This window comes from Amaranthus tricolor, chromosome 2 (assembly GCF_026212465.1).
Source record: "Amaranthus tricolor cultivar Red isolate AtriRed21 chromosome 2, ASM2621246v1, whole genome shotgun sequence".
Classification (NCBI taxonomy): Eukaryota; Viridiplantae; Streptophyta; class Magnoliopsida; order Caryophyllales; family Amaranthaceae; genus Amaranthus; species Amaranthus tricolor.
In genome coordinates this window covers 34,871,883-34,943,971 of record NC_080048.1, presented here as the reverse complement: position 1 = coordinate 34,943,971, position 72,089 = coordinate 34,871,883, and the positions used below count along the sequence as shown (strand labels likewise).

The 72,089-nt window shown below is 32.2% G+C and overlaps 6 protein-coding genes and 1 non-coding gene across 8 annotated transcripts; 4 read left to right on the top strand and 3 right to left on the bottom strand.

Annotated features, from left to right (window-relative positions):
- The first annotated feature begins 11,090 nt into the window (after nt 1–11,090).
- LOC130806481 (3-ketoacyl-CoA synthase 4-like) lies at nt 11,091–13,553 on the top strand. Its single transcript, XM_057671591.1, has one exon. The coding sequence runs from the start codon at nt 11,681–11,683 to the stop codon at nt 13,202–13,204; it is 1,524 nt and encodes a 507-aa protein (XP_057527574.1). The 5' UTR covers nt 11,091–11,680; the 3' UTR covers nt 13,205–13,553.
- A 7,170-nt stretch (nt 13,554–20,723) lies between these two features.
- TRNAR-ACG (transfer RNA arginine (anticodon ACG)) lies at nt 20,724–20,796 on the bottom strand. Its single transcript has one exon. It is a non-coding gene; the product is annotated as a tRNA-Arg (tRNA).
- Nucleotides 20,797–25,522: 4,726 nt separating this feature from the next.
- Nucleotides 25,523–30,524, top strand: LOC130806479 (putative pectinesterase 11). Its single transcript, XM_057671589.1, has 5 exons — nt 25,523–25,952; nt 26,825–26,984; nt 27,486–27,674; nt 28,713–28,957; nt 30,158–30,524. Exons 1-5 carry the CDS (start codon nt 25,639–25,641, stop codon nt 30,327–30,329), a joined length of 1,080 nt encoding a protein of 359 aa, XP_057527572.1. The 5' UTR covers nt 25,523–25,638; the 3' UTR covers nt 30,330–30,524.
- A 2,880-nt stretch (nt 30,525–33,404) lies between these two features.
- LOC130806480 (probable pinoresinol-lariciresinol reductase 3) lies at nt 33,405–37,952 on the top strand. The gene is made up of 5 exons (XM_057671590.1): nt 33,405–33,651; nt 34,464–34,598; nt 36,215–36,452; nt 36,804–37,007; nt 37,428–37,952. Exons 1-5 carry the CDS (start codon nt 33,472–33,474, stop codon nt 37,592–37,594), a joined length of 924 nt encoding a protein of 307 aa, XP_057527573.1. The 5' UTR covers nt 33,405–33,471; the 3' UTR covers nt 37,595–37,952.
- Nucleotides 37,953–40,760: 2,808 nt separating this feature from the next.
- On the bottom strand, nt 40,761–52,224 carry LOC130806478 (protein RER1B-like). 2 transcript variants are annotated; one of them, XM_057671588.1, is made up of 4 exons: nt 52,085–52,224; nt 51,512–51,876; nt 41,178–41,358; nt 40,761–41,090 (listed from the first exon to the last, which is right to left on the bottom strand). In XM_057671588.1, the coding sequence occupies exons 2-4, from the start codon at nt 51,853–51,855 to the stop codon at nt 41,037–41,039; spliced, it is 579 nt and encodes a 192-aa protein (XP_057527571.1). In that variant the 5' UTR covers nt 51,856–51,876; nt 52,085–52,224; the 3' UTR covers nt 40,761–41,036. The 2 variants fall into 2 exon arrangements, with proteins under 2 accessions (XP_057527571.1, XP_057527570.1); XM_057671587.1 differs by having other exon boundaries at nt 51,512–52,224.
- A 3,602-nt stretch (nt 52,225–55,826) lies between these two features.
- On the bottom strand, nt 55,827–58,625 carry LOC130806477 (40S ribosomal protein S25). Its single transcript, XM_057671586.1, has 4 exons — nt 58,431–58,625; nt 58,267–58,338; nt 58,050–58,184; nt 55,827–56,146 (listed from the first exon to the last, which is right to left on the bottom strand). The coding sequence occupies exons 1-4, from the start codon at nt 58,431–58,433 to the stop codon at nt 56,012–56,014; spliced, it is 345 nt and encodes a 114-aa protein (XP_057527569.1). The 5' UTR covers nt 58,434–58,625; the 3' UTR covers nt 55,827–56,011.
- A 3,834-nt stretch (nt 58,626–62,459) lies between these two features.
- LOC130806476 (26S proteasome regulatory subunit 10B homolog A) lies at nt 62,460–70,019 on the top strand. Its single transcript, XM_057671585.1, has 10 exons — nt 62,460–62,858; nt 63,936–64,055; nt 64,235–64,371; nt 67,519–67,680; nt 67,797–67,883; nt 67,974–68,060; nt 68,155–68,292; nt 68,403–68,594; nt 68,675–68,773; nt 69,751–70,019. Exons 1-10 carry the CDS (start codon nt 62,762–62,764, stop codon nt 69,823–69,825), a joined length of 1,194 nt encoding a protein of 397 aa, XP_057527568.1. The 5' UTR covers nt 62,460–62,761; the 3' UTR covers nt 69,826–70,019.
- Nucleotides 70,020–72,089: the final 2,070 nt, after the last annotated feature.

Genomic DNA, 72,089 nt, shown 5'->3' with positions numbered 1-72,089 from the left:
AAAGAAGATAATGAGTATTGAGAATCCTCTAGGAGAATATAAACAACCTTAGATTCTTTTAATTGCTTAGAAATGACCTCATGGCATGAGTTATTGGAGTATTAAGAATAAAGTTTTAGTTAAGGTGCGGTGGCTAGGAGGAGATGCAATGAGTTAAATAAACCTAGAGTACCGAACACTTTGTTGTGATGTTATGTTTGTTATACTCCAGGAGACGACGTCATCTAGGGACCTTTTTAGTGATCACGGAGAAACGGACTTAGCTCCTTGAAGCATCTTTGATGAGTAGTAGCAATCCCTTAAAAAGGTTGTGGCCAGACTACAGTTTTTGAAAATGTTTTATTAAAGTTTTTGAAATTTTTATTTTTGAGATAAATTTGTTTATGAATGATTATGCTGATATTGATATGGTCAATGGATCGGGCTTACGAGCTAGTCATGGACGGACTGGTGGGATATTGTCTCCTATTCCCCTGTTTTGAGGTGAATTGTCATTCAAATATTGACTAGCCTCACCCGAGAGTGACATAGCCTTAGAGCTATGGATGTTCCTCTCAACTAGACTCCCTGTTCGCACATAGATCTAGGAAACTGATGTTGCTTTTAAACCTTTGTTTTGAATTACTATGTTTTGTTATTTTGGATTGTTACTTCTCATTCAATTTAATCTGATCCCCTGTTGTTTCCATCTTTTAGTTGTTTACAGATTGGATCCGGTCGGAAACGATGGGTTAGTGAAGTTAATTTGAGTTCCAAGGATGCTATATTGAGCTGAGCACGTGCGAATTTATAGTTTTGTATTGGGATTTTGATTAATGTATATTAGCCTTGGTTATGTTGGTTATATTGGGCTCGAAGTGAATTATATGATTACCTTGTGTTTTAGTTAGATGTTTTGTTTGAGAATTAGCTGAGTTAGTTATGTTTAAGAGCTGGTGACCCCTTTGCTCTAGTTTTGGAAGTGTGATTTATGTTTCTTGGGAAATGAACCCCATGATGACCCTGTTTACTCAGTCAATGGTAAGTCGGATTGTTACAATATATTTGTTATAAAAGGAACTATGCATTGTTGTTTTTAATGGCATTCTATTTACACTTTTGGATTATTGTTTAAATAAAGTGTAAATAGAATGCATATTGATTTTGAGCGGTTTTGATTATTTAAAGCATAATTCTTATAGAATGATGACAAAGTTCACTATGGGATTTTAGCTCGGTTGAAGATGTTTTATAAAGAAGATGAGTAAAAGAGTAGAAAAGTGTTTATAATGCAAAAATTTTTGAGTTGAAATTTAATACATATATCACTCTTTTGATCATAACTTTTAATAAGAAGATCACATTAAGGCAATGTTTGCGTCATTGAAAACTAGACTTCAATAGCTTTTCTGCCCAAAAATGGCAGCTATTGAAAGTTTGCTAATCTGTAGCAATGCGACGAGTCGTCATCTAAAAGCAACGACGACTTATCGCAAAGTTTCCGAAGTCGATTTTCTTTGGCTTTAAGAAAGCGACGAGTCGCCACATAAAAGCTACGACTCGTCGCATGTTCAGTGAAGCAGCCGACATGCGGTTCCCCACTATCTTTGCAATCAATATTTTTAATTTATTTTCATTTAATTAAGAGTTTTTTTAAGGTTAATTTCAGTATTTTATTCCCCAAGTTTCCCAAGTATATATAGAATTAGGTTTTTATAGTTGAACAATGTCTTACGTTTCTAGTACATTTTTAATTCTTAAGTTATTTTTATCAGTTATTTTCCTACTTTCCTAGTTCTTTTAGTATTTTTATTTTCCTTTGCTTCTTTTAATTCTTTATGCAATTTAAAGTTGAGTTTCAATTTAAGATGTAAGTTTCTTTATCATTCAAAAAAAAAAAGTTTTTTTTATCTTGTGATTCTTTATTTATTTAATTGTCTTTTTTTTATTTATTTCTATAATATCATGATTAGGATTTATTTGTTGTTTTTATGCTATTCTCCATGATTAATGAGTATTTTTCTTGTTCTAGGGTTAGGGTTTGATCTTAGATTCGAAGTATGAACTAATATTATTGAAATTGTCTATAAAATTGGGGTTTGATGTTTAAATTGTGCTAATAACCTTAAATTAAATATGCTTTGTTAACCTAATTTATGATTAAGTTTGCTTTACGATAAATTTAGTTAAATTCTTAATACAGTCAATAGAACAAGTGTGTGAGAATTGAATTAATAGGGTCTAAATTCGATACTTGACCAAAATAGCAAGAAACTTGTGATTAGCAAGATCACTTTTTAAATTTTAATCATCTAAATAATCCAAACTTTTATAGATCCTATACATTATTGGTTGTGTTCAAGCGAGAATTTAAGGGATTCTCGAAATCCAAAAGTCTTTTATTTATTAATTAAATCCCAAATTGTCAATTTTGATGTATATCATTATCATATTTAAGTCATTTAATTATTGTTAGCATTAGAATAGATATAATTCTAATCATACTTTTTTGTTTTGTTTCCCGAAATAATAAATTAGACAAATTAACTAACTCGCTTTTTTGAGTTCGACTCAACCTATATGTATACCGTGCACTTGCGGTTAAAATAAAATTTTAGAAAAAGGGGCAATCTGGGGATTTTAAAACAATCGGATTGCAGAGACTGATTGCATAATTATTAAGTTTAAATTTCAGAAAAATTTAATTGATCACAAGCGCTGCGGGTCAAAACCGCAGCATATAAGCTTTTTTCCACTAGTGAATGTTGGCCTAATAGCAACTCCATAGAATTTACCTTTCAGTCTAATTGGTAATTTCTTATCACATAACACTTCGGTGGTTGCTCGCCACTTAAGTTAACCCGCTTATATACGATGTGTAACATCTCTATTAATCTCCCATTACACTGGATAACAAACCCTAAATACTTGAACTTAGACATACTAGCAACATTTCCTCCGGTGATCACTACTTGACCATCATCTTGCGCTTTGCCACTAAACTGAATCTCAAATATTCTTTGTGAATCTTCTTCTATTAAATTTGTGAGCTATTTATGAGGCCAAAACCGATATTAGCTAAAGTTACTTGTTGTGGTTAATAAAAAGTTATTCTACTGGGCAATTATCTTAATGAACTCCTAGTCCTGCATTGGAAATTTGAAGTTAATTTTATCAAAAAAGCGTAAATAAAATCACAACTAGCTTTTAAAAGCCATAATAATTTAACAAAATCAATTTTATCTAGAACTGTTCATGGGATGTGGCTCGTTTTGGGGCCTTGATCCCACCCACTCTTGTGAGGGTGTTTAGAGGGTTGGGCCGAAGACATGTTACATAGAAAATAAATCTTTTTTAGTAATAGTTACACAAATTTTTATATGAGACGATCTCACTGTGAGACATATTTGATATTTGGGTTAAATAGCCTAATAATAGAAATTTTTAGCTTATAGGCTTTTTAAATTAAGGTCGTCTCACTGTAAGACAATCTCATACAAGACGGGTTGTAATAGTTATTTTTCTAAGAGACCGTCTCTTATAAAGATAATTCTCTAGGCCCGGCCCACTAACATTTTACAATTAAATAAAAACTTACAATTTACAAACAAACGCGCTCTTTATAACTTTTTTTAATCAATTTGAAGTTGATGTTTTAACCTATTAAAGCTGGTATTTTAATCTATTTGAGTTGATATTTAAACGTATTAAAGTTGGTATTTTTAACAGGTTATAAAGTGCGCGTTTGTTTTTAAATTTTTATTCCTAATAACATATTGGGTGCGCCCAAATGAATGTGTGTCTCAAAGAGACCGTATCATTCAATAATTTGTGTAACTAAAAACAACTCATCTTATATGAAACTCTAGAGACGGATCCATATAATTAGTCTATTTCTTTGATTGATCACTTTAAAATTATAAGTAATCATTTTAACATACCAAATTTATATGGATCATCTCAATAATAATAGCTAAACCATGAGATATCTCAATTAAAAATTTGTGCATTTAAAAATATTCAAATAAAATAATACTCAACCTCAACATTAAAATATTAAAACATTAGGCCCTGTTTAATGTAAAATTGATATCATAAAAGTTTTAAAATGTTACGATCTATTTAACTTTGAAAATTTGAAATACATAAGAGAAAAAATAAAATAAATTAATAAAATAAATTAAGTTTTAAACTTATTTCAAAAGTAAGCGTGTAATTCCCAAACCTGAGGTTTGGGACTATTCGCAGTTAGTAACTGCGAACAGTTCCAAACCTCAGATTTGAAAATTTCACAATTATTTTTGAAATAAGTTTAAAACTTAATTTATTTTCTTAATTTTTTTTATTTTTTCTCTTATGTATTTCAAATTTTCATTAACTTTAAACAAATTGGGTTGTTAAAGTTAAATTTAGATAAAAGACCCAAATGTTAAAAAATGTCCAACAAAATTCAGTTATGTTCAACCTCGTTTAGTTTGGGTTTGTTCATCTTAAATATTTATGGTCCATTTGGTAGGTGATAATGGAAATGAAAATTACTCTAATTTTGGTTGAAAAATCTCTTGGCTACCTTGATGGCTATACTTGTCCAACTTCAATCACCTTAATTTTTTCATAAAATTTGTTTCAATGCATTACCATTAGTAGAGATGGTATTAGGTGTTAATGAAAATTTGTAAACAAAAAACTTTTTTGTGATCAAAGTTTTATCACCGTGGAAATGACATGGAACTTTTGATGAAATTTCACACTATAAATCATTCTCATTACCACCATTTAATAACATTAATCAAATGGACCATTTTTGGGCCATTTTTACATCATTCTATTCAGCTTAACAATTTTCAGTTTACTATAACTGAATTTAGTATACAGATTTTACTATCATATTTGATATTTAATTTAATTAGTATCATTATATATACTCTTAATCATATTATACGCAAAAATTTGTATGCAACGGTTGTATGGATGCAACTATTTATATATGGGTCAAATCATCCGCAACCTTTTTTTTTCAGATTTTTTAAATACTTCTATTCTAAATTTTAAACTTAAAACATAAATTCAATATTTAAATCGCTAAATCTAAGACTTTAAAGATCAATTTCAACACTTAAATCGATTTGGTTATAATTATTTAAAATTGGTATTATAATTTTTAAAAAAAAACTCCATTTTCAAGACTTAAAAAGACCAAATAAAGGCTTAAAAGATAAATTCCAACATTATCTTAGATTTGGTCTTTTAAATATATTAAAAAATAAATAAAATAAAATAAAATAAATTACTAATTACGCCGTTATAAAGATTAATGCTTGGAATTGACAATTTAATTAAGTATTGAAATTGAAATTTTAAAATTTGACTCAAGGTATGTATTTAGTTTGTACATGTATATGTAAAGAAGTGGGCTAGACCTTTTCTTTTGGTCCCACGGAAATAACAGCCTCACAAAAGATTTGCTGCTTATCACAAGTATTTTATTTTTTTCCAACAACATATACTTTATCCTTCCACGACTTTTGCTACAACTAAAAATTTTGTGTAAATCAAGGAAATAGAAAAAGGGTACAACGACCTAATTTATGAAAATATGATAGAAATATGTAGATAATAAAAAAAGTCGGTGATTATTTTAAGACATTAAGTGTATATTGAGTTAGCCTAATAAAAATTATATCATCGTTTAATCGTCTCATCTTAAAATTTGTGTTAATTTAGTGGATTTTCTCTTTGATTTGTGCCTTTAGTTCTTGTTTTTCAAAACATGCAAATTCTTAGTTGTTTTATCAAATTTATTTTATATTTATTTTTGATCATAATATTTATTTTTTTTAATTTTCATTTATATGTTTAAGTGAGTATAACTTATATTTTCATTTGATCCACTTTTACTTCCCCATAAAATATAAAATACTATTGTGTATCGCTAATTTTTGCCTTAATTTTTTTTTTTCAAAACATGCAAATTAAAATTGTTTCATAAGATTCGCTCCACTTTTTATATTACCCATCAAATTTGGCCCTTTTTATTTTGCCCATAACTCATGCTTATTTATAATTATTTTTTTTATATAGACATGTAATTTACATTTTCTTCTCATTCACTCCCACGTCTCCATAAAATACTACTTTTACCTAGAATTGTTCTTTCAGGTTTTCGGGTGATTAGATTAGTTTCGGACGGGTGTTATTAAGTTCGGTTGTATTTTTGATTGGTTATTTTTTGATTGCGTGTTCTAACGGGTCATACTAGGATTTAGTCGGTTAGTCACGGTTCAGATCGGTTATTCAAGCTATAGGGATGGCATCGGTTCGATATCGGTTGAAGTTCGTTTCGAGTGTCAATCCATCAAATTTATTATTCAATAAAATAATATATTTATTATCTTAAAAAAATTTATTTTTCTAATTTCAGTAAATATTCATTGCTGAAACTTTATTTACAAATATAAGACATAAAAGCAAATTTATTAAGACAGGTTGAGAAGATTATGATGTCCCTCATTTGATACCCCACCATAAAAGAAAAGAATAAAGAGGTGAATATCTACATTAAAATATATAGCCTATACTCCGTATATTAAAATAAATGATGGATTTACAAGTATTTATTTAGCATATCTCTGCAAAATTGTATGTTTTGCACGAGGGCTTTACTGACTTTGATTGAAAAAGGTTTGGAGAAAAATCTAAAGTAATATTAAAATCAAACATTATTGCTTTTTCAATATTTTGTACCCTCATGGGAATACTTTCTCCCTTCAGATTTATTTCTAGCTTTCAAAATATTTATATTATTTACTTATGTTTTTTAATTTGTAATTAATTTTTAATTGATAAGTTAAAACATAATTAAGTGAGATTGTATTTGATTCGTCTCGATGTAAAGATTATTAATATTTATTTTTTATAATTTTTTATTATATATTATTAGAAATATTAAAAATTAAATTAGTGCATTGGACCGCTTAAAAAGCATACATTACATTATTACAAGTATTATAAAACAGAGAATGTACTATTCTCAAAATTATTCAAATATTTATTATTTATCTGCTGTAAATAATTTTTTAATAGGGTAAAAATGGTAAACTGAGCAGACGAGAGAGATATGTCATCGCGATATTGATAATCAACTTCAAATTTTTTTAGCCACTACTTATGGTAGATGAAATATTTATACTGACGCCTACACATATGACACTTGGGTGTATAATCAAACTCATCTCATCCACTATGTCCATTTGGATATTATACTTCCGTTCTTTCATATTAGTTACAATATATGATAAAATGACACTATTTATTTATCAATCTTGATTTGTGATTAGTTTTTAATATATAAGTTAATAAATAGTTAAGTGAGATCTTGTTTGATTCGTCTTATTGCAAAGATTATTAATATTAAATTTTTATAATTTTTTATAATATAAAATTAAAGATATTAAAAATTAAATTAGTATATTAAACTGCGTAAAAAAACATACATTAAAAATAAATTATAACAAAAAAAATATAGAAGTACTCATCATGTAAATATACCCACTTAAGAACATATCTCACATTCACTATATGCATCTATATGCTCTCTATAAAATCATAATTCCTCATAAATTTTTTGTAAATTTTACATGTTAATATTAAATTTTCATGAATTTCATAAAAATTTGATACTATTATGTGAAATTTTCTTAAATTTAATTGTATATCTAATTTTATATTTAAATCTTACAATATAATAAGAAAGACAATAATATTTTTAATTTTTATCTATTATATATAATTTTAAATGATAATATATAAAATTGATAAGACTTTTGGTACTTATATCATCTACAATTCAACAGTAGCCACCACGTACACCAATAACAGTATAACACCATCAATCGCCGACTGCAGGTCTGCCTACCCACTCTTGTTTCTTGCTAAATTCACAAAATAAAACCCTCTAAATGAAGAAGAAAGGTATGATTGCTTTAATAAATTAGTTTTGTTTGATTTTAACTAAAAATAATTTTTTTGTAATAAGAATTTATAGTAACCTCATGTAAATTTATTATCAATTTATCATCTAATTTGGTTATGAATAATTTACTAGCTAATGGTTAATTGATTATTAAAGCATACATGATTAGACACCAAGGAATTACTTTTCAAATATCCGATTTATGATGCTAATGAGAATAAGCTATAAATTTTAAATTGGATTTCCGAAATATCAGATGTCAGACTTTCAAAATTAATCAAAATAATGTTTTGTAAATAAATAATGTTTTTTATAGTTTATTTAAATTTTTATTGACAGTGACATTTAATAGTTATATGTTATGAGGAAAATTATCACTCGGAAACTCAAACACGCGTATTAGCTATTGTTTGTTAATTTATATTAATTTATTTATATTTATGTATTTAAAGGAGTCATTTTTTAAAAAGATTTAAAGAGTCACTTCAATTAAATGAATATTTTACATTTCCAAGTGGACCTCAAAACCCCGCAATACGGTACAATACATAACTCATCGAGATCAAAGTAGACATTTAATGCACATAGTCAGTATTGACCATCAAATAGGAATACTAAAATTTGATGCCCTACATGTACTGCAAATTTGTAACACTCGATATCGCATCTATTTTGTGCAATGTGAGTAATGGATATTTATTTTGGTTATTGTGTCAATTTTGAATTATTTGTTTTGAATCGATTTTAAAACGGGTTTTATTTCACATTTATTTTATATACTATTAAATTCATTTTGAAGTTGGATCAAATCGAATTCGATTATAAAATTAAGTAAATATCAGCTCGTCGAATTTATTTTGAACACCTCTAAATACATCATGATTTATAAATATGTAACGAGTAAATTTAAATAAAAAATGTTTGAGTTATTTAATGCACTTAATATTGAGTAACTATATTAGACTAACGACCTTTTTGGTAGGTAGTAATAAACGGTGGTAATGGGAATGAACAACTACTGTAATTTTAATTGAAAATTTTCTTGACTACCTTAATGGTCATGCTTGTCCAACTCCAATCATCTCATTTTCATCATAAAATTCATTTCAATACATTACCATTGAGAAATGTGATATTAAGTGGCAATGAAAATTTGTAAACAAAAAACTTTTTTTTGATCAAAGTTTCATTACCATGGAAGTAATATGGAACTTTTGATGAAATTTTACACTATAAATCATTCACATTATCACCATTTAGTACCATTAACCAAACGAGCGGTAAGCGTTTGTTCGTATTTAGATCAAATGACCTCATAAACACATAGGTGCCTTCACCCTTGCTTACCAAATACTCTTATATAAAGTCTTTAGACTTAGAAAAATCCAAGAATTACTCTCATTTTACTCGATTTCAATGATGATGTCATTATTATTATGACTTATGTTTATATATTTAACTTTATTACAGTCTAATTACTCCATCTATTTTCATATGTTCTTCTCAAATATAATTTACGAATTTTAGTGTCAAATTTTGAGTATGATTTTTTATCGATCTATATCAATAAACATATTCATGTGAGATTTTGATATATTCGTCTTAATATATATTTTTTAAATATCAACTTTTTAGAATTTTTAAAAATTTACAATTAAAATTATTTGACTTTTAAATTTGCATTGAGATCTGCGCAAAAAGTGAATGGGAAGAACAAATGAAAATAGAGGGAGAATGATTTTTTGCTTTCTATGTTACATTTAATATTTTAGAGAATCATATATTTTATTTTTTTTCCAATTATTTATATAAACTTTTCAATTTTATTTAATGAAAATAAACTTTCTAATTATTTTGAGATAGTTAAAACATAATATACTTTTTGTCTTTTGTTGTGATTTATTTGTCATGAACAAAATTTTCACAATAGTGTGTGCACAATACAAAATATCATACAATGTACATAATGTATACTTCAGTGTGCAATGAAATATAACTTCAATGTAAAATTTATTTTTTAGAATTTTAATTTTTTAATTTATATAAATATGTTAGAAAGTTTAATAAAGCCGTACATCACAAGTATTTTATTAAGATATAACTCAAAGGTAAGAAGATTTGATAAAAAAAAATAGTCAAACAAGTCATTCTCATTCAAAGTCATTAAAATTAGACAAGTTGGAAACTAATAAATTTTAATTTTTATTATAGTAATTTGCAAAAAATAAATTTTATAGTTTCAAAAAGTCTATACATTTAAGTCTATTTTTATAAAAAAAAAATCTTAAAATAAATGTGACGAATAAAGTAATACACAAATCGAGAAATTTCAAACTAAGCATGCCCATAATGATTCAATATTCAATAATGAATTTCAAACTAAGGTGTATTAAAATACTCTAACAAGTAGTATAAACGTATCACTTCTTTTATAATAAATTACTAGATAATTCCTATTAGATAATACCCGTGCGATGCACAATTTTATTAATTTTTTGACATATTTGTTTAAACAAAAATATTTAAAGTTTATGGCTTTTGTTTTAACCATCTTAAAATATTCTATACTCATTTAATAAATAACATTATAAAGATTTTATAAATAATTAAAAGAAATAAAATAAAATATATAATTTTCTAATATGTTAAACGATATGACTTAAAAAGTAAAAAATCAATCAATATTAATAATATTATAGTCATAATTAGAAAATAAAAAAGTCAAAGATACAAAGATTAGTAATAAATACAATGACATCATCATTGAGTTTTGGAGGGAAAATTTTAATTGAGAAAGTAATACGTAAGCAATTTTAAAAAGTGATGACATCAACAGTATTTTGTCTTAATAATAGTTACAGATTACTCAACAACTAATCTTAGTTGGTATTATATCCTCAAAATTTTACTTTAAGAAGCGTGCAAAAAGTAAAATGTGTAAATAAAAAAATAACTGAGGATGTAGGACATTTGATTAGTCTTAAGGGAGAATAATGAGTTAATGACTTAATTGTATATTTAATATGGTGAGTTGGTGAGTTAACTTTGATTAAGTACCATTATTATTTATTTATTGTATTAATTATTAAATTGAATCATAAATCATTCATTCAATCATTCCTCCCTTTTTTCTGTCTTTCCCCACATAACTCAGAAACCACCAAAGAAAAAAAGGTTCAGAAACTAACACATACTGACACTTCAACTTTCTCTTTATATCATCAATCTGAGTATTTCTCCTCATTTTTTCCTCACTCAAAAATCTTTCCTTTTGAATTCACTTTTTGACGTTATTTTTAGTAGTACTCTTAGATTTCACCATTTCTGAACTTGCTATTTTAGATGTTCGATCGAGTTGCAGATATTATAACTCAGATCGGATTTAATTTTATTAAAAGACTATTTAGTAGTCGAATCAAGTCATACTCGATTTCTATTTATGGAAGTCAATTTTGAAGGGCTATATTACTACCCACTCCGTAGTCCATACCATCATTCATTTCCAATTCAATCTTCTTGTTACACTTTTTTCTTCCCTTATTTTTCAAACAATTTCAATCCATAATATCATAAAAAATATTGTAAATTAATACTTACCCACTTCAATTGACTACCTTAATTACATTACCCAATTCTTAATTACATTACCCAATTCTTAATTACATCCTTTTCAAACTCTTAGATTTTTTTTCTCCCCAAAAATTACTCAAAATCTCAAAAACTCAAAAAATGGCGGAAACCATCCAAACGCCGTCGTTTAATCGTGTTCAGATCCAACAACGACGTCTACCGGATTTTCTCCAAAGTGTAAATCTAAAATACGTCAAACTTGGTTATCACTACCTTATGAGTCATCTCCTTACTCTTTGTTTACTTCCATTAATGTCCGCCATTTTTATTCAAGTTTCTCAAATGCAATACGACGACGTCTTCTATCTTTGGCTTCAACTCAAATACAATCTCCTTAGTATCATCACTTGTTGTACAATCCTTGTATTTGGATCCACTGTCTACTTCATGACCCGACCCAGATCCGTTTACTTACTCGATTTCTCATTATACCATCCACCCAGCCATTTACGGGTCAGATTCAAGGATTTTATAGAACATTCTAGATTAACTGGAGATTTCGATGAATCTTCACTTGAATTTCAAAGGAAGATTCTAGAACGTTCTGGATTAGGCGAAGAAACAGTTGTTCCAGAAGCAATGCATTCAATTCCTCCAAAACCATCAATGGAAGCTGCAAGAGAAGAAGCAGAACAAGTCATGTTTGGTACATTGGAAAATCTTTTTAGTCAAACAAAAATCAACCCAAAAGAAATTGGTATTTTAATAGTAAATTGCAGTTTATTTAATCCAACCCCATCATTATCTTCAATGATAATAAATAAATTTAAATTTCGTGGGAATATTCAATCATATAATCTTGGTGGAATGGGATGTTCAGCAGGTGTTATTGCATTAAATCTTGCTAAAGATCTTTTACAAGTTCATAGGAGTACTTATGCAATTGTTGTTAGTACTGAAAATATAACACAAAATTGGTATTTTGGGAATAAAAAATCAATGCTTATTCCCAATTGTTTGTTTCGGGTTGGCGGGTCGGCGATTCTGCTTTCGAATAAAACGAAAGAGAAATGCCGAGCCAAATACCAGCTTGTTCATGTTGTCCGCACGCACAGGGGTGCGAACGACAAGGCTTTTAGGTGTGTTTACCAAGAACAGGATGAAAAAGGTAAAGTTGGTGTTTCTCTTTCTAAAGATTTGATGGCTATAGCAGGGGATGCACTTAAGACTAATATTACAACTCTTGGTCCTTTAGTACTTCCTATAAGTGAACAATTGCTATTCTTTTTAACCCTAATTGGAAGGAAATTTTTAAATGTGAAAGTGAAGCCTTATATTCCTGATTTTAAATTAGGGTTTGAGCATTTTTGTATTCATGCTGGTGGAAGAGCGGTGATTGATGAGCTTGAAAAGAATTTAAATTTGAGTTCGGTTCATGTTGAAGCGTCTAGAATGACACTTCATAGGTTTGGTAACACATCTTCGAGCTCGATTTGGTACGAGCTTGGTTATATTGAGGCTAAAGGAAGGATGAAGAAGGGTCATAGGGTATGGCAAATTGCATTTGGGTCGGGTTTTAAGTGTAATAGTGCGGTTTGGCGAGCGTTGAGGAATGTTAAGCCTTCACCTAAGAGTCCTTGGTTAGAGTGTATTGATAGGTATCCTGTTCAAATTACTGATTGATTTGAAGAAATAGTTTTGTTTCAGTTAAAACATGTATCATTGTTTACGAAAAATTTGAATTTAATTCTTGCTGTTCCTCTTTTGTAGTTCTATCATTCTCTCGGCCTATATTATACTGAATAATATATTATTGGAACAAAGAAAGAAACAAAGGGAGATGAACATTCTTGTTAGTTATTAAAACATGTATTGTATTGTTTTGAATGAGAAAGTCTTAGTAAATAACGGTTATTTGTGACGTTAATAAATCACATGGTTATTTGTGACATTAATAAATCACCCTTATATGGTAGGATGTGATAGGGTGAAAGTTTTGTTATTTTAATTTATCTTTTTTAGTTTTGTTTATTTTAATATTATTCTTTTTGTTTTTTTATGGTGATTCAAATCACGATTATTGATTAGGAATTTTTGGTTTTGAAGTGTTCTTGTATTTTTATTTTTTTATTTTTTTGGTGAAGATGGAACCTCAAATGTCAAATTGTGAGGTTGTAGTTTCACTTTGTACTTAATTCACTGTGAAATTTTTTTTAGATTTTGTTACTTGCTCATTCGTTATTATTTTCTTTTGCAATAGTTTTCTTTCGAATTGATGAAGTGTGCTTTTTTTGGTATAAAGATTCTTCTAGAGGTGTTATTCTGGTCATTGGATCGATTTTGAGTTATATATTTTGGATTGGTTTAAAATTAGGTCTTGTATTTATAATAATTTTTAAATAATTTTAAATTCATTTTAAAGTTAGGTAATTTGAATTTGGTGATAAGTTCTTGTAAATATCGAGTTATTAGGTCTATTTTGAATACCTCTAGTCATAAGATATATTAAAGAACTTTAACGGAACATATATATATATATATATATATATATATATATATATATATATATATATACATACGGTAGAAATACAATAAGAAGGGGTGTGAAAATAGGAAAGATAGGAAGGAGTAGCTACCGTTGATTGATTTAGATCTCACGGTTTAAAAAAAATTGTTATAGCCGAAGATCTAGCACATGTTTATGAAGAAAGAATCACATATTAATTTAGAAAACATCACAATTTTATGTGACACATATTTATGCAGAAAGTATCACATATTAATTAAGAAAACATCACAATTTATTTTCTGTTTTGAATCGCGTGCAAGATGGACCATTAATCTAAGATTTGACGGATGAAATTTCTTCTTATCCTTCTTATTTTCAAACCCCTTCCTATTAGATCTTATATATATATATATATATATATATATATATATATATATATATATATATATATATATATATATATATATATATATATATATATATATATACATATATATATATATACATACATATATATATATACATACATATATATATATACATATATATATATATATATATACATATACATATATATATATATATATATACATATATATATATATATATATATACATATATATATATATATATATATATATATATATATATATATATATATATGAGAAAATTATAATAAACTACCTATTCTATACCCCTCTTTGCAAAAAAAACTACCTTATCTAAAATTTTTTGCAAAAAACTACCTTATATAATACATTTCTTTGTAAAAGACTACCTTATGACGGTTTTTAGGGTTGACCGTTAAAAGTAACCATTGACTATCACGTGATAGTCACGTGATCTGAATGGATTCCATACCCTGTATTCAACCAGCTCAAATGTCCACCATTTTCGCATAAACCTCAAATGTCTTATTCTGTTTCGGATACTGCTTCTTAAACCAGCTCCCAATACTTGAACCGTAACTCCTAGCTCCTACATCTACATATATATACCTACTCTTAAAACTAATATCCACCATTATGATGGCAAATACTTAATATTCTGTATATTCTTTTTCAATGTAATCCAAGGTTTCAGTGGTTCCTTCTTAATCGATTCCTCGGCTTTCTAAACAATCTCTTGCTTATACCTCGGAACAATAGAACACTCCTTACTCCAGTATAAAGAACCATGATTGCAAGTAAAATCTTGTTTCTTCATCACAATCTCTCGTAATGCAACACTTTCACCATCAACAAAACCTTAAATTTCACGAGATTTAATAAATGTGCAACAATTGAATAAAGCAATAAAGGAATGTAAACTATAAGTGTCATTTGTTCTTGTATGGACTACTACATACCCTTCGGGCTTCAAAGTCCTTCCAATTTCTTTAGAAACTTCCGAATATTTGTTCAATTTGTCTATTCATCCATCACTGCCGTAGAAAATGAAATCAAAGGTCACGTGATTCAAAGCAGATCTTGGAGAGAGAAAACCTTCGGTAATCAGATCTTGGAAAATCGAAGAGTAAAATTGGAAAGAGAAGAAGGGGAAGCAACTGATTCAAAGCAACGTGAAATGAAGAAGAAGGCGTGTTTTATAAGGTCGCGTGACTATCACGTGATAGTCAATGGTTACTTTTAACGGTCAAACCCTAAAAACCGTCATAAGGTAGTCTTTTGCAAAGAAATGTATTATATAAGGTAGTTTTTTGCAAAAAATTTTAAATAAGGTAGTTTTTTGCAAAGAGGGATATAAAATAGGTAGTTTTTTTTCTGCCACTATTTTCCTTTTATGGGTATGATTGTCGTCCTTGATTATCTCTCTGATTTTCACACCCTTATCATAGTTTTTTTGAGCGTCTAAAATTGGAGAAAGACCCTATATATCCATATGAGATATTGATTTCCAAAATGTCTTTCCTTTAAGATTTTAAGTTATGAAATAAATTTAAATATTTAAAATGTCTTTTTTTGGGTTATGCAAAATAGAGACCTTGGGTATTATTTTTTCAACCAAAGTGAGAATAAATTATTTACTGCTTGAAATAATGTCGGTATAATGAATTTAAGGGCGGATTTAGAGTGGAGTCAATAATATCAATTGATATCACTTAAATGTTGAAAAAAAATTATACTAATAATTACATATTTTCTTTCTTTCTTCCTCCACAACCTCAGTTCTAACAACTTATTCTCTTTTGTTTGGTAAAATTCTAACTTTTTTATTCAAAGCTATTTTTATACATGATTAACCTTTAATTTATGGGTCTATTGCATTTTATGGTTAGTTTGTTAGTGGATTCGTTCATATTTAGCGATATTTTTTTTTTCATTTTTTGACCTTTAATTTTTTTAGGGTTTGTTTTTAAAAAAAATAAAAATTTGGAGCATTTATGTTATTACAATAACTATAGCATTATTATTTTAATTAGATGATGAAACCATTAGATATTGGTGAAATAAGTTTTCTTAACAGTGGATTTGTATTTTTGTTTACCATTGGTTATTTAGTGTATTAATTAATTTGATAGTTCACTTGAGATTAATAATTGTGTTTTGGATAGGTATTTCAAAAAAATTACATTTAGAGGTCGCTGAATTGGAAGAACTACAAGGTATTAAGTACACTATAATTATTCTAAATGTTATATGTCCGGATTTGGAAAAAAAAATTTACAAGAGTAAACTTTTTATCCTTATCTGAGGGTGAATGTTTTCCTCCCCTCCGTAGGAAATATTCTCGAAGTATAATGCACCCGCCTTATGGTCTCCTCCAACTCTCTCTTTCCTCTTACATCATTTTCTCCTAATCACTAATACAAACAATTTTCAAATTTCAAAATCTAATTACAAATCTCAAAACTTCTTTATTCTTCAACAATGGCGTATCTAAAAAAATTAATAATCATCAACTGTCAAAATAACTTCCTCTCAAAATCTCATACTCCAATATTTACCCCATCTCTGAAATTATGGATTATTTTGATTTAAATTGTAAAATTCAAAATCAAAGATGGATATAAGTATATATAATTTTTCTTTTAGCTGGGTACTACAGGAAATAATTAAATGGGTTGAAAAAAAATGGCGATAGGCAAGGAAATGATCAAAGAAAAAGATGAATTAGAGTATTAATTGATGTTTATACTTGAAAATTTTAATTTAATGAGAGAATGAGAAAGAGGAGGAAGTAACATAAAATAAGTAAAGTAAGAAAGATAATAAGTGGTAAAAATACCAAACATTTGTATTTAATTTAGTACACCTTAAATAACTTCTCCTATAAAATATTACCTTATAATATTTCTCCTATATTTTTTACAGTTGTATCTTTTATATGGAATTCGGGCAAACCCTTACTAATAAAAGGTTTTAGGACTTTGAACAATATAAAAAAATTTGATGAATATATTGGTGGACAAAATTCCATTCAATGTATTGATATTATTTAATTTTTTGTATGGATCCACCCCTGATTATTCCTTATTATGCTTAAAAAGGATGGATAGAGCAACTACTATTCAATATTGTTCAAAAAACCAAAATATGAGTTTTTGAACAGTAATACATTTCCTTCCCTTCCTTCTTCATTTTCATCTCCCCTGATATCAAGTCATTCCATTTTCTCTCTCCATTTTTCCTTCTTCATCTTCCTTCTTCATTTTCATCTTCCCTGATATCAATTCATTCCATTTCCCCTCTCCATTTTTCCTTCTTCATTTTCATCTTCTTTGATATCAAATCACCCTATATTTCATCTCCATTTTCAGTTTTTTCATCCTTGCAAATCAAACCCATCCCCATTTCCCCTAAATTTCATCCGTCATTTTTGCTTCCAAGATGAACCCATCCCTACCCATTTCCCTGAATTTCAACCGTGAACCCTTTTGATGAATGCACCAAATTAAGGGGTTGCTTGCACGCCTTAATTTGCCCCTTTGTGATGACTATGAATTGTAATGGAATAGACACAATCAGAACACAAAACGCAACACAAAATCAGCCTCAAGAAATCAGTTCTTGATTTTCAGGCTGACGGATTACCCTCCAATGGCTTCACTCACCACTACCTTGTGGAATGCAAGATAAAATTTGAAATTGTACGACTAATAATTCAAAGGAATGAGTGTATGACTAACACTCAGAGGCTCAAACAGACAATATTTGAAAGAAAAACAAAATGACGTTTATTTCTGAAAATTCTGAAAAACTGTATTTACAAAGGATTAGGCCTCTTATTTATAGAGCTATGAGACCTTCTAAAATTAGTTAAGACAAATGTTTACACAACCAAACAATCTTAACGGCTAAAAAAATAACACGTGACTAACATGTGCACGTTTTTAGAACAAAAATCAGAAAACAGAATGCTGATTCACTCTGCTGAACTATCTGCTGAACACCCGACCTTCAGCATCATTTCTTGGGCATCTTCTGTGATTGTCAAGAGGCATCTTGGACTATGGCAGTAAGGTCCATGAATAGAGATTCCAATTCTACCCTTGGTGTCTCCTGGTATGCTCAGATTAGCTCTGTGGGATGGCTACAAGGTCTGCTGGTCAACAGGTTGGGGCTGGCAGTTCTGTGCTGTCTTGGAGTGTTTGTGGACCTTGGTTGGCTTCATCTTCATGCTTATCTTCCTCTAATGTCATACTTGAGCCATCTGTCCCTTGCATACTTGGTTCAATGAAGAAGTCAATCCATTTTCCTGTGTGTAATCCAGGTATTTTTCGACTTGATATTTCAATGGATAGTTTTATTTGATTTCCTATATTTAATTAATTTTTGATTTTGGGTGTATTAATGTTTTAGTTATGGATTTATTTTTCTTTTGATGAAATGTTCTAATTTTTCGTTGATTTTTTTTGATTTTGGGTACATTAAATTTTAGTTATGGATTTATTTTTCTTGGTTCAAATTTGTCAACAAACCAACTCAACCAAAAAGTTAAGCTGATGGTTGAGGCCCCAGGACATATTATATACTCTAACACGCTTCTCACACGAGTGTCCTTTGAAATAGAAGTGTGGATGCAACGCAGACCTCTAATACCTGGGTATTAGAGCTGGTAAATAGGAAATTATTCCTTTGTGGGTTCAATTTGATGATTTGGTATATTTTGAATTGGTATATGAATTGGTATCCTAATGCAATTTTATTTAAATGTACACTTGGGTTTTATTTAAATTTGATTATTTGGTATATTTGATTTATATGCATTGCTTTGCAATTGGTATCCTAGAGCAGGTAAATTGCTTTTTATTTGATCTATTTTGAATTGGTATCCTAATGCAGACTTATTATTTGAGCTTGTAATCGTCTATATTTGATTCATTCGCATTGCTTTTTGATTGTCTGAAAGTTATCATTGTGATCGATGGTTATCAGTTTCATATTTTGTGTGTCAAAATGGGAACCAACAAAGGTTTTTTTTAATGATTTTTTCTTTTCTTACCAAATACTTGGCGGGAATGAGAAATGATTCTATATTTGAGTTGCTAAGTAGATTGAACATTTTTTCAACAACTATACACTACTTTGTCATTGGTGTTGTAGCAGTTTTCGTTGTAATGTTGTTCCTTTGCTACTGCTCATGTATCGTCGTTTCCATTTTTATAAGCCTCAGAATATTGATCACCATTTGAGATCTACGGTATAATATTCTGTAGATAAACGCATATTAGGTAAACAATTCTTCTTTTATTTTGTCTAAAAGTTTAGGATTATTTTGAAATTTTGCGATTATTAGAATTGAAGATTTATATTTTTTTAGTTACAGGTTGTAATGATTTATAGTTAAATGACTCGTTAAATCATGATTGAAAAAATAGGTGACCTCGAAGAAAGATAAGCAACAATATTCGGAAAGAAGGTAGCCATACTAGTTTGTCCTATCAAAGGAATAACATTTCAATTAGTTCATGTTGGAAGAAAGCTAGGTCAAGAACTTGGTGCTCTATTTGACAAGAGTAAAAGTCACTCCGATGCTCTAACAACCAATAAATATGGTTATATTTCATATGTTGTATGGACCAAAAATGGTTGTTAATAAAAGGAATTCCCTTGTTTACATCTTTTAACTCTTTTAGGTTTGTGTTTATTTCAACAAATTGGTGCATGATTTACACTGTATTTATGATCATCGTTTGATGTAATTCATCTTACTATAATGGCCTTCAGAGCGCCGAATGTGTTTTTTTTCGAACCAAGTGCATAAAGGAGATACTACAAACGAAAACATCTTTTATGGTGTACTCTTTTTCTCTATGGTGATGATTATGTTCAAGGTATGGCCGAGATGTCAAAGATAATTGCTATATTTGTGGTACTCTACAAGCAACGCGATGATTTTCTTCTCAGCTTGGGCATATTCACTTCCTATGATTGTTGTTGAAAACCTTGTATTATTTTGTGCAAATTTCTAAGATGAAAATACAGAAACTGCAAAGTGCAATCAAGTTGATTGTTTATAAACCCGTTGCTTATTAATTGAATTGAATAGAGCTCATGTGAATTAAATTGATAATTACTATTGATGTGATTATTGATTTTCAACCATAGTAGAATTTTTAAATTACAAATAACATATCCATTTAAAAATTATAACTTTTTTTGTTACAACTAGTATGAGCTAAAAGAGAGAAAGGAAAGGGTTCTCTTTTGATTGTTTTAATGACCCAAAAAAGTATCAAGAAAAGAATCTCGACTTCACTGGGGATCGAACCCAGAATCTCTGGTTCCGTAGACCAGCGCCTTATCCATTGGGCCATGAAGTCTTCGACGCCACATTGGTTGTATTAATAATCACCAACGTAACTGTGATTCTTAACTATAAATTATTCGAAGTTTCTAACTCAAAACCTTTGACAGCACTATTTGTAATAATCTGATTTATCTTTGACTAAGTAAAGAGAGTTATTACGGGGTCTATTTTTCAAGAAACTTAAGTCACACTTCTAAAACTTGAGCGAAGGAGTCACCAGTTCTTTAACATGACTAACTCAGTTAATTTACAATCCAAACATCTAACTAAAATATAAAGTAATCATAAAAGTCACTCTATAAGTCCAATCTAACAAACATAATCAAGTCTAATATACATTTATCAAAAACTTAATACAGTACTACACTTCTCACGTACTCAGCTCAATATAACATCTCTGTAACTCTAATCATCACTGCTTAACCTATCGTTCCCAACCGGTTCCGAACTGCAAACAAGCTAAAAGATAGAAACAACAGGGGGTCAGGTTTAACTGAATGAGAAGTAACAATCCTAAACAACAAAACACAGTAATTCAAAACATAGGTTTAAAACCAACATCAGTTTCCTAGATCTATATGCGCACAGGGAGTCTAGTTGAGAGAAACATCCATAGCTCTAAGGCTATGTCACTCTCGGGTGAGGCTAGTCAATATTTAAATGACAATTCACCTCAAAATAGGGAGTAAGGGAGATTTTCCCTCTACTCCGTCAATGACTAGCTCGTAAATTAACCCATATTTATCAATAACAACATTTCTTACAAAACTTTTTAATCTCCATATCCATTAATCTAACACTAATCGACACAACCTATCAAATTGAGTATAACAAGCACACTCTTTATCTTTTAACATTTCAAGAATTTCAAGTTTTCATGATCTTTCTACCTCCAACATTCTATCAATATTCTAACTTTCCTAAATTCATACTAATAAATAATTCCAACAAATTTTTTTTAATGTTCCAACAATTACCATTTACATCATAATTCAAATTACATTTAAGTTTAGAATTCTTTCCCTAAAATCTTCAATCACAATCTTCTTTAATCACATATCAATCATCACTAGATCCATTCAATTAAAAGTAAACACACACTTATACTAATTCTTTAGATTTTTCTTATTATTTCCATGGTGAAAGAGGTTCTTGATAGATGTCAACACAAAATTTAGGGTTCAAAGAAAGAACAAAACCAATTGCTACAATAGAATATCATAAACTGGTAAGCGGAAAGAAGTTATTCAATGATTTTACAGCCCTAATTAATATTAGAAGCGCATAAACTGGAAAATGACACAAATTGACTGAGGAATGGGCTGTAACCGGCCGAATGTGTTGATGAGTAACCACCGAGCACGAGTGGTGGTTCTCAAGCGCACCAAACCAGGGACCAAGAGAGAGAGGAGATCGACTATTTGAAGAATTTCAGTACGAATTTGCCATTTTCAGAGAAAATGGCGAGATGAGAAGGTAATTCTTGGGTGTTTTTGATTTGTTCGAATTTGGAAGAAGGGCATGGAGTTGCTTGCCTTGGTCTTTCGAAAATTATGGGGAACTTTGTTGAATGGCAAGTAAATGAAAGGGGTTTGTTTTACTCTTTTTTATTATAATTATTTATATATTTTTTAAAATTTTACTTTTAAGAACTTACTTTGACTCATAGAAGGGTTTACTGCATTTGTTTTTATGCCAAAACACCTATTCTCAATCTCATTCCAATTTCACCTAAATATTATTTTATTTATTTATTTATTATTTTTTTTACTCTTACTATTTATTTTTAATTCTCCAATTAATTTCTCGAATGTTACACTATCAAACAAATAGGCGACTTTATTCAAGATTTCAGGTATATTTGATTGTCTGTTCTTTAATTTTCATTTATTTTCTTCATCCTCATGTATTTTGAGACATTTTATATATTTGGAGTATTTTTAACGATGTATTATATTTTAATTGCAGTTAAAATTTAACTTTACAATCTGTATTATATTTTTAATTTTTATATAAGAAATACTGCCTACCCACGAGTTCCGCCCATTTAGAATGGGCGAGCATAGCAATAAAAAAATATGCTCACAGATGCAAGCAGGCTTAGCTTTGAATATTTGAGCCCGCGGATTTTTTAGGCACTACCCGATCTGCTACTTAGGCCGCTACCAGCCTAAGCTACTAACAATAGCCAGTTAAAATGTAACAGGGAGTGCTGTTAGCAAAATATATAATCCATAAAGGTTGGATTATTTAGAAATAGGATCTTGCTAACGGACGCCCCTAGGGCGTTTTTCAGTAAGGATAAAATCAATTTTATATACTAAAGTAGAATATATTTTAAACTTTCAATTATACAAACGTTAATTTTTTATACACACACAGACACACACACATATATATATATATCCTAATATATATAGCATATGAATTTATCACCAAATCACGCATCAAAATATATTATATCATATCTATCTTTTATTTTATTTCCTGATTTACTCTTTTAAATTTATTATTATTCTTTTTAACATTAGCTTTTGCCTTAGAAATAAACAATATTTGAAATTATTCACAGTAAATAGACTATAGGTAGAATTTTTTTAAACAATTTTTCCCATATTTTTTGTTTTTTAATTAATCTATAGGTTATTAGACTGGTTATTTTTCAAATGAAATATAAAATTTTGGACAATAGTATAAGTTATTTGATAAGGTAAATTTCAAACCCATAGATTTCTCGAACTGCCACCAATCAATTTAGATGTAATTCAAAAAATTTAGATTCAAATCATCAGACGTAAACAATGTTATTTTCTATGGTAATTTTGACAGCACCAAAAGTCTGTTTGGTTATTGGTACTAAATAGGGGCAAAGGTAATAATTTATAGTGTAAAATTCATCAAAAGTTTCATGTTATTTCTATGGTGATGAAACTTTGATTAAAAAAAGTTTTTTTGTTTACAAACTTCCATTACCACCTAATATCATATCTCTCAATGGTAATATATTGGAATAAAATTTATGAAGTAAATAAGATGATTGAAGTTAGACAAGCATGACCATCAATGTAGCCAATAGATTTTTAAATCAAAATTAAATGTGTTTTTCATTCTCATTACCACCGTTATTAACATCTACCAAACATGTCGTAAATAGCTTTTCTTTGTAGTTTTCGTACAAATATTGGTCAATAATGTGATGATTTTTTTTTAGTATTGGCCAAGAATTTAAAACTCATAAAGTTATTGAGTTATGTCTACTCATCAAGATCTTGGTAAGAATGTCAAACAAAAAATCGGGGAGAATTATATATTGTAATAATAATAATCAATTGTCAACACATAATAACCGCCATTTTCTATGACCTACAAGTATACAACACTTTATTGTAGAGATTAAGGATTAAAATAGGGTTAATCTTAGAATTTTCGAACCCTTAAAAACTAAGAAGCTTGAATGTTAATCAAAACATACGGGGGTGTATGTGTTTGGATTAGGACACTACACTCAAAACTATAAATAATTGCAATATATATCATTCGAATGAATATTTCTAGCTAGTCGTACCGTAACACATAATTATTACAATTTCTAAAATAGAGTACAAGTCAAGGTGTATACACTCATTCTAGAAAAACGGTTAAACTACTCCAGCTTGCAGCCATGATAACACATCAAGACTTTCACATTCCCACGCATATCCTCTTACAACACGGAAACGTGAAACCCTAATTCATAATAAGCTGTCACTTTTCAACTTTATTGGTAAGAAATCGGCTTGTTTACACATACATTACTCGAACATCATATAATAACTATCCTATTAAAAAAGGTTAGTAATCATGAATCATCATCATCATCACTTATGTATTGTCGTCATAGATCCGTATATTTTATATATTGAAACTTGAATTAGGATACCAAGAAAATTGTATCATCATTATCCTATTCAGTATATCCCGTTCATAGAAAAACTATGGACAGGGTCTGGGGAGGTAAAGACGGCGACAACTCATACCCATAATGAAGAGCGCGACCAAAGGAGTCCCCCGACTCGAGAAAGATAATAAGACGTAGCTACACGAAAAAGATAAATGGAATGCATATAAATAAAATAAATAAGTAGAACCAACTAAAGAAGAAAACAAAAAAAATACAAAACTAATAATAATATATATATATATATATATATATATATATATATATATATATATATATATATATATATATAATTTTTAATTTAATATTAATTTATTTATTAAATTTTAATTTAATTACTTTTGTTGTTTATAGATGGTGTTTGAGTATCATTTATAAAAAAAATTAAATATTTGTTATTATTGTTAAATAATAATAGTAATAGTTACTATTAATATTTAATAATAATGATAAATGTTTATTTTTTTTATAACCAAAAAATCAATTTAGCTATAAAATAGGCTACAAAGTTTTAGTTTTGTCGCCAAGTCAGTGACAAAATAGGCGACAAAATCTTGATTATGCGACAATAAATTAAGCGACAAAACAGTTTCGTCACATAAATGCTTTGTATTTGCTGTGAATATATTTAGCGATATTTATTCCCAGAAATCAATTTTGTTTTCAAATTGAGTTATTTTTATAGCGTAAGATAAAGACGTTGTGATTATATATAAGATAAAGACATCGTGGTCAGCGATCATATATATATATACAAGGTACAAATACTCGATCAATAAGACGATACAAATTATTACGAACACCTTTACTTGTACTTCAACAATAGACTTAAGTTTGTACATTCCTTTATTCTTTTAACTCTTTATTTTTGCACTTCCATCGAGTAAGGAAGAATTTAATTTGCAAGAAACAAATCACATGCGCACATGCATGGGAGGTCATAGTGGTCCTTATATTAAACATTACCTTGATCAAAATCATCGTCACAAATTTAACGTTATTTTTCTCTTGTTTGATAATATTGTACTCTCATTTATTTTGTCTTCGATAATGGCTTCTTCGTCTTCAACATCTTCTGTTGTGGCTACCCCAAAGGATCCATCGAGTGCGGTTCTTATTCGAGTCGATCAGTCGGGTCAAGGTAATTATAAGAAGATACAACAGGCTATTGATGCTGTGCCAAAGGGCAATTCTGAGTATGTCTTCATTTGGGTTAAGCCTGGAACTTACAGGTAATAATCTTAGGTTGTTAATGGTACGAATATAATTTTGATTAGTGGTGATCAATAGTATTTAAATTTCAATGGGACGAGTTAGGGTTTGCGTCGGTCAGATGGGATTTTTTTTTTGATTTGAGGTATGACCGGAGAATCTTTACGTGTAAAGGGTGATTAGTTTTTTAGTGTTTGATGAGAATTGAACACTTGTCACAACGACTCTTCTATGAGGCTGTGACCAACTTTGATTTGACCTACTTATTTCCTATTCTTTTTAGTTCTAACCCAAAAGGTTTTCTTATGACGTGATAAAGTATATTTCTTCTATTCTATTATACTTATTATATGTGTTTTTTTACCTTATTTAACACGATATTTTGATCATTTGTATATTGAATTATGCATAATTAAAAATTTTAAAAAGTTAATTTTTTGAAAGTATGCAATTAGACGATTCAAACAAGAACTTATTTGATTGAATTTTTTCTTAAGTTAACTTTAATTAATGAAATACGTTTGAATGATGAATTGTATCAATAACTGTATTGTAGCAAATATTTCAGAACAGAAGAAGTATAACATATCACAAATTTTTGAATAAAACGGGCTTATGGTGAGACTATCTCTATTAGACTTGTTTATGTATATTTTGTTAATTAAAGTGGTCGCTAATAGTTTTAAGGTGATCAATTAGAAATAAAAAAACTATATGAATTTGTTTCATGGTAATCAAGGTCTCATACAAGATGAGCTGATAACATATATATTACGTTAACGATAATCTTAACCTTTTAGTTTAGTTGTTTACGTGATACGTTCGGGTCCAAATTTTTACCATAAAAACAAGGGTACTAATAAAATTTAATTGTACAATAAATACTTTGCAGGGAAAAAATAGTTGTGCCAGTGGACAAACCCTACATAACTCTAAGTGGAACTCAAGCAAAGGACACCATTATAACATGGGATGATGGGGATGACATACATGATTCTGCCACAGTCTCTGTATTTGCTTCTAATTTTGTTGGACGATATCTTACCTTTGAGGTGAGTGTATTTCCAAGTTTAAATAAATATTTCCAATTTTTTATACACAAATTCTTAAGATTTAAATGAGAGGGTCTCATGATAAAATCATCTCTATTGCACTGACTCATATACATTAAGTAAGTTAAAGTGATTACTTACAATTTTAAGTGATTAATTAGATAAATAGACTAATTATATGGGTCCGTCTTATAGTAAAACGGTCTCTTACAAAGTGACGATGTTCCACCATAAATTAATTATAATTTATATTGATTTTATTTGTAAAAATTATCGAATTTAAGTAAAATGTGTCATGACCCCGAATTTTTATTATGGAATATAATGCAAGTATTAATTAATAATAAACAAATTTTTGTGAGAGACTATTTCTGATTAGGTCAGTTCATAAAGAAAATTATAAAGTAAAAGTAGATAATAAGCTTTAATAGATTGGGTCTGAAAAATGGTTTCTCAGGAGACAGGATGTTAATAATAATGTGCATATTGGTAAATATTCAGAATAAGTATGGAAGAAAAGGGAAAGGTGTAGCCTTAAGAGTAGCAGGAGATAAGGCAGCATTTTATGGATGTAGGATGTTATCATACCAAGATACTCTCCTTGATGATGTTGGAAGACATTACTATAAAAATTGTTACATTGAAGGAGTTATTGATTTCATTTTTGGCAATGCTGCTTCTCTTTTTGAGGTATGATCATAATTTCCAATTTCCATACACTTTTTTCTTGTCTTGTGTAGAATATAGAAAATAGTTAATTTTAAATATAATATTTGTTATTTTTTGTCAAAAACTACCTTATATTAAATAATTTTATTTATAAAAGGCTATTATTGAATGTTTGGTGTGAGTTGATAGTTAAAATTAACTTTTGGAAAACAAATAAATATTTTATAAAGTAGTTTTTAAACAAAAAAAAAACACATTTTAAATAGTTTCTGATAGTTTTTTTCTAGTATAAATTAAAAAAGTCTTAATTTTTTGAAAAAAAAAATCCTAAAATATTAAAGCTTGTTTGGTTAACAAATTAAGTAACATAGGAATTTAGAATTCTAAGAAATGTTAATTCCTATAAGTTGTAGAAATTTAATCACCGTGGTACAGTACCCTTTTGTAATTACCCATTTTTATGTCAATTTAAAATTACTACGACCAACCAAACATCAATGATTAATTCCTAAGAAATTACCAAAGAAATTAAATTCCCGTGCATTATATATAAATTCCCACTGGAATTTAATTTCAATTGCAACTAAACGAGTCCTTAAGGTGCATTAAATAATATAATTCTCCTTTTGTATTTTATTGTTCACATTTTAACTACTTCGTAAAAAAATCACTAATAGCTCATATTATTTAGAAAAAAAATGTAAATATCTAAATTTATTTTAAGTTAATATCCACTTTATATGTAAAATAAATATTTTGGACCCTAATCAACGGTCATGTTGAGCTAAAATTTAATCTAAATTTACTTAATATTAAAATATTTAAAACAATATAAAACAAGACATCTTGATTTTTGTCAAATTTAGCTTACTATCAATGAAAAAATTATAATAATTTGAATCTATAATCAGATTAACAAAATTGCATAAAATAAAAGGGTTTTTTAGATTATATTATTGTATTATAATTATAGTATGATGATAATTTGCAATATATTATATGAATTTATTTTAACCATGCTTGCATGTGTTTATTTTTTTGTTGTGTTTTTGTTTTTAGAGATGTCATGTACATTCGGTAAATGAAGTTGGAAAAGCAGCAATAACAGCCCAAAAAAGGGAAACGCCATGGGAGAATAGTGGCTTCATCTTCTTGGGATGCAAGATCACAGGCCAAGGGGTAGGAACAACAATTCTTGGAAGGCCATGGGGATCACATTCCAGGGTCATTTATGCGCTTAGTTACATGTCTAGTGCAATTTCACCGGAGGGATGGCAAAATTGGGGCGATTCCACCAAGGAGAGGTATTAATCATATTCTTTCACTTGTCAAAAGTTGATCAAAAATTGGATCGGAAATTAGTGGGTCATAATACAAAAACTTGATCTGTATCAAGAAAATAATCCGACCCTGAAATATCAAAAAAAATGGATCAAACTCAATCGGAATTCGAACATGACTGTTTTGACCCGTTTTTTGTTTTACACTTCCTTGTCATCATTTTCAATTTCATGTTATGATTTTCAGTAGTCAATTTTTATATTTTTAGTCATATTTCTTTATTATAGCCTTAAAATAGATATATTAATTCTTTTTTATAAATAGTTTCCTAAGTATAAAAAATTATTATAAATATTTTTTAAAATAAAAGTAATGATAAAATATTATATCTTTTAAAATCCTTGACTTGTTAGATCGATCAAATTCGACCCAGATTTAACCCGACCCGAATTGACATGACCCATAATCCAACCATTGTTATTAAAATCACGATCCTAATCTATGATTCTACGATTTAGAGATCCAAAAATAGGTGAACAATTTGAATTGTATAGTTGAAATTGTAAGTTGGTAGAACCTTACGATTCTAATTAAAATAAATTTGTGGAATTGTAAGTTGGTATAATCTTACGATTCTAATGAAAATAAATTTGTAGAGCGAGGTAGAATCATAACACGATTTTACGATTCTACAATTTAGCGATTCAATTCTACAAATTTATTTTTATTTTTATTTAATTTTCTTATGTACCATCTTTCATTTATTTTTCTTTTGATTTAACGATCCAATATCATTTTTAAAAAAAAATAAATTTGCTTCATTAGTATGAAGATTTAAACTAATTATAAATGTTTTTCCATTTCATTCTAAAAAATGAAGTGAAAGAAACTTTAATTCATAAATTAAAACTTTTGTGATGAATAATTATGACTAAATAGAAAACTTAGATGTATTGTAGAATATAACAGTCCTAAAATTCGATAATACCGATTCGATATTACTTCGTTGAACGATTTTAATTAGAATGCCGATTTAACAACTTTGAATCCACCCAATTGACCATTTGATAAGTTTACATATACTCCATGTTATAGGTTTTGAATCCACCCAATTGACCATTTGATAAGTTTACATATACTCGATGTTATAGGTGTCTATTCGGATCATCTAACTGTAAATTGCAAGTAAACTCATAATTTTATTTGTTTTGATGTGTATTTAGTAGTGTGGTCTACGGAGAATACAAGTGCTATGGACCCGGAGCTAATAGAACAAAGAGGATTGCTTGGTCAAAAGGCCTTTCAAGTGAAGAAGCTGCACCTTTCTTGACTAAGAACTTCATCGGTGGAAGAGCCTGGCTTAGACCTGCACCTACCAAATTCAGAAAAGCTTAATTTAATATTCCTCAAAACTCCCATTGGAACAAAGAATATTGTATAGGAGAGGACTTTTTTCATAAAAGTTCGATTCTTATCATAAAAGATTACTATCTCGCAATTAACATAAATTTATTTTTATCTCTAATAAAAGAGTAAGTATCTAAATAATTATTTTTGTATATATATGATTTTATGTAATAAAAATAAGGAAAGTTAATAATAGTACTTCTGAGTTTTGACACTTTATCAATAGTATCTTTAAGTTTTTTTATTATCAATGTTATCTTCGTGTTATTGAGTGTCTTATAACCGTAACCTTTTTTTAACATTTTCTGTCCAAAATCGTCCAAAACTATTAACTTTTTTTCTTTTTCTTTTATTTTTCAATTTTAAAATAACAGAAAAAGAAAAAAGTTAACGATTTTGAACGGTTTTAAATGGAAAAAAATTAAAAAAGGTTACGGTTGTAAAATGCTCAATAACACGAGGGTACCATTTATAATAAAAAAACTTAGAGGTACTATTGATAAAGTGCAAAAGCTGGAATACCACCCGATAATTTCCCTAAAAATAATGCATTATTTATTTATTATATTATTGTTATTATTATTATATTATTATTTTGTGTATCTTGTTAAAATATTTGTATATTTGACTAATTGAGTAAGCAATACTTAATGAAATTTTATTTGAGTTTTTTTTTCTGATGTATACACACACGTTTATTTCATTTCGTAATCATTTTACTTTATGAAGAGTTTAAGGAAGTATTCAAAATTATTATCGATATTAATCATAATGTTACAATAATTTTATGGTGGACTAAATATTAGCTTGTAAAGAAAATTTTTGAATATAATAGGAATGTAGCAAAGATGAAAATGTTGAGGTGGATGTATAGGCAAACTAAGAAAGATATAATTAGGAGCCATGAGTTGAGAGAGAGGTTGGGGGTTGCCCCTTTATCGGCAAAAGTGTGCGAAAACAAGTTGAGGTGGTATGTCTTATGTTTGTCGTATTCATCAATTACAATGTAATAAAACAACTTTTAAAGAATAGTTTTCCTCTATTAACTTCAAATGTCTCATTTCTTTTCCACTTTTACGAATCATTAATTTGGTCATTATTATCTCTTACTGCACATAATCAAAAAATATAAAAATTTGATATTAATAAATTTTACATTGAGGTGTACCAAACAATACTTAACTATGTTTTAATTTATAGATTAAGAATAAAATAAAAATTAAAAATAATTGTTGAATAATGAGAAAAAAATGTGACATTTAAAGTTTATAGGAGAGCCATTTTGAAAGGGCTAGAGAGCGTATTAAGAAATTGTCATAGCCTGATGGGTCCAAGAACCTCTTAAACCCACCCTCGACCTCTCTTATTTTTAATGTTTGGGTTCAATATTTTTAGACCTAGTGATTCTAGATTAAAAAAATAAATGAGCTTAGCCTCTTAGGTCTAGGTCTAGGGTCTTCAGATCAAAATCTTCTCTCTGGACTCATTTAAAGACTCAAACCCACTAGACCTCCTCTAAACCCGACTGATTACATAATCTAAAATCATTTTTAAGTTTTTCTAATCATATTTCTATATTTATTTGAACTCAATTTAGACTTTGATCCAAGTATAGGATCATGTGGACCTACACAATCACAGGATCTAGCTAACTCCATCAACTTAAGTAGGAAGGTGGAGTTGACTGCTATCCTACATGGACCAAGCACAATTGGACCCAGACATAGCTTATACATCATCCACCTATACTATACTCAAGCAACAAGGGGTGATTATATATCTTAAGGGGTCAAGAATCAGGAGTCGAGGCTCAATCTATAAAAGATCAATAATCACTTGATTGTAATCATAGTTAGTTAGTTAGTCTTCTAATTGTAATAGGTTGTTATGACACGTCTTTTCCTTACACTAGAAACCTATAAATAAGTCTCTCCTCTTATTTGTAAGCGGGCGTTTTGAATATTAATAAAAAGCTTAAAGGTAATACGGTTATATAGTGTTTGGAAATAACTATTTCATTTCAAATTATAAATTTCAATTATGAAATTATAAATGGAGAATTTGAGAATGATAAGATTTGGGTTGTCATTCTCAACTTTAACTACTTAAAAAACAATGGTGGAATTTGATTCAAATTCAAATTTAAAAATTTTTAATTTGCCAAACAATTAATTTTAGTCAATTCCAAATTTCTAAATAAAATCATCGTTTCCAAACATAGCATTAAAGAATTCTCCAAGATTTGCGGTTACTTATTTTTGTTTGTTGTTCTAATTTTGTGAGTGAGGAAGGGGCCTCTTATGAGTGAAGCAAGGTGTCTTTGTCCAACCATCATCTACAATCAATCAAGATGGTGGATTGTGTTTCTGATTGCATCAAGAAGACTAGTGCATAGAAGCTTCTTCTGTGATTGGGAGAAGATCAAATTGTAAGGAATTGTTTGACAACACTTTCCATCTCCAACATGGATCAGACTTATATATATATACAACATAAAAATCTATATTAATATAAATGTAACCTTTAAATTTTAAAAAGTTCAAATATAAATAATTAAATCAAGACTCATTTAAGATCTATTTAAGCCTCTAGACACATCCAACATATTAGATCCTATATTAATAGATTTGAACCCAATCTTTTTAATAGATTTGACCGTTGGTATACTTTCTTTTTTTTTTAAATTATTTAAATACGAAAATAACTGTTAAAGGCAAAAAACGGATATATTTTTGTACCCAATCAAATGCCGCAATTTGATTTACTGTTGCACGTGTGTCAGAGCAGCCACCCATTCAATTTTCGCTGCCCAATGACCAAGTGACACGTGGCGAAAATTTTTAAGAAAAAGAAGATGACCGTTTGAAGTATTGGGTCATCAATTAACCTGTTTTATTAACCTCTTTCATAACCAACTTAGTTCTAAGTCACCTTTATTTATATTTTTGTTCTAGATAGATCATGTGACCTCTTAAAAGGTCACCATTACTAATGCTATGATATTTTAAAATGCACATTTGCTATATAAATAATTTTTTTTAAAAAAAAAGCATTTTGCTATAAATAAAACAAATGAAAAAGAAAGAAAAAAAACGGCAAAGAAAAAAAGGATATCTCCGGTGACCGGGAAATGGAGAGAAGCAGAGTGCTGATAATTGGAGCAACAGGAAGTTTGGGTTACGACATCGCAAAAGCCAGTCTGAATGAATCCCACCCTACATTTGTTTTAGTAAGAGATTCTTCATTTTCTGATCCTCTCAAATCTCAAAAGCTTCATTCCCTTTCTAATGCAGGTGCCCTTATTCTTAAGGTATGCCCTTTCTCTCTTCTAAATCTTTCGTAACAGTGCCCAATCCAGAATATGGTGGGTCTAACACTCATCTATAATACTGTATTTGTAAGGACGAAGGAATCCTTGTTTAGATATCAAAATAGAAGAATTGGGATTTGGAGGGAAGGGGTTTGGGCGAAATTTTGAATACAATTTATGTTGAAGTGGAAAGATTTATCGACTAATTTGCTATTCAAATATAGTGTATTTAATCAAATAAGTCGGGGACATGGGATAGCCTATGGAGGAGAATCTAAATTTGAGTCTGACAAATTTGTTATTGGGTTTATACACTTCAATGAGTTTCATCCTAAAATCAACTAGCATTAGAGAGTATTCTATCAAGTATACATGATAGTCAATCTCTCTAATTTTCAATACAGGATTTTCAATATAGAATACAAGTGGGTTATTTTCCAACATTCCAGTGACATTGAGCTGGAACACTATTCTTTTCAAACCTTCATATTGTTTTATATGGAAGACTGATTTTTTTTTTTAGTTGATTAGAAACCGTCATTTCTGATACTGATACTATGATTATTTGTTATTGGGCCCTTTATTTGGTAATTTAATCAAAATCCGTATTAACATGAAATTGTGTATAACTCAAAAGAAAATAGTCAAATTGGCTCATCAGAGTGAGTATTGACCCATCCTAAACTAGCCGAGTGTTTGGCTCACCCTATTCATGTATATATTGGATTCGCCTATGATGTTGTAGGCAGCCCTGGACTAGTTTCTCAACTGCATTCTATATTTTGTGGTTAAAATTGTTGATTAATGTGAAGGGTTGTTTGGAAGATGAGAAGAGCTTAATTGAAGCACTAAAGAAAGTAGATGTGGTGATTTGTGCTATCCCATCTAGGGAGGCTCTTGCTCAAAAGAGTTTGATTCGAGCTATTAAACTTGCTGGTTGTATTAAGGTATCTTCATTAAACTAGAGATTTTGTTTTATTATTATGTTTAATTTGTGATGCAATTCTTTGTTGGAATCTTGGGAACATGCTCAATATGGTTGAATTCATTGTTTTTGACAATATGTGCCATTGTTCATGTTGATTTCTAGATGCTTAGTCATTATAATTTTTGAAGGTTAAACAAGTTGCTTACGGTCCGTTTGGTAGGTGGTAATAAATAGGTGATAATGGAAATGAAAACTAGTGTAATTTTGGTTGACAAATCTCTTGGCTAGCTTGATGGCCATGCTTGTCTAACTTCAATCATCTCATTTTCTTCATAAAATCCAATGCATTACTTTTGGAAGAGGTGGTATTAGGTGGTAATGGTAATTGTAAACAAATTACCACCATTTAGTACCACTAACTAAACGGGACGTTAAAATTTGTTTTTTTTTTTATTTTTTATTTCTAGTTGTTTGCTTTTATTGAAGCTATTGATTTTTGGTGTGTCTAACAACTATTTTATGTGTCTTGGCTAAAGTGGTGTGAGCTAAAATCCTCTATTGTGTAAGTGCGGATATGAGAGGAAATAGTGTTTTCACCTTGGGCAATGGATGTTGTTGTTTGCACCGGTGACAATAAATATTGTTGTTAAGGAAGGCACCTTATTCCAAATTATGTATCTAAAACACATTTTCCCTCTCTTGTAGTAGTCATCATATTAGATGTTTGATCATACTTCAAGTGTTCATCATATTATTCCAATGAAACAATTGCCAAGGCGGTTTAATTGACTAGTATTATGTCCCAACTTGAACTTATCAAAGCGAGCTGTCGTTCAATTTTGGGCTTGGTCATTTTCGATCGGGTTAAATTTGAGTGGGTCACTTTTGGGTCAGATTGAGTTTGAGCTGATTTTACGAGTTAATGGTTACATTAAAGATTTCTTATCGTCAAATTTTGTGTGCTTATATCTATTATCCAAGTGAACATGGATGTTTGCAATATATAGGTGATTAGGAGTGAATGCAAAGGGATAATGTGCTATTTTTGTTTATACCTTCATATTATTACCACTCTTTGAGTAGAAATTATTTTCTTTTCTTTGATTCTCCCTCTTTCTTCTCATTCCGTCACATTTCTCTACACCAAAAAATTAATTATAATAACGTATAGCATATTTATATCTCTTTATGCATTTCCTTTTCATCATTTGTCTTACCAAACACCCCTTTAAGAGATTGGATTTACATGCCTTCAATATAAACAAGTGTACAACACAAACAAAGAATAGAGGAGAATAACAAGGACCTACTTAAGATTTCAAGTCCTGCTAATTTGTGTGTAGATTGATCGTGATTGGTGTGTTATTACTTATTCCTTTGTGAAAATACTTCTGCTATTCCTCTGAATTTGCTACTGATAGTGACATTTTCTCTCATAACATGTCATTTTCTGTAGCAAACTCAGAAGGATAGAGGATTATTAACCATTGAGTCATTTTTTGGTGCCTGGTGGCTTGTTCATTGAGAGAGCAAGAGTAGTTCAGTTTGGAGGACTGAAGGTTATGCTTGCATTCTTTTTACTGGTTTATGCTTCTGAATGTGTAGTTGTAATATGACATTCACGCAATTTTACAGAGATTTTTTCCTTCGGAATTTGGATTAGATCCAGACAAGGTGCGCGTATCTGGCATGGATCACGACTTCTATGCAAGAAAAGCTGAAATAAGACGACTAGTAGAAGCAGAAGGGATTCCATACACGTATATCTCTTGCAACTTCTTCATGCGCTATTTACTTCCGTCTCTAGTTCAACCTGGACTAAAAGTTCCTCCAAGAGACAAGGTTACTATATTTGGGAATGGAAACGTTGAAGGTTTGTTGAAAGGCGTTTTAGCTCGTTGTATTCTATTACATTGACTCTGTTTGGAAAATGGTTGTTGTCTGACATTGTTGGCTAATTTGACAAGCTAGAAGTATTAACTAATTTGCTAGTTGTTTAAGCGAGCACGGAGATGTAAGTGTGTCAGTAAGCCAAAAAAAAACCAACGAAAAATAAGTAGCTTTTGGAAAACTTTTCAAATAGATTAAAAGTCAATTACCAAAGACCCAAAAAGTTAAAAGTCAACCAAAAATTCAATCAAAAAACCATTTACCAAACACACTCTTAATCTGTGCGTTATTTGGAATGCCGAGAAGTAAATGTTTGTTTGTTTACACTTTATAGGTGTGTTTGTGAAAGAACTCGATGTTGCAGCCTTCACAATCAGTGCAGTGGATGATCCACGTACCTTGAATAAGACTGTGTATTTGAGACCAGCAGGAAATGTTTACTCACTGAATGAACTAGTTAGCCTTTGGGAAAGTAAGATTGGGAAAGAATTGAACAAAGTATTTGTTTCAGAAGAAGAGCTTCTTACCCAAATCAAAGGTTAGAACTTACAACACTTATCCATCGTAATCTATTCCATGTTGGGATGGTTTATCCCACATCGTCAAATTAAAGATGGTGTGCGTATTTTATAAGTTATTGGAGCCCTTCTTCCCATAGCCGTATGATTTTGGGATGTTATATATCTCCTTGTGTTATAAAGTGTGAGCACCTCGTGTTTTCCCGATAATATGCTGACATACACAATAAGTCGAGCCTATTTTAATATTCCATGCCTATGTTTATGGGACTCTTTGTTCGTTACTCGTATATCTATCATCTATGTCCTACTCTGATACGTGTTCAACTTTCAACCTATCTATAGCGAACCAAACTGAAGTGCCCTTCCCATGTAAAGATAGGTTTAATCTCGATGTTTTATAATGTCTTAGCCCTTATGACTATTCGTATACATTGCAGAAACTCCATATCCAAAGAACATGGAACTTGTGTTCATATACTCTGCTTTTGTGAAAGGTGATCAAACATACTTTGACATTGAGGCATCTGGTGGTGTTGAAGGAACTAAGCTATACCCTCATCTTATGTACACCACTATAAGCCAGTATTTGGACACCCTTTTTTGAAAATTATTGTATATCATCATCGTATCCAGTGTATTCCGCTTATGGAAACTATAAACAAGGTCTGGAGAAGGAAAGAAAACGGCTTTCCATACCCATAAAAGAGATTGCGCCAAAGAGTCCTTCGACTCGTGTGAAAAATTGTTGTATGTTAATCTTAAATCTTAATCATATTGGTTATGAGGGTGTTTTAGTTTGATGGAAAATATTTTCGTATAGAAATGCAAATGAAAATTTACTTTTCGAATTTTTAAGGAAAGAACGAAAGCGATGTTTCTTACCTTAGTTTTTCTTTTTAATTCTCTTGCTCAAACAAATAATAAAAACTGGAAATAATTGTTCTCCTTTATACTAAACTCCCCTTAGTGTATGTTTTTAATATTGGATAAATTATCTCTTGCAAGTTTGTGCCCATTTAAGTTTATGCAATTGGAAAATCGGCTATTGTCTCAGTTGGAACGTTTATTAATTTTTCAGGTAAAATTCTAAGATTGATTTTTACCTAGTTCTCTTCTTCCCTCTCCTCCCCTTGGCCTGTCATGTACCAAAAAAAAAAAAATGTTTATGCAATTGTATTCATGCTTATATTTAACCTTTAGATAAACATTTGTATACGTTCGCTTCGCTTAGGTTTCAACCGATTTTCAATATGTTTAATTAGCTGATGGCCTTGATTAAGAAGGATGAACCTGAATTCATCATTCATCATTATTATCCTACTCAGTATATCTCGCTTATAAAAAAACTAAGGCCCGAGTCTGGGGAGGGAAAGACGACGGCAACTCATACCCATAAAGTAGAGCGCGACCAAAGGAGTCCCCCGGCTCGAGGAAGATAAAGAGATGTGATTACACGTGCAAGATAACTTAAAGGCCTATAAAAAGTAGAACCACTACAAAAGAAAACAAAGAACTAATAAAAAGGAAATAATAAACCTGAATTGTGGATTACTTATTTACTTAATAGCAAAATTATTACTATCTTTGTATTTTCAATCAAATTTATAAATAAGGTATTTTTTTTTAATTGCCCATTTTTGGTGATGGTAGATGTAGGTATGAAGTCCTATCCTAGGTAGTGTGTAGGTGATCAGTTTTATTAGTAAAACTAAGGTTAGATTTGAATCGTACGATTTTACGATTCTTGTAAATGAATTTAAATTTGCTTTATAACTAGTTCTTGGAAATAATTTTTCATTTTAAAAATACAAAATTATGATATAAATTTAATTTCATTTTAAAGTATACAACTATAATCGTTAAGATGTAGAATCGCGTTATGATTTTATCACTCAAAATTTTATTCCAATGATGATCATAAGATCCTACCAACATTGCGATTCTACTCACAATCTGAATTGCTCGCTAACTTTTTTATCATAAAATCGTATCACAGTTTTAACAACAATGAATTACACCTATCCACCCACTCACTTCTTGCTAGGGATGACAATGGGTCGGACTCGGCTCAGATTATATATATTTGGACTTTGCTCCAGATAATAGTCGAACTTTTTTTTTCAGTCCACCTCCATTCGAAGTCAGATTATGGATACTTCAAGATTGCCCCGACTCGAACTCTCGGACCTCCAATGGAGTCGGATGCGGAATTGGATTATTATTAAACTTTATCGTTGTGATATTGTACTAATGATTTTAAAGCATACAAAATCAACAAAAAAAAATTTTCAAATATAATTTAACAAAGAAATATGCACTTTGAATTCAAGTTTAACAAGAGAAATAGTCCTACTATCACAATTTAGCAAATTTTTCTCGCATTTTGATTTGTCGTATGTTATTTCTCTTGATCTAATTTGTCGTATTTTGATTGATTAATCTAAATAAAGATACCAAGTTCATTCTAATTACAATTAGTATTAGATAAAGCTTGAATTAGTCACGTCTAGAGTTTTAAAGGAAAAAAAATATTAGGATAAAGGTCAAATTCAAAGTCAGATGTCCTTCGGAGTCGAAGTCGGGTCGGAGTGTCGGATTTTTATTAAGGCCAACTCCGATCCGTCACTAACTCAGACTCGAATTGGGCTATTTTTCTCGGATCGAGTCGGACTAAGGTCAGATTCGGACTGAATTGTCATCCCTACTTCTTGCCTACTCCTCATACCCACAATATTACTTCATAGAGGTAATGTATACATATACAAAATATATAAAATATTGATATAAATATCTTTAAATAAAACATTATGTATATAAGTTGAAAAACAAACATTATGAATATAAATTGATGACTTTCTTAAATAAAACATTCGGTGAGATTTCTTTTTTCTTCTAACTATATACAGTCTTACGTTATATCGTTTGTGTTGATGTTACACTCAATGTACTATGTCTCATTCTAGCTTAATTTGAAATCTCGTAACTCTAACTCTTGTTTTATCATTTCAACTTATCATTTAATTCATAAATCCAAATTGCTCTCAGGCATATTCACAAAACAAGAGTGATTTTTTATGGAATTTGCAATACGAATAAAAGGATTTTTATCAAGATGCTACAACAAACTTGAAACATCGTACATAAAATAATTGCAGCTAACTATAACGAAAATTTGAAATGAATAAGATTAATTATACAAAAAAACACAAAATAAGAGCAAAATCAATTTATTTTCAAATGTTAGCGCCTAAATCCCAAATCTGAGGTATGAGTCTATTCGCACTTACTAACTGCGAACAAATGGTTTGTTTCAAAAAAAAAAGCCAAAGAAGGTGTTTACATTTACTAACTGCGAACAGAGTTGTTGATTTGTTTTCGACCAAATCACCTGTTCGTAGTTAGTAAGTGCGAACAGATTTGTCCCTAAATACAGCAGATCCTTTCTAAGTGCGAACAAAGGAGTTTGGTCAAACATAGTCAACCTCCTGTTCGCGGGAAATTGACCCTGTTTGACCAGGTTTTTCTTTGTTCGCACTTAGTAAGTGAAAACAGCTTAGTTGACTTTTTTTGACCAGTTTACCTCTATTCGCAGTTACTAACTACGAACAACACCAAACCTAAACTCTTGGGCCGAAGGCGCTTACATTTAGAAATAAGTTAATTTTACTCTTATTTTGTGTTTTTTTTTTTATAATTAACCTTATCCATTTTAAATTTTCAACTATAATGGTGTTCTAAGCAATTTGAGATCATATAAGGGTGTATTCAAAGAGTAAAGAAACAAAGATTAAAAAATTGAATATGGATGTGCCTTGCAAAAATGCTTCGAAATTTGAATACAAGACGAAATCAAGAAAAACAAGGCCATCGTCCACACTACGCAAGAACAAGTACTCCGACAAATTAGCAACCAGATACCGTATACTTTAAAAGCGCAAATTAATAAAGATATATATTTGGTCGAAATCTCCAAAATGTTGCCACTTCTTTCTTTACTTTAAAAGAATTGATCGTTTACTTCTCAAATGCCTACGATGCTTGATTATTCAGTCAGCACGAGAACCACTGGTAGGAGCACCGGATTTCTTCCCTCCATATTTCTATGTCGGAACAATTTTAAGATAATACAATAATCAGAAGATAAGATCGAGAAAAAGATCATTAAAACACCGAAGAAAAAGCATTACCTGTTTTCCGACGTTGAAAGGAACATATCTGTGCTTGATCATGTGTCCTATTTGGCGCTTCATGGTGAGAACGAACAATACAATCCAGTAACAAAGCAATATTGGCCAAAATACAGGAACGTCAAATACAGAGAAGAAAGTCATTACAAACGCTATACAGAACGCCTTAGTAATGGAGTGCCTGCAAAGACAACTTTGAAGTTAAATCCTTCCACAGGTACACGTGCAGACAGATGGTAATTTTCATTCATTACACTAGGAACTGATATATTGGTTCATGTAGCCGACACAATCTTTTAGGATTAAGTTGTCGTTATTGTTGTACACTTGGAAAGCATATACGATTAGTGTGAACATTGAAGAACTTTCCTATATTAGCACCCATACGCCAAGGTTCTTGCAACATCCAAACCCCAAGTCAATAGAAGAGCGCCAATTTTGAGTATACTATGCCCGTAAGTCTCTCAATCATTGCTATTTAAAACGAACTAGCAAATAAAACGCCACTCACCTAGTCTCCTGAACTAAAAACTCTTAGAGTGTGTTCTAGAACCTTATTGGAAGTTTATTTATGTACACATTCTGGACCTACTTCACACTAGCAAAACACCTTCACAAGGGATCACCATGTTTGAGATGATTGCAAAAACCACAGGATAAATCTACCTACTCATTCAACTACTAAATCATCAATATGTCAATAAAATGATCCACAACCTATATTACTCGAATTCTTCATTTTACTTTACGTACCCGTGTCCGACCTTGATGCTCGGACATTGGTATGACAATTACACGCTTCATTTTAGGTGTAAAATTGAATATTTAGACGTATCCGACCCTTGGACATGTACCTGTATTCAGTACTCGAGTCTAAGTAACATAGCAAGTTAACACATCATATCATCCCATTCCCAGGAATTCACAGTCCAGTTTCCAATCTAGAATAAAGCCATATACTTGATGAGAAACGTCCACATACTTGATGAAAAGGTGAAAAGTTTGAAGTATGATGCTGCAATTATATGTCCTCAAGGAATAAATTACAAAGAAAGCCAGCAACAGCCGTATAGTCCTTTTCTTGCAAGAGACAAAGCTGATCCTTTCAAGAGTATTAACTAACACCTATGCATCTTAAGTATGTCAATTCCCCAGAAGAACTTAGAGATAAAGACGCCTGTAAAAACATTTTCCCCAACCCTTTCTCCAATCAAATATCAATTTGTCTGATATAATAGACTAAAAGTTGCTTTAGACCATAGTTACATGGAACGTGGAACGTAGCCACATTCCGCAATCCTGGAACGTCCGTCCCCAATAACCACGAAACCGCGACCCAAATCGCTCAACGTGACGTCTTGGTTTAAAAGACCTTTTTTAAAAGGTCTTTTGGCCTTTATTTAGAAATTAAAGAAAAAAATGTAGAAAAAAACGAGATGAAAACTAGAAATCTAAAAAAGATCCACTCGAAAATAATTTCTTAAAGCAAAATATTCATTTTAATACAATTTTGTTTTCAAATATATATTTTATACATAATGTATCTTGTACCCAATCCTTCCTGAGTCAATCTAGGTTGCATTCCGTGTTCCCGTTCCCGTTCCCCGTTCCAAACCGAATGCCGTTCCAGGTAACAATGCTTTATACAGAAGCCAGCAGGAGTTAGATACTTAGATGAACAACTCTAAATGTTCACGACTCATAAAATGTGCACCAAAAGTATGTATAATCATCAATCAATTGGTCGTCCAACAACAAAAAGCCTCAAGACAGAACAGAAACAAAATAGCAACTACGCAAATTCAAGCACTTTTTACCATGACATATCTAAAGTTGGTAGAACATTGTATTCCCTCCCATTCAAAGCAAATGTCCCAATTCCATTTTAGGCCAAATGGCCAACTAACCCCAATTGTCCCATTTCTATTTGAAGTAATGATTTTTGACACATGTGGATACCTTTCTGTTGTGGTCCCTCCTTAATTTGTACATATATACTTGTTTATGATGGTCTCCTCCTCAATTTTTACATGTGAAAACCTTTTTATTGTGGCCCCCTCTTTAGTTGTAGATGTAAACACCTTTTTATTGTAGTCTTTTCCTTGCCTTAGTACTTAAGCAAATTCCATATGGGACATTTGCTCTGAATTAAAGAGTATAAGATAGCACAACAAAGAAAGAGTAAATGAGCACAAAGCCACAAAGGAGATTTGAAGTTTCAAAATCTCACATGTCCGCAATGAACATACATTAAACTTATAAAACTTCCACCAATATCAAATAAGTACTATATACTTCTTAAAGCTCTTAAATGATTTTCAACAAACTAAGCATACCAATATAATTTCTGAACTCCCAATCTAGAAATATGGAAGTAGAACAACGCCTACAAACAGCTTTTACATTACCATTATTAGATAAACTCCTCAACAAGATTCTCGAGATATGAGCATCAATATGTCACTTCCTTTAGGAACCAATTCTCAAAAAAAAAATCTCTACCAACCCCTCTCTCATCAACAACCGCCAATATTGACAAATGAAACTACATGTCCCCTCAATGTTCCACAACAACAGAAGCTATAAAACATTACCAACAAGTAAACCCTTCTTTTCTCCTGTTCTCTTACTCTCTCCTAAAAAACAAGAGCAAATCCTTCTAATTCCTTTTCTTTATCCATCTCAAAGAAAACAACATTTATTTATCTAATTGAAAAATAAAATCCCAAAAAACAATAGCAAAAAATGTACAAGGCATTAAAAACACAAGAATGGGACGCAAAAAATGAAAGACGCAACGAAGAGCAAAATGCAAAACACACAAGTGCAAGGCTCAAAAATGTGCAAAAAGAGCCTAATGCGCGTAGACTAAAAAAGTGATTTTCCTAGCACGACACCTCCCTTGGAGACACACGTGAGGCACGCTTATTTCAATCAAGACCAACAAATCCTTCACTAGCATAGTCCCACCAGCCTCTCAAATCTATCGAAATCGCTTTTTACATTCTTGCTATGCTACATCATGCTACATTCTCACTATATTACCAAGATACATCTAGAATTGTTGTGCATAAGTACAGTTTAGAAGATATGACACACAAATATAACTATGCTTGTCCGCCAAGAGTATTAAAGCAAAACACAGCTTCCAAATTACTTTTACATGACTGGTTAACTTTCACTACCAACACTTCTTCAACAATCACCAATTTCAACACTCAACAGCTACATAGTAGGACTAGTGGCAATAAGAATTAATCTTCAACCTTAGATCCTAGGTTCAAGTATAGCTACCAACAGCACAACAATCACCAATGTCGAGAAAAACAGATAGGCGCAATGTCACAGTTAAACCACAAAAACTATTTTTAAAGCTACTAAAATAACTTTGAAAAATGATTTAACTCCACAGGGGAAAAAAATAAAAATACAAATATTCTAAGGGGTGTTTGGTATAAAGAATAGAAACGAAATGGAAACAAAAGAAAGATAAGAAAGGAAAATAGAAACAGTAAATGTTGTTATAGCTTAGATTCAATAGACATATAATGGACACAAATAAGGCTTTTATTATTTCCAGTGACTGGTTTATGCTTATTCCAATAGTTCTCAACACTTTGCTCACAGTCAACACCTCTTCCCAATCATAGATTCAACCATTCCTCATAATCACCAACATTGTCACCATAAGTCCATAAACCACATAATTTCTAGCTTTTCCGATTTCTTTTTTTAGAAAAGACAAAATAGAAAGGAAAAGAAAACAAAGCAATATCCTTATATCATCTCTTTTTTCCAGCCATTTTCATTTCCCATGAAGCTTTTCTTATTTTAGAGGAGAGAGAAAACCTAATTTTCAATAAAAAATTTCTCAAAATCTTAACTAATTAAAGACTAGAAAAACTTCAACAAATTAACAGTTTGGAAGCCTAACTTCTCAATAAAGCTGAATTTCACAATTTTAAGAACAATATGTTGCCAAGCACATAACCTTCGATCCTATAAAAGACATTGATGGATTAGTAATTAATTCCTTGTTCAGGTCTTCACAATCGGGTCGATGAGGTTAATTGAGGTGATGAAGGAAATTAACAGGGGAGTTTGTTTTGTTAAGAGGTGAAAAAGTTTTTTATTAACGCATAGTTTCAAGCGGAAACAAATCAAGAGAATCTATTATGTTTTGGAAATGGATATCGATTAGAACTAATATAAACAAACACCAGGTAAGGGGTTGCGAAAAGAAAAATCAATTCCAACTCTTACTTTCTAGAAATCAAACAGGACCTAAACGTTGTTCTCCAAGAAACAATTGGTACTACATTAATCAAACTACCTCATCTCCTAGCAATTAACACCCATTATGTTATGCCTTTACTGAGCAGGCTGGGACAGATCAATGGTACAGACAAATAACGAGCACCAGAATCAGTAATATGCAAAGTACAGAAAGAGAAAAAAGAAAGAAGACGAAGAAGAACGTGAACAAGAAGAGAGAGAATAGAATGCTTGTATTATGTAAGTAGGGCAGTGTACCCCCTGAGCTCTTAGAGTGGCTCAGTAACTCCCATAGCAAATTGTAGTACAAGCATAATGAAATCTATTCCCTATTACAGCTTATATACTATTGTGCCATCTTCTAGAATTCTTACAGCTCATCATAACAGAATTATTCCTTTTGTAACCACCTAGCACATTCTTACTACTTCTTGCTCCTTCAATCCTTCTGGAATAAACTTGTGTAATTGTGGGCTTGTATGGGCCATGATCCATGACAATACCCACCCCAATAACACGCACCTTATCCTTAAGGTGGAAATCAGAAATATATGGGCAATGGTTGTATACGGTTCCCAAGTGGCATCAGATGGTGGTAGGCCTTGCCATTTGATGAGCACTTGATATGAGAAGGGTCCCGAGGGTCAGCACGTATGCCTACCAATTGTTCAGGATCTGCTACCAACTCCAAGGAAGAAGAGAGTTGTTTTGGAATAGGTATTGGATTGAAGGCGGTCCCTTTGGCACGTTTCAACTGAGAAACATGAAAGACGGGATGGATTTTGTTATGAGCAAGAAACTGTAGCTTGTAAGCAGCAGCTCCAATTTGTTGTAATACCATGAAGGGACCATAGACGGGATGGATTGTTTCCGATATGGTTGTAATTTGAGAAACACCAAATCCCCTTCAACAAAGGACTCATGACGACGCTTAGTGTCTGCCCATTTCTTCATTCGATGTTGGGCCTTAATGAAATGAAAACGGAGGTCGTCCATAATAGCATCTCGATCACGCAAGAGGGTGTCTAGGCTATCAACGGGTGTGGTATTGGTTCCCATACGAAACAAGGATGAAGGATAGCAACCATAAAGTGCTCGGTAAGGGGACATATTGATAGACATGTGGGGTGAGGTATTATAGCAGTATTCCGCCCATTGTAACCACTTAGCCCATTCCTTCAGTTGCCCATTGATAAAACAACGGAGACAGGTTTCAAGAGCTAGTTTAACAATCTCAGTTTGGCCATCGGTTTGGGGATGGTAAGCTGAACTCCTCAACAACGTCGTACCTTGTAAGCAAAACAGCTCATGCCAAAAAATACTCATGAATACCTTATCACGATCAGAGATAATAGGGCCCAGGAACCCATGAAGACGCACGATTTCTTTGATGAAAAGGGCAGCCACGGTTTTTGCTATAAACGAGTGTTTGAGTCGCGAAAAATGAGCATACTTGGAGAGGCGATTGACCACAACAAGCACAATATCAAACCCCCCGGACTTGGGTAGGGTAAGGCCTCTACGAAGTCCATTGTAATGTTTTCCCAAACCTGAGTGGGGATGGGTAATGGTTGTAGGAGACCTTGTGGCTGCTGATGGGACGCCTTCTGCGTCTGACATGTGTGGCAGGCTTGAACATATTAAGTCACCCTTTTGCGCATAGCAACCCAATACCAATCTTCTAGTAAAGCGCAAGTAGGTTTTAAATTCCCCGTTCTGGCCCCCCACTGCAGAATCATGAAATTCAAACAAGAGCTTGGGAATTAGAGAAGATCGAGAAGGAATTACCATGCGTCCCTTGTACAGAAGTTGTTCTTGCTGTAAGTAAAAACCAGCTATGGGTGTCCCCTTTTGCTTAATATTAGAACGGAGTAGTGCAAGGTCCGAGTCAGCCTCGATTTCTTTGCGAAGGTTATCCTAATCAATCGCCCACGATGTCATCAATGTTGTTAAGTAACTGACAGCCAAACAAGGGTGTCGAGAGAATGCATCAGTTGCCCCATTTGTGCTTCCCGGTTTGTACTTGATTTCAAAGTCATAACCCAACAATTTATATGCCCATTTTTGGTATTCAGTGCCGATTTCCCGCTGCTCCATGATAAACTTGAGGCTTTTTTGATCGGTCCAAATGAAAAAATGGCGGCCAATCAAGTAGCGACGCCATTTTTGAACGGCCAAAACAATGGCCATGAGCTCCTTTTCATAAATGGATTTAGCTTGGCCTCGAACACCCAAGGCTTTGCTAAAGTAAGCGATGGGGTGTTGACTTTGCGAAAGAACAACACCCAAACCTTTTCCTGAAGCGTCGGCTTCCACCACGAAAGGCAAATGGAAATTTGGTATTCCCAATACCGGGGTAGCAAGTAAGGCTTCCTTGAGGGCTATGAATGCAGCTTCAGCTTCGTCATTCCAATTGAAATTATCCTTTCGGAGTTGATGGGTGAGTCGGGCAGCAATGTGGGCATATTTATGAATGAACCACCGATAGTAACCCGTTAAGCCCAAAACCGCGCAATTCCTTCAATGATTTCGGAGAAGTCCATGCCACCATGGCCTGAATTTTATCGGGATCAACAGCGATTCCTTTGGCCGAGACAATGTGACCCAAGTAAGCCACCTCACTTTAACCAAAACAACACTTTTTCTCATTAGCATAAAGTTATTGTTCCTTCAACACCTCAAGGACAGTAGCTAGATGTCGAAGGTGTTCTTCCCAGGATGAACTATAAACAAGTATATTATCAAAGAATACAAGCACAAATCGCCGGAGAAAAGGTTTGAATACCTCATTCATTAACGCTTGAAATGTGGCGGGAGCATTAGTAAATCCGAACGGCATCACCAAAAACTCGTAATGGCCTTCGTGGGTACGAAACGTCGTTTTGGGCACATCCGATTGCTTTACCCGTATCTGATGGTAACTGGACTTAAGATCCATTTTGGAGAAAATAGTGGCACCATGTAACTTATCAAGGAGTTCCTCTATAACCGGAATTGGATACTTGTCGGCCACCGTTTCCTTATTTAATTCTCGGTAGTCGATACAAAATCGCCATGACCCATCCTTCTTCACTAATAACACTAGGCTCAAGAAAGGACTTAAAGAAGGCTGAATTATTCCAGCTTGTAACATATCAGCAATTAGACGCTCAATTTCCTCCTTTTGAACTTGGGGATACCTATACGGCCGTACGCTTACTGGATTGTTGCCTTCCTTCAAGATAATCTGGTGTAGGCGAATTCACAAGGGTGGGCCCTGCTAGCATATGAAAAACCGACTAAAATTGGTCCAACACCTTTCGGAGATCTTCCTTGCATTCGGGTGGAACTAATTGGGCGGATGGACTGTTATCGGCTTGTACGGCGGTAAGCTCCACTAACATACCCCTTTTCCCCTTTTAACGGTTTTCATCATAGCCTTTAACGAAATCTGAGAACGGTCCAAGGCTGGGTCCCGTCGTAAAATCACCTTGGCCCCTTTCCACACAAACTGCATGAGAGGTATTTTCCAATTGGTGGCGATAGTCCCCAATTTCGCCAACCATTCAAGGCCCAATATGATGTCCGAATGCCCCAATTCCAGTGGTAAAAAATTTTCTATTATGCGTAATGCCCCTAAGTCCAGCTACACCTCCACCACCTTACAAACCCCAATTCCTTTTCGTATTTCACCCATCCCCAACGTTACATGAAATTCCTTCGTCAACTCCGTAGGTAGGTTGAGGGTGGTTACCGTATTTAGTGAAATGAAATTGTTGGTGGCTCCGAGATCGATCATCACTATCACCGAACTTCCATGATCTTTCCTCCCAATTTCATTATTTTGGGTTGTTGATTCCACCACGAAATTAAGGGAAATGCTCATCGGAATTAAGGTTGTGTCATCGTTTTCTTCCTCGATATTTTCGCCCAATTCGTCTTCCTCTCCCACGATAAGCACACTGAGCTCTTTCCGTCGGCAAACATGCCCAATTCGCCATTTTTCGTCACATCGGAAGCACATCCCCCGTTCCTTTTGTTCCTAAAATTCTTTGTCTGAGAGTCGCCTAGTGTTGTCATGGGTGGTTGTTTTTTTGTTACTGGGAAAGTTTGGATAAGGATTGTGTTTTGGGTTATCTTTGTGGACTATATAGGCATGGTTAGAGTTATGGTTATTTTGGACATTTGTGGGTTTGGGGTTAATTTGGTAATTTCTGGTATGGTTATAACTCCCTCCACTACCTCCAAGGCCGTATTCCACCAGTAAATTCTCCTCCACTCTTAGTGCCATCTCTAAAGCTTCCTCCATGGTTACTGGGTCTAGCACCTTCACCTCACTCCCAACCTTCCTCTCCAGTCCCCGTATGAAGTGGGCTATCAAACATTCCTCGCTCATCTCCTCTTCGATAATGGAAGCTAGCTGGATGAATTTCTTTTCATACTCCACATCCGTTCCATCCTGACTCACCGTCAACCATTGTTCGATCAAGGATCCGCCACGTCTTCCCCTAAATCGCCTGAACATCGTCCTCCTTATATTCCTCCACATTGTGATCGGTTGCCACTTATTCCTCCACTGAAACCAATGAAGGGCATCACCTTCTAAACCCACCACTGCCATCTCAAGTTTATCAACCTCTGAGAGATTGAGGTATTCATGACATCGTTCCATTTTAGCGACCCAGCCATCTGGATCATCGCCGGAGAACACGGGGAACTCCAGATGCCGGCTCTTCCAATTGGCCAACTCGCCTGTGGACTGGTGGTTGATCCTTCTCTGTATTGAGTTGGGTACTTCAAAACCTCCCCCTTCCACAAACAACTGAGAGTATCTGGATATTACATCCTCTCGTTCCATGCTTGTCCCAGATCTTCCATTGAATTTTTTAAGTTCCGCCATCACCATCATCAGGGAGTTCTTCATCTCTTCCTGATTTTTGGTAAATTCTGCTTTATTTTTGTTCTATTCCGCTGCTATTTTGGACCGTGACTCTTCGAACTGCCGCATCATTTCCGCCATTCGATTATCCAAGGTGGATTGGAGCTCCGGTATTGACGCCTGTAATTCTTGAACAGTTTCCTCCAAACTATCTAGTCGAGTGCCTTGAATGGGTGCCATCAGGATCTTTGCTTTGATACCATTGTTATGCCTTTACTGAGTAGGCTGGTACAAATCAATGGTACAGACAAAATAACGAGCACCGGAATCAATAATATGCAAAGTACAGAAAGAGAAAGAAGAAAGAAGAAGAAGAGGAGAGAGAATAAAATGCTTGTATTATGTAAGTAGGGCAGTGTACCCCCTAAGCTCTTAGAGTGGCTGAGTAACTCCCATAGTGTACTACTACACTCCAAATTGTACTACAAGCATAATGAAATCTATTACCTATCACAGCTTATATACTATTGTACCATCTTCAAGAATTCTTACAGCTCATCATAACAGAAATATTCCTTTTGTAACCACTTAGCACATTCTTACTGCTTCTTGCTCCTCCTGGAATAAACTTGTGTAATTGTGGGCTTGAGTGGGCCATGATCCATGACACATTACCAATAAGTTTTTCACATTATGAGAAGGATACACTGGCTATGATGATGACCAATAAGTTCTTCACAAGCACAGTCCCACCAATATTTTAACGCAAGGAAAACCACTCAAATTATTTCTATGTTACACAGACTCATCTAGGAATGTAGACACGCATAGGAATGCTAAGATCCAAAACGCAATAATATAGTCAAAAAATGTTTCTCAAACTAATTTACAGGATCCTGGAGTCGCGTCATATTCGTATAAAAGTATCACAGCATTCTCAAACCCCAAAATACAGTGCTAATCCAATATACAACACAAACAATATTAACAAACCAAAAAAACGATTAATTCAAATCATGCAGCCTAAATCCCATATTCAAAATTCCCAAATCTAAACAAGTATGAGAAAACTCAACAAATAAAAAAATACAAAAAATTAGAAAGTACCAAAACTTAATCACTGATTAAAAATTTAATCAATCAATGAAAATGAAACAAAAAAAATAAATAAATATAAATATAAATATAAATAAAAAGTTACCAGAACTTAAACTCAGGAAGCCTGCGAATAAAGGGCTTGAACTCATCAGAACCTTTAGTGGGTAAAACAGGTCCATCAGAAACTTCAACCTCAGGATCAACCAAAGGAGATAAAAACCCAATAAGCAGATTCAAGATGTAGATCCCAAGAGCATAAGTAATGACGTAAAACCCTTCAACAAAATAAACCCTTGATGCATAAATCAAGGCAAGAATTCCTGTTCCAACCCATCTAGGAATTGCATGTGGAGTTGTTTTATCCAAGTAATACTGATAAATTCTAGAAAATTCATGAAATTTCTTGCTAATTGGAGTTTCTGTTGATGACCCACCTAAGCCTTCCATTCAAAATCCTAGATTTAATATCTGCCCACCCAAAAAATCATACAAATTATAGAAATTTTGGTTGAAACAGTTTTTAAAAAAATACAATTTTGAGATGTGGGTTTTGTTGATTAGTGGATGAAATAGGAAAATTGTGATCTAGGTATCTTGTTCACGAAAGAAAGATGAGTTCTTAATTTTATTTTATTTTTTTCCAATGATAATAATTAAAGATAAAAGTTTGATTTACCTTTGGAGATTATGTATACAAAATTGAATGAAGCTTTGGAAATGGCGTTTGAAGGTAGACCAACAATAGTGATGGCCTGATAGAGAAATGCGATGTTCTTCTTCACGAAGCTGAAAGGTCGTAGATAAATTTGACATTGAGGATGCTTCTACTAGTACTCTGTTTATTTACCTTTTTTTTTATTATTATTTGTTTTCACCCTTTTAATTAGACAAATTCATTATTAACATCGTTAGATTTGGTTCCACGACTTTAGAGTTTGTGTTCGGCTCCACACTTTTTAGACTAGATTCGATTTGTAGACCCTTTTCAATCTATTTTTTAGAAAAAAAAAAACTTATATGTGTATTTAATTGTTTGATTTAGAACTTTATTATATTTTAGAATATTACATAATTTGAACTTTGTCGGTTCATGTAATATGAAATATGGTCGTCGTATCAATACTATAAAAATTGAAAGACTTAATAATTCTTTGGTTTTAAGAAATTGAATGTTGGTCATCATCATCATCATCGTACCCAGTGTATCCCGGCTCGAGATTGATCTTCGGAATAATAGGTTCCTACAACAAACAAAAGAGAGTGAAATTGAATCCGCTAGCTTATATCTTACGATACAAGCTTGATTCTTAATCATAAAATTAAAAATACGTAAAATACATATAAATAAAATAAAAATCAAAATAACTAGATAAAAAAACAAGTAAAAGATTGATATGCAAAAGGCAAAGGCAAAAACAAGAACTCCAACTGGTAAGCGAGAGGGTATTAGTAGTCAAAGACATGTATAAGGTGCCTCCAACAACCCTTATCCCTGGTCAAGTCCTCAACGAGGTTTAGGTCATGCAAGTCATTTTTTATTTGTTCCTTTGACGTTCTCGACTTCTCTTACCCTCCACTATGATACTTTCAATCCTCCTCACGGGGGCGTCAAAAGTCTTTCCCTATACATGCCCAAACAATCTCAATCTATTTTCACGCATCTTTTCAAAAATAGGGGCAACCCTTAATTTCTCTCTGAACTCCTGGTTCCAAATTTCATTCATCATTATGTTATCACACATCCACCTCAGCATACGCATTTCTGCAACTTTCATCTTATGTTCAAAAGTCTTCTTTACAGGTCAACATTCTGTCCCATACATCAAAGCAAACCTGATTGCAACTCCGTATAATTTACCTTTTAACCTACTTGAAAACTTCCAATCACATAGCAACCTGGTGGTTGCTCACCACTTGAACCAACCCGCTTGTATTTGACTTGAGCCAACCCGCTTGTATTTGATGAGAAACATCTCCATCATTTTCCTCATTACTCTAAATATCAATCCCAAATACCTGAACTTTTTCGTACTTGTAACAACTTCTTCACCAATGGTCACCTCTGGCTCCCCTATCCGTGATGCCATACTAAAGTCGCATCACAAATATTTTGCCTTTATATACGACTTATGCGCAACCCTCTACCTTCCCCTCATTTCTTCCAATTTATGATTAACTTCCTTCTTAGTTTTTGCTACCAACATGATATCATCAACAAATAACATACACTATGGTACAATCTCCCATATCAATTTAGAAATCTCTTTCATAATGACCGTAAAAATGAAAGGGCTTAGCACCGATTCTTGATATAGGCCTACCTTATCTAGAAAAGACTTTGTTATCTCCGCCGGTGTTTGAATGTTAGTCGATACTCTATCATTCATATCCCATATAGTCTCAATGTACTTTGTGAAATACCTCTAACCTTGAGGCTATCCTAAATGATCTCTCATGGTATGATATTATAAACTTTCTCCAAGACAATGAACATCATATGCAAATCTTTCTTTAGCTTCCCACATTTTCCATCAGTCTCCTCAAAACATGAATAGCCTCAATGGTAAACCTTCCTAGCATAAAGCCGAATTGGTTCTCTCTGATCACCATCTCTTATCTAATTCTCTTCTCTATCACTCTTTCGCGACTTCATACACACATCTCTGGAACTCAGTTTGGTCTGTGGAGTGCCCTCCCAAAGTGAGGCACTTTTTGTGGAGAGCTTGTAGTGGAAGCTAGCGGTTAAAAACAATAGACATATTGCTCCTTCACCAATTTGTGGCGGCTATAAGACTTCTTCATAATCAATATGTCATGCTCTCGTGCACTGCAGCTGTGCAAGCGAGATATGGCGAAACCATCGAGGTAGGGTGCTGATCTCAGAAGGCCCTAGAAATTCCTATAGTTGGATTGTTGATCATGGTTCCAGTAGCCTTATTTCTTCAATCAATGCCACTTTGTGGGCTCTTTGGACTGCACGTAATTAAAGGGTTTTCAAAGGCATTTGTCCTAACATTCCTATCATGGTTGCCAACTTTGTGAAAAAGGAAAGAAGTTACAATGAGTATACAGCTCAGGTTTTTAAAAGTCTGATTCCCATCGTTGGTGTGACCCTTAGGCCTTAAAAATTGGTGCCCTTCGAATGACAAAATGGATAAAAATCAACTTTGACGCCAATGTGGTCAAGGCTTAGGTGTTGTGGCCAAGAATGCGAGAAGGCAACTGCTTATGGCAGGCGTTAGACGTGTATAAGCCAATTGGTCCCCTAAGCTTAGTGAACTTAATGATGCTAAATATGGGATGGATGTGGCTATTCGCTTGGGGTATTCTCACATTGTTTTGGAATGAGATTCTTTCACGGTTATTAATGGGATTCGACATCAAATATTTTCTCATAATTATACTTGCCAGCTGGAAAAATATATTATTTTGTTCCTCTTAAGATCGTTGCACACTAAAATACTGTAGACCAAGTTCATATAATACTTTATCTTAAAGAAGACTAAGAGACGAAGAAGATGGAGAGAACTCAGAGAAGCATATGAAGAAAATTGAAGAAAAGATGAAGTGAAGAGAGACAAAAAAATAAATGGTAGATGTAGGGTGTTGAAGAGGATGATATTCATCAAGTCATCTCATAATAAGTAAATTAGGGTTACAATTTAAAAAAAGAATTCTCATAAAATCAAAGCCCCACTTCATCATCTCATATACTTAGATTTTGCCTAAAGTCACAATTTTTGTTCTGTTAATCCACTTAGTATTTCCATATTGTTGTCTCATTTTCACTATGATTTAATTTTAATGTTTAATACAAATTAACGTAGAATCAATCTAAAATGGTTTTTGAGTTCATACTTTCCAATTGCCATTGAGAATTTGTGCAGATCGAAATTTTATTTTGTTCATACATGAAGATTGTATTTCCATTACATTTAATTATGCTAATTATTTTTTATACATACAACAAAGCAAGAAATTAAAATTTAAAAAATTAAAGTATTGCAATTTCTAACTTCAAGCCAAACAACAAACTAGTTAAAACAATATACTATTATAAATAAATTATTTTTAAACAAATTGCTTTTATCAACGAAACAATAAATTCAAAATCAATTTTTCAAAACTAATAAAATGAACAACCAACAAGTTCAATCAGCTACCAAGTACCAACCATTTACCACACACCAAAATCTTTTTCCCATTCAAACAAAACAAAAATCTAAAAAGAACATTCTTGAGAAAATCAAAGCTCCTAAATTTACAGATATTTTCAAAATGAATTTAAAATTAAATACAATTTTCTAATCTGATTTTCAATAGAAAAATGATTTTTGTTTTTTGTGAATAATAAATATGATTTCTTAATTCTAATTAAATTTTCTAGTTCAACATTCCAATCCATGCTCAAATTGAAGGACTCAACCAGACCAACAAGCCTTCGTAAAAATTTCCCGATCATAAAAAGAAAAAGGTTAAAAGAGTAGAACAATTCAAGGAAAACATTCCACCAAGCTCCAAGGCTAGTTGTAACTTATAATGAACTATCTGAAATAGACAAAACTTTTAAGTCTACAAAAGTAAGATCCAAATTGAAAATGCATCAAGCAGCCGTAGGATTAACTTTCTCGTTGGTAGATCTGGTGTAAATCTGCAAGCTTGAATGATGGCAAACCATCTTGATAGCACCCCTTGAAACAAGCTCTCTAATGGCCCTCCTTGCAAGAGATCCATTGATCTGATAAATCAAAAACCACACCATTTTATTACTAATTTTACCCAATTAACGAAGAAACCGTCATACAATAATTAGAATGGCCTCTAATGTGCTACAATAGCCATCAGGATTTACAACGGCAAGAAGCCAGTCACAATAGCAAAATAAAACAACATCCACGTTTGATAATGAACGATATAAATGCATTTAGTTGATCACTTATACATCAGGCTTTCAACAATCACAAGATTTTGTCTATACATTCAGATTAGGGTCTCACAAACAATGACAATATCTTTTGGGTGAAAGCCATGAAGGTCATAGTTACATTGAGCATGGAACATAGCCACGTTCGCGGAATATTCGTCCCCAATCACCACGAAACGCGACACAAATAGCTCGAGGTGACACCCTGATTTAAAAGAACTTTTAAAAGGTATAAGATTACAGAATAAAGAAGGTAGAAACAAAGAGAGGGAACCTAGAAATCTAAAAAAATTCCACTGAGAATAATTTCTTAAAAGAAAAATAATCATTTTAATTTGATTTTGTTTTCAAATATATATTTTATACATGATGTATCTCATACCCAAACGTTCCCGAGTCAATCTAGGTTGTGTTCCGTGTTCCCGTTCTCGTTCCCCCTTCCAAACCAAATGTCGTTCCAAGTAACAATGGTGTAGGTGAGCTTTTCTACAGTGTACTATACCCTAGTCAATTTTCTACTTTTGACATACTTATCTAAGCGTCCAAAGATAAACTAGTTCCAAGCAACAATACTCATTTCCTTCATTCAAAAATGAGAAACAAAATGATAACAAGAGAAGATTTATCAAAACATCAAGATTGCAACAGCACCATCCCATTAAAAAAGAACGATGATTACCTACTATAATAATATCAACATATTACATGTTCACTTCATTCCTCCAATATCTAGTTTGGCTTCATTATTGAAATCTTCATAAACAATAATACAAACTACTCTAAGTTGGACTGGTTTTCACTAATGTATAACCCACAGGCCACAAGAAATACCATCAAGATAAACACTTTGACAACACTAAGTCACCGGGCAATCGTGATTCTCCGTCAAAACGCAGCAAACTAACAAATTATCCTTCAGCCACAAAATTTTCTACCAACAGGTATTCTTTAACAATTATGTATCTCTTACAGCATAGACGTCTGTATTCATATCGCACAAGAAAATCCATCAAGATCAACAATTATGACACCAAAAAATCACCATGTCTGGCCATCATGATCCTAACCAAAATATCCCAAAAGAACAAAGTAAATTCAATCCCCCATATTTTCTAAGAACATATATTCATCTGCCTCAATGTCTCAATAGTTATTAAACTTGCAATAAATGCATTACTTATATAGACAAGTCAAGAAGAAAATCTATTGCATAGGATGACTGGAGGAAAAGAAAACGACAATTTTTCAAACAGTAATAGAATTCCAATACTTCATTTTCGCGTTCTATACTTGCTTCCTTCAAGTATTATCAAATATATCTCCATACTAACGCAAAGTTTTTTTGGAACTTCATATTTACACAAAAATTTGCGTCAGAAACCCCCACTAAGAAACTCCCACTAATACCATATTTAACCAAGAAATACGACAGACACTCCATATATCACCATATTAACCCAGAATTTGCGTCATAAACTCCTACTGACAACATATTTACCAAAAATATTGCGTCGGAAAATACCACTAACACCATGTTTACCCAAAACTTTCGTCAGAAACTCACACTGACACCTTATTTAACCAAATTCTCAGAAATCCAGATGATGTAACCAACATGTTCACAATAAAGATTACAATATACTTCTATTACACTCAGACATTTGAATTTGAATATCGATTAAAAACAAACAAAACTTAGATCGGATACAAATCATACCCTGAAACGCTCAGAAAGAGTAGCAGCCGTAACAACTTTCTGTTTACCAGCCTCAGAAAGAAGCTTATCAAAAGTAGCGTTATCAAACAACACCAAATTGTTCACTTTCTCCTTTTGCTTTCCCTTACTCCATTTCTGCAATTGGTACAAACAAAAACATTTAGATTGTCGTTGAATAAATTTGTTTGAAATAATCATTAAAGAACAGAAATTAAACCTTCTTCTTTTGCTTTCCACCAGATTTCGCGGGCTTTGATGATGGTGGCGGTGCCTTATCTTTCTTCGGAGCCTAAAATTGAATCAAATCCAGAGATTCGAAATCAAATCCCAAATAAGACGATTAAATATGAATCAAAAAAAGAGAAGGAGAAAATTTATTACCATTGGAGATTGTTAAGAGTGATTGAAAGTTGAAACAGAGAACTGCTGCAGAGGAAAAGTGGTTTCAGGTTCCCGCAAGCACCATGAGAAAAGAAGCAGATTAGGGTTTTGTATGTATTTATAGAATGTTTTATTCGGGTGGGCTTCAAAATGGGCTGATAAGCCCCATCGGGTCGGATACTGAAATCTTAGGCAGTTTTCACTATTCAATTTGTGTTTAACCTAGAATTTTATTTCGTCATTTCGTGTATTCACATGTATACTTCGGGCACAATCCGAAAAAATCAGTAAATTTAAAATCACTACTAATTAGTAATAATAATTATTATTATTTATAATAATTAAAATCAATTTTAATAAGTACGACTCAGTTATAATTTATAATTAAAAATCAGTTATAATTAGTAAAAATCTGTTTTTGATCAACAAAAATTAATTTCAATCATTAAAAAAAGTTAAACTCGGTAAAATTCAGTTTTGATAAATCATTTAAAATCGATGGAATTAGAAAAAATCAAGTGAACTAATAAGGCCTTAGAGGTCCAGCATCAAAAACTTTTAATATCATAGCGTCATCAACTCAATAGTCGTGCTTAAAACGAATTGCTCTAAATCTAAAATTCAAACCGAGAAATTATCTAAGAAAACCAAACCTATCACGAAGTGAAGATAAGTCGAAACCAAAATAAAAGAATTTATATTTTAAACACCCAATTTTGAATTAAAGAGAAGTGCAACTGTCAAGAGTGACAAGTAGTCAAATATAGTCCAAACCAAATATAAATTGTGTCAATCGATAACTGAAAAAACCCGATTCAAATCCAATATTAAAGTAATCACTCAATTATTAATTGTGCCTGAAAAAATGAACCTCTATTTTGATAAACTATGAATTAATTGTACCCAAATATAAAAGAGAGTTTAACACTTTTGTTTTGAATTTAAATAAAAGGAAAAATTACCTCGAGTAATCTAACATTTTCACAATTTTCCTATAATAATTCCATCTATTGATTAATCATAAATGATACTAATTATTGAGGTACTTACCAAAAAATGTTCATCAAAATTTTACCTGTTTTTAGAGGTAAACTTACAAAAAAAAAATATAAAATAAAATAAAATAACAAAAATATTAACAAAAAAATCAAATAATAACCACCCGTCCACCCCGCTCCGACCACCCAACCTCAGCCGATCCCCTATTCTGGCCGGCCACCACTTTCCCTCCCCATCCTCCCTGCCATCCACCCCTTCCCCTCCTTTACCTTTACTGATTCATGTTGTGCATATGTGCACTAGCTTCCATTATTTTCTCCACTTCAGCCACCTTTCCTCCTTTACTCCCCAACAGCTACCAACTCTTCCCCTCCCCTTTCTCCCCTTCTCCACTCCCTCTCACCACAGTCACTAATTTCCCTCTCCATCGCTACCCAATTTCTGAAAATCTTCTCACTTCTCCTTATCCTAACCCGCAAGCAACCGGCCATCACCTTCACCTAGCCATCACTAACCCAACACCTCTCGAACCACCACCTGGCTAAGTCAAATCCTAATTTTTTGATTAAACTCTGAAAATTAGGTGGGGATGTAGAAAGAGTTTTGCGATTTTGTGGGTGGGTAAAATTGTGCGGTTGTGTGCCACTAAAAGAAAAGGGTAGGTGTTGGCGGCTGTGTGCTGGTGTCTCCGGTGAGAGGGAGATGGTGGCAGTGGGGCTGGGTTGTTAAGGGGGTTTAATTTTTAAAAATTTTTTAGTAATATGTTTGTAATTTATCTTTTTTTATATTCAAAATGACTTAGCTACAATATGTAGCAGGTCGCCCGAGTGTACCCAAGGCAAAAACCCTCTTAAGTTAAGATTATTCATGATTAATCAGTAGGTGGGATTATTGTAGGAAAATTGCGAAAAAAAATTGAATTATTTAGGGTAATTTTTCCTAAAAATTAAGCTTATGTTTTCATTATGTAAATTTTTTTATGTAAAGGCCCATCAAAATAAAAACTAAAAATTTATTCATTTTTCTTTTTATTGAATCTTAATTGTAAATTTTATTAATATTTCAACAATTATTTATTGCTTAAATCAAAATTGGGCATATGCTAACAAAAACGATTAACAATGTTTTTAGAACTATAATAGATTTTTACATTAATCAAATTTGCATGGAAATTAATGTTTAACGATATCCCTTGAGTCTAAGGAGGCTCACGAGTGGAAATATAATAAGTTGCGGCTATATATGAGATTTAGCTTAGGAAAGTAAGGATATAAACATATAATTAATGAAAAGAAAAAAAAAAATTGAAGCTTTATGTTTAAAAGACAAAGTTGATTGGGTTTTATATTGGAAGGGAACAAAAGCAGAGTCGACTAAATGAAGAGTTCAATATTTAAGTTTGAGATCATAAAGCATAGTTTGCTTTTCTAATGGAAAATTAAAAGCGAACTCGACTTCCCTTTCCTTGCTCGAGTGTGTTTTGACATTATTCTCTTTTCGGTTCTTGGCTTAATGTAGTTATGTATGTATTAGTGAGTATGGACTATGGACTGTAAATAGAGGTGTGCAACAGGCTAGGGGGCTGCCTCCGGGCCCGACCCTTTATTAGACAGGCTTTAAACGGGTCGGGTCTTAAATGGGCCGAACCATTAAAGGTTCAACTTTGACTATATACGGAGCGGGCTAAAAACAAGCTTTTAACGGGTCCTAAATGAGACTTCCTATTTTTATTACTAGTATTTTACCAATAGTCTAGCATTTTCGTTTTATTGTATATATATAAATGGAAGATTAATCCACAATTTGTTATAGTAATCATTCCCATAACTATAATTATCACGACTCCTCGTTTTTACTGTATGTTCTTGTTTGAAAGATTTTTGTTATTTCTTCATTTTGATTTCATTAGTATTTTGTGCAGAACTGCGGAATAATCCTCTTAAATAGGTTTGAATTTGATTTTTTTTCCAAATAATTATCATTATGTGCAAGAAAATTTAGATAATTAAGATAAACGAGTCGGTTAGGGACGGGTGGGCCATCAAGCCCAGCCCGTTTTAAGCCAATTTATTGTTTTGTAAGATTCGGCCGGACCCAACCTGTTTAAAGTTATGCGCGATTCGGCCCGTACCTAGCCCATTACACTGGTCAAACTATAAATACCCCTAATACAATTAATTAGACTTATGTTATTCATTTATAGACTATAAACTTTTTCAATTTTTAATCTCATCTTTAGCACGAATTCTCTCAAGTCTTAAAATCGACATTGTTGTAACCTTCATTGAAGTTCATCAAGAACTTCTTAATTCTTCGATCAATAAAAACACATTAAGCTAAGGAAGATGTAACTCACATTAGGTAAACCTTTGATACAAAGTATTACACTGTAACTATTAAGCTGATGGATGGATATGGGATAAGGTGGGTGGACAAGAGGCTTGGCGGGTGATATGAGGTGAGTAAAACCTCATATCATCGTATATAGTAAAACCTCATAACTACTGATTGTCCTCTTAGATTACTTTTTGGTGTTCTTATCATCTTGCTTCTTTCATTTCTTTTATTATTAGTTTTTGTTCTCTTTTATTTTGTAGTTAGTTATACTTCTTTATTTTAATTATATGCATTTTTTATCTTTTTCGTGTAGCTACGTCTCTTATTTTTCTCGAGCCGAGGGACTCCTTTTGGCCGCGCTCTCCTTTATGGGTATGAGTTGCCGCCGTCCTTCCCTCCCCAGATCTTATCCATAGTTTTTTATGAGTGGGATACACTGGGTAGGACATGATGATGAAAACCTCATACCACCACCTACCTATTACCCAAGATGAATATGCTTTTTTTACTTATTTTCAATTAATATCCACCAAACTTATACGCATACCTACGCTAATATGAATGCAATGTAAAACTCGTATAATTCTAACCACTATACCTAGCACATGAGTATTGCTTTGACCAAAACTTCTACTTCTTCTAGTACTTTCATTTAAGTCATCTACTTTATTTCAAATTAGATATTCGACGTCGGTTTGAAATCGAATTTTTGGAAAAAATATTTTTACATAATTCTAAATTATTTTTTAAAGTGATATAATTATTAGTATTGGCCAATTGGGAAGCAAGAATAGGTGGTTTGGTGATTGTTTCTTGTTATCCCTTCCAAGTTCCAAAGGATCCGAGTTTTCAAAATTTCTTCACGCAAGTCCTGGTAAATCACTCATAATCAAACCTAAATTCTATACAAATATAATCAAAAGGCTCAGAGTGGATCTTCTCCGCAACAGTTTTTAATTTTTTCGAAATTTTGATCGAAGTTCAACCAAGTTCTTATGGCGAAGGAAGATGATGTCAGACGTAGGGCCGCCATTGTTGAATACAATAAGAAGCTACTTCAGCATCGTGAGTTACAATCTCGCAGCAGAAAAGGTGCTTCACAAATAACCATAAATTTCTTCATAGGTTTTGAATATGCTGCTATAGGCGCCTGTTTCTGTATTGATGGTTATATTTATGTATGCAATTGGTTTCTGATGGACATTACAAGAAATCTTCGGTTTATAAGAATTGTCGATAATGCTTAGATTTGCACTTTTACCGAACAACATGTGTTCTTTAATAGAATTTGGAATCTGTTAAGGGGAAATCTAGTTAAACTTGGAATTGTTTCTGATTAATGTTTAGGAGCTTTTCTTGAATAAATTCGATAATACTTTGTTTTTTAACAGCAAGCTGTGATCCTGTATTAGTGACATAGCGGGGATATAGGTTAAAGATCCTCTGGGGACTGATCTCAGCTTGCATAAAATCAGGCTAGTTAACTTGATTACGTAGGTTCTGATTAAGATGGGTGTGTTTTCGATTGGAATTGTAACAGTTTGCTTTTTTGTTTATTCCTTGCTACAAAATGCGGGGATTGGGCTTGTAACAGTATGCTTTTCTGTTCTGTTGAAATTTATTTACAGCAGTGGATTCAGATTCTGGAGTGATGTAGAATTAGAGGTAATGATCACGTTGATTCATGGATGAATCTTCCTATAGCGTCAACTAAACTTTCAATTTGTGCTCAGAGCAACATGATTTTTGTATAATGTATAGGTTCTGCATTTCGAAAAAGTCTTTCTTAAGAGCGACTTGTTGAATAAAATCCATATAAATGTGAAGGGACAGTTTGAAACCCCAGATTTTTTTAGTCACAGCTGTTAAATCAATAGAAAATGTGTATATTTTAATATGTTTCTTATCTTTTGAAAGAGGCTTATATGGTGGCTTATGAATCTTAGCATATCAACTATAGGAAGAATAGCAATACTATTGTGGATGCCTCCAAAGATGTTGGAGGTGCTTAAGCTGTTTTTGTCCTTTTAGAAAGAGAGTGGTGTTTCGTAAAGTACAATCTACTATATCTCCTTTTTGTAACTTGTTTGTGGATACGCTTATTTTGTTGTCTTGTTATTGTACCTGGTACTTTGGCCCAAGCTAACATATTGGAAATCCATATTTTAGTGAAGGAAGAGTTGAGAACGGCTAAAAAGGAGTTTGCTAAAACAGAGGATGATCTAAAGTCACTCCAAAGTGTGGGCCAGATAATTGGAGAAGTTCTTAGGCCTCTTGACAATGAGCGACGTAATTCATCCCTTCTTTTTTGTTTTGATTTTTGTCTACTGACATTATTGTCTTAATTCGTTAATTTTTTTCTTGATAAAGGGGTAAAACATTCACTTATGTTTTTTTGTTTGATTGTCTAATTTTCAAAATGGTTTGCACATGACTATCACTTAGTAATTTTCTTTTATTGGTACTAGTAATCGTGAAAGCAAGTAGTGGTCCAAGGTATGTGGTTGGTTGTCGGAACAAAGTGGACAAAGAAAAACTTACTTCTGGAACACGAGTAGTTCTTGATATGACTACCCTCACTATAATGCGTGCTCTTCCTCGTGAGGTAAGTTTCTTTCCTCTTTTGCTATTCTATCTCCTTTTTCTTATGATGCGGCAAATCAAATGGAGAACTCCAAAATAACTTATTTATTAGTATGCAAGACAATGTATTTGATGAACCAATGCTATATTAGTGTGCCTAATATTTGATTTGAGTTTTTAATTTTAATTCTTGCTTGGAGATGCATTTGCATTCCTGCAAACTTAAGGCATGGAATTGTTTGCACCTCAATTTGAAACAACAACAATGCCAGATAATGTTTCTAAATGATAGGGTCGATTACATGCATTAATATTATTCAACTCATGAGATCATCTTTTGTAGTATTATTAATATAGAAACAACAATGTCAAAGCATTATTCTTAAATGATAGTGTCAATTACATGAAGCAATACTACATGAACCAATACTATTATTTCATGAGATCATTGACCACAATCCTTCTTTCCATTCATTCTTGGACAATTCTATATTAGCTTATTGGCCTTTGCCATATTTATCTTCTCCCGTAGCATGAGCTTATTTTTGATTCCACTTGGTGTCCTGTTTTAGGGGAACCCTTCAAGTTATAGAGTAGTTGATCAAATATGTAGTGCTTAGTATTTGCATTTTAGATTCCCAATTTCAATATCTCATAATTATTTCAACTAGGTCTAATTATGTTTAAGGCTCAGCTTCTGCTTTTATATCCACTGCAAAACCCGCTTAGTTATGAGTGATGGAGAACATGATCTATTAAGAATGAAGGTGATTAACTGTTTTCAAGGAGGTCAAGTTTCTACCTTATCATTGATGATGAAGGTCATTGAAAGCTTGTTGTTCTCATATTCATCTTCTCCATATTTAGCTTATTGGCCTTTGCCATATTTATCTTCTCCCGTAGCATGAGCTTATTTTTGATTCCACTTGGTGTCCTGTTTTAGGGGAACCCTTCAAGTTATAGAGTAGTTGATCAAATATGTAGTGCTTAGTATTTGCATTTTAGATTCCCAATTTCAATATCTCATAATTATTTCAACTAGGTCTAATTATGTTTAAGGCTCAGCTTCTGCTTTTATATCCACTGCAAAACCCGCTTAGTTATGAGTGATGGAGAACGTGATCTATTAAGAATGAAGGTGATTAACTGTTTTCAAGGAGGTCAAGTTTCTACCTTATCATTGATGATGAAGGTCATTGAAAGCTTGTTGTTCTCATCAGTGAGTGCAACATGACACTTCTTCAATGCCTCCATTTACACACCAATACGACAGTTGCAAGGCTGCTTCAAGCTTCTTGTTTTTTTCCCTTGTAACGGCTAGTTTTAACACTCACTTGATGATTCTTCCTTAATGATGAACACCCACATTATTGCAAGCATAATGATTGCTAGCAATTTGTTACTTATCCTTAAAATGGATGAACCTAGACACTTCTTTGAGCTCCTACTTGGACAGTTGTACCAGTAGTAGGGTGTTCATAAAGGTGTTTTTACCACTCTTTTTATTGCTTCATTGCCACCTCTATTAACTTATCCAACATCCCTAGCTTGATATTAGTGCATGGCAAGGTTGCTAGCACTCCATACACGCACGTTTCCCTCTGCATGTATGTTCCTTTTTCTCATTGAACTTAGTCTATACATTATAATTATTTGGACATTCTTAAGGACATGTATGAATGGCCCTTGAATATTGGATGCCCACGATTTGATGGCTTTGCAAGCTTAAATTTAATGTTTTATGGAATATTTGATGCCAAACCTTTGTAACTTATGTTCTATGGATGTGCATGGATATACAACATTGTGATTCTGGTGAATTCTGTCTATCTACCAAATGCCAAACTTTATGCACTTGTTTGCATCTGAAGCTTGCTTACTAGAACATCTTTCATCATGTTGGTCTTTTGGGTGGTTATACATACTTCTTCACCAGCTTTATTTAGGATTTGTTTTTGCTTCTTCCCGCTTCATTTGATATTGCACACACCATGAATGTCATGTGAGAATCTTAATCATTACAATAATGCTTTATTACAAATGTGTTACAAGTGAGTATACTACACTATTTGTAATCCCTTTGTTGATGGCGTTGAACTCTTCTAATCACCAAAACAAAATCAATGAAGATGTGATTGTAACAATGAACTCTAGTCCCTTGGAAACTTGATATTTATAAAAGGAGTTAATGCACTATTCTATTGTGATAATTCTCGAACAAAGGTGCTTGGGATGATGATGAAATTCACAATGAGATACAATCCACACAATAATTTCCTAGCACAGAAGAAATTTCAATAGTAAAGACAAGTATTGCAATGGATTAATAACTTTGATGAAATTGAAAGTTAATTACTCTCTCAATATGATCTCATGTAAAGAAGAACAAGAACAACGAGAAGTTTTTAAGAAGGAATCAGAAAATGATTAGAGAATAGGATGGAATGTCCCTAGCATACACCCTCTATTTATTGAGTGGAGTATTAATCAATGCCTCTCTATGAAACAAGTGTGTTTCATCAATTAAAGCATATGAACCAAAGAAATGATTCACTAAAGCTTAGCAATCAAAATTAACCCCTAAACAGAAGTTAATCAACCATTAGTGATGTTTGGAATCAAGCTACACTAACAAATAAAACAAACAAAACCAACAAAACTGCGAAAATAACAGTACAGGGGTCTGGTGCTGAGTTGCCACCCACTGGCGCCGAGTCATCGCCCATAGCGCCGATTCATCGCTTCCGCAAAAGCCGAATCAACTTTTCATTTTGTCTCAGAATTAGTTTCCAGAACCTAAGCGACGACTCGTCGCCTATCAACGACGAGTCGTCGTTTACTTCTATTTTCCCGTTTTGCGTTTTTCTTTTAGGCATTTATTTGGACTTGCTATTTATAGCATATTTGTGCCACTTCTATTTTAAGTAAGTAGTATATATAATCTTAGTCTATATACTCTAAATGTTTAACACTAATTACTTCATTTGTTGAAAATGATTGCTGTTCAAGCTGTTCTGAAGTTTGACAATAGTGTTGGTCATGCACCATGTGGATTGAACATGGTCATGAAGATTTAGTTCATGGTTCAACGCTTTCTTGGCAGATCATTTATGAGACTACAAAATTCTTTGCCTTTTCTCTTGTGGAAACTTTATCTTTCTCTTTGTAGGTTGATCCTGTTGTATACAATATGCTTCATGAAGATCCTGGAAATATAAGCTACTCTGCTGTGGGAGGGCTGTCTGACCAGATTAGAGAACTAAGGGAATCTATCGAGCTTCCACTAATGAATCCTGAGCTTTTCTTGCGTGTAGGAATTAAACCTCCAAAGGTAAATTGGGTGCGGATTACTATGTTATTGGCTGTTTTGCTTGTGTTCCACATTTTGTTGCTTTTTTGATTATTATCGTAAAGCAAGAATTCTTTATTATATGGTTTCCTTTTCAGGGTGTTCTTCTTTATGGCCCCCCTGGGACTGGCAAAACATTGCTAGCACGAGCTATTGCAAGCAATATAGATGCCAATTTCCTTAAGGTATGAGAGTCTCATTTGATATATGTTGCATTTTTCTCTGAAGTTATTATACTTGCACTTGCAAATTACCCCAGTTCCTGCGCTGTTTAGGTTGTATCAAGTGCTATCATAGATAAGTACATTGGTGAAAGTGCGAGATTGATCCGTGAAATGTTTAGTTATGCTAGAGAACATCAGGTGAGATGATACAATACACAAAATGTAGTTCCTTTACATATAGGCTCTGGTTTATATAAATTTCGTTTCTTATAGTTGACGGTCCTTTTCTCAGCCATGCATCATCTTTATGGATGAGATTGATGCCATAGGAGGTCGTCGATTCAGTGAGGGCACAAGTGCGGATCGTGAAATTCAGAGAACCCTAATGGAATTACTGAATCAGCTTGATGGATTTGATCAATTGGGAAAGGTATTGTAACACTTAACCAAATATGGTGTGAATTTGTTACATATAATGACGTTTAATGTGATGTTTATAAGTTTACAATCCCTAAATATCGACATATTTTTGTTCTGCAGGTGAAAATGATTATGGCTACAAACAGACCTGATGTGTTGGACCCTGCACTTCTTCGTCCAGGTCGTCTGGATAGAAAAATTGAGATTCCTTTACCAAATGAACAGTCAAGAATGGAGATCCTCAAAATCCATGCTGCTGGCATTGCCAAACATGGAGAGATCGATTATGAAGCAGTTGTTAAGCTAGCAGAGGTGCGTAACTAATAGAAGACTTGCTGTTGTTTTATTGTTCCTTGTCTATCTAGGAGCTAAAATTATTGCTTTTCAATCAGGGATTTAATGGGGCTGATCTACGAAATGTATGTACTGAAGCTGGCATGTCAGCTATACGCGCAGAGAGAGATTATGTGATTCATGAAGACTTCATGAAGGTAAAGTCCGCCTTATTCAGGCATATCATTCTTTTCACCTGAAACATTGTCATTTGGACTTGATAACCATTTTTATAATTTGTATGAAACCTTTTGGCTTTTCTCTGGACATTTTTTTCATTGTAGGAGTCAATCGAAATTTTACCTTCACAAAATCTTTCGAAACAAATATATTGAACTGTATTGTCTACTAAAAGAAAAGAAAATAATTTCACGAGCTCAAAAGAAGCAAAGAGAAAGCTTAAAGCCTTTGACTAGCGAAGAAGACCATGAGTTGTACTATCTGTATCCCCTTGATTTGCTAAAAGGGGATAAAGTTTCCTTATTATTTTGTGAGGGTAAAATGAAGAGAGACAAAAAACTAGAGGAAGGAAGAAATGAATAGATAAAACGTAAAGAGAAAATGAGTTTATGGACGTGACTCTGAAAAAATGTGGGGCCATTGCTGAAAATATAGATGTTGATAGATGTTCCAAGTAGGATGGTTGTGTTGGAGTTTGTTAATTTCTTGTTTGGGTCATTTAGTGCTTGTTCAATACATAGAATCTTTAGGTCTGGGATGGCAAATCGTAATAAACACGATCATTAAAAACCAAATCCAGTTGCATAAACGATATACAAGTAACACGAAAAATGTTTCTAGGGTATTATTTTAGGTAGGATGATCCTTTTATACTTATTCTTGATTTTCTATTAAAACTTATTCTTATTTGCTAGTTACTACAAAAACATGACGGTTGATGGGGGCGGACTGGCATATTTTGGTTTTACTCTATTTTTCTGGTTTTTCTTTTCGAATTAAACTTGATCTTTGGTCACAAAACATCGTTCCAAACCCAGTATTTTCAAGCCACGGGTTGATTACTTACATTTAATGATTTTGGTTTTTTACGGAGACTCTCTGTATGCACGAGTTTTATGAAATGTACTTTGTTCTGCTCGCATTTCATTTCATATGCTATCGGTTTCCTTTGCAGGCTGTTAGGAAGTTGAATGAGGCAAAGAAATTAGAGTCTAGTGCTCACTATAGTGCAGATTTTGGGAAGGATTGAATCAGTAGCTAATACTATTTGAAGAGATTCAATGTTTTGTTTCATGTTTTTTTCTTTGCGTTGCTATGATTTCAAATTGTAGCCCCTTAGAAGCTTTTCATTTCTTGATATGTTGTCATTGAGCTTCGGATTGTGAAATTGTACCAAACAAATGTTTTGAAATATATCAAAAAGTAAAAGGTTATTTTGGTGTACTCTTAGCAAATTTTCCCTTAAGTTGGGATTGTTTGTGATCAATCAAAAACTGAAATAATTATAGGAAAATCGAATAAAATTAGATTATTCTGGATAGTTTTTCCTGAAGTAGCACTATCTTCATTAATGTATTATAAACTATTTGCATTCAAATTAATAAAAAAGGGTGTTATGTTGCTTTATAATTTAAGGGCGTAAATAATTTCAGTATCTAATAATTAAGTTTTAACCACTCTGGCAAATAGAGCACTCAATTTCATCAAAATATAAACATAATTAACAAAAGCATAATCACATGTTTAATCCAAAAATATAATTAGATTGGCATAACTAGCCCTAGGCTTGTAATGAAACTCAAAACATGACACGTAACAAATTACTTACTCGTAACTCTTATTGAATTTTGTTTCAAAAAGATGTTATTCTATCAGTTTTATTTCGAACAAACGCAAATAATAGCTAGAAAACTTGTGTGATAGTGTCGAAAGACAAATTCTTTAAAATTAAGGCTTGTTAATAAAAACTACACAAAACATCTCAATCAAAATATCTTGAATTTTTTTTTAACCAAAACCTATAAGGAAAGGAGAAAGAACAGCATAAGAGTATGATAAAAAAGTATCCTCATTAAAATTTTGAAACCTTTAAATAAACAAATATAGAATGTGAAAAAATGAGGGTCAGGTTTCAAAAGTCTTGCCATTTCATGAATAGGGATGAGCCACAAACAATTGTTGAAGAGCAAGTTACATGGAGACACCCTTCGACCATAGAAGAGAACCAAAAAATCGAATAATTTGCGAATTTCAGCCTTAAAGTTTAATACTTTTGCGAATTTCTGTATCAATATTTATTTTTTGCGAATTACAGCCACCAAAGTATCAAAATTTGTAGGTTTAGGCCAAAACACAAAATTTCGACCATTCTGGTGGTCGGAATTTTAGGTTTAGTGATCGAAATTCTGTATTTTTGGTCTGAACCTGCAAATTTTAATACTTTGGTGGTTGTAATTCACAAAAATAAACATTAAGGTTGTAATTCACAAAAGTGTTAACCTTTAAGGTATAATTCGCAAATTATTCTTTTCATTATTTTTTTTTGGATTCATACTCGAATTCGAACCCTAACCTTCAGCGTTTGGAAATCATGGACATGAACCTAGACCCGCCTAGCCTAATGGGTCTAGGTTCCTAACCTGGTAATTTAATTATTTATACTTAAATTTTTTTCTTTTTAGGTTTTAAAGGTTTCATTAGTACTAAAATAGGTCTATATGTTGTGTATAAGAAATTGAGTGTAAGGAAATATATAATAGGTTTAAATTGAAATTTATGTTGGGTTGTATAAAGGGTTGGATCTAGAGTGTTAGAAATTAAATGGGTCTAAAGAGGTTGGTCTAGGTCGAGCCTAGACCCTAGATCCAAACCCTAACCATTTATTTTTTGGATCTGAAACTGAACCCAAAATCTTGGGTATAAAAAAGTTGGACGTAGACATCAAAGTCAGGGGATGGTATGTCTTCAGCCCCACTCTAGTTAATAACAAACCTAAACTTAGTGCTCACTCTAAACATGTATATGAAGATTCCTCTCTATATCGTAATCTTTCAGGTGCCCTGTAGTATCCAATTTTCACTCTGTTGGATATCTCAAATGTAATTCAACAAGTGTGTCTTTTTATGCATAATTTTATAAACTCTCACCTTGCAAGCTCTAAGACGTATTCTACGAAATGTCAAAGGTACCCTTTATTATGGTTTTCATATTTACCCTTTTTCTAATACCTCTCTCAATCCTACACCAATGTTGAATGGGATAGTTGTTCAGATACTTGTTGCCTCACATTGAACTATATGCGTATTTCTTGGTGATAGCTTATTGTCTTGATTCTCCAGAAGACAAGCAATGCAACTTTTTCTTGTTCTAGTGCGAAGTAGAATATTGAGGGGTAGCTAATGTTATCTCAGAATATTGTTGTTTATGAAACAAACATTCACTTTGTCACAAAAAAATCGGCAAAGGCAAAGTTCAACGCCACCGAACAAAAAATCATAATAAACTTTAAACAAT

What these genes read in the sequence shown, in the direction of transcription:
- LOC130806481 (XM_057671591.1), top strand. Translation starts at nt 11,681, where the DNA reads ATGGCGGAAACCATCCAAACGCCGTCGTTTAATCGTGTTCAGATCCAA.
- LOC130806479 (XM_057671589.1), top strand. Translation starts at nt 25,639, where the DNA reads ATGCGCACATGCATGGGAGGTCATAGTGGTCCTTATATTAAACATTAC. An exon ending in GTTAAGCCTGGAACTTACAG is followed by an intron (nt 25,953 to 26,824) that starts GTAATAATCTTA and finishes AATACTTTGCAG; the next exon opens with GGAAAAAATAGTTGTGCCAG. An exon ending in GACGATATCTTACCTTTGAG is followed by an intron (nt 26,985 to 27,485) that starts GTGAGTGTATTT and finishes GTAAATATTCAG; the next exon opens with AATAAGTATGGAAGAAAAGG.
- LOC130806480 (XM_057671590.1), top strand. Translation starts at nt 33,472, where the DNA reads ATGGAGAGAAGCAGAGTGCTGATAATTGGAGCAACAGGAAGTTTGGGT. An exon ending in AACTTGCTGGTTGTATTAAG is followed by an intron (nt 34,599 to 36,214) that starts GTATCTTCATTA and finishes GCAATTTTACAG; the next exon opens with AGATTTTTTCCTTCGGAATT. An exon ending in GCTTCTTACCCAAATCAAAG is followed by an intron (nt 37,008 to 37,427) that starts GTTAGAACTTAC and finishes TATACATTGCAG; the next exon opens with AAACTCCATATCCAAAGAAC.
- LOC130806478 (XM_057671587.1), bottom strand. Translation starts at nt 51,855, where the DNA reads ATGGAAGGCTTAGGTGGGTCATCAACAGAAACTCCAATTAGCAAGAAA. An exon ending in CTTCCTGAGTTTAAGTTCTG is followed by an intron (nt 41,359 to 51,511) that starts GTAACTTTTTAT and finishes TTGTCTTTGCAG; the next exon opens with GCACTCCATTACTAAGGCGT. An exon ending in CTTTCAACGTCGGAAAACAG is followed by an intron (nt 41,091 to 41,177) that starts GTAATGCTTTTT and finishes GTTCCGACATAG; the next exon opens with AAATATGGAGGGAAGAAATC.
- LOC130806477 (XM_057671586.1), bottom strand. An exon ending in GTGGAAAGCAAAAGAAGAAG is followed by an intron (nt 58,185 to 58,266) that starts GTTTAATTTCTG and finishes TACCAATTGCAG; the next exon opens with AAATGGAGTAAGGGAAAGCA. An exon ending in CTCTTTCTGAGCGTTTCAGG is followed by an intron (nt 56,147 to 58,049) that starts GTATGATTTGTA and finishes TTGATTTATCAG; the next exon opens with ATCAATGGATCTCTTGCAAG.
- LOC130806476 (XM_057671585.1), top strand. Translation starts at nt 62,762, where the DNA reads ATGGCGAAGGAAGATGATGTCAGACGTAGGGCCGCCATTGTTGAATAC. An exon ending in TAGGAATTAAACCTCCAAAG is followed by an intron (nt 67,681 to 67,796) that starts GTAAATTGGGTG and finishes TTTCCTTTTCAG; the next exon opens with GGTGTTCTTCTTTATGGCCC. An exon ending in GTTATGCTAGAGAACATCAG is followed by an intron (nt 68,061 to 68,154) that starts GTGAGATGATAC and finishes TCCTTTTCTCAG; the next exon opens with CCATGCATCATCTTTATGGA.